We start from the raw sequence: 72,089 nt of genomic DNA on the forward strand, positions 1-72,089 counted from the left end.
CACTTAAGGACAACCTAACTTTGACAAACCAGACTTAATCAATTGACCTCCAAATTTAACGTCATTTTAACCCAAATTTTGCACACAAAAACACCATGCTATGGGCTATGTTTCCAACCCATTATGCACCCTTTTAGCATCCAAAGCACTTGATTATATGCACTTCAGTGTGGTCTATTTTTTGCAATAATTCACTTATAACTTCCACCTGTGAGACCATCGATTAATGAGTCATTTGCCACCATTACATTCTCACTCTCAAATGGGTTAATCCTAGATGCATTGTCTAACATGATGGTCCCAAAATAATAACACATGTCTAACCTCTATAACACTCACAATTCAACTTTCTAACCTAAGGAGGACATGCTCAATCAACCACTCGACAACAATTGTGCATGCAACTACAATCCAATTGACATCCAATTGACATCTATGACAACCCTCACCCCCAAGTCCCCCTCCTATTATATATCCAATTCATCTTACTCCTCTAATATGCAACATGGCAGAGCACCATGACGTAGAAGTGATGGGGATAACTTCTTTAATCACTGTAACTTTAATGAGTGACAGCATAACAATCATGGAAGAAGACCACCCTGGTAAAGTTGGAACTTTCAAAGTACAATGGCTAGGGTGATTCAGAGAGGTTCCTCCATCTCTTTGATACTACATGTAGGGATAGAGGAGATCAATCCAATGAGATCAAATCCACTTAGTTCCTATTAACATTGGTTGATGAAGTCTTTGAATGGTACCTAGAGTTGCTAGTGGAGGAACGAGCCACATGGTCCCTTGTGTCAAACCAATTCAAGAGGTGATTCCAAACTGAACGCCTTCAAGATTATCCAGCTCTTCAATTTGGCAAGATAGAACAAGGATGTAGAGAGAAAGTCCATACATAGCTGGGCCTCATCTAGGCCAAATGAAGAGCCTCATTGCAAAATACAAGCCTCACCCAAATGATAGGTACTTGATAGCTTGGTTCATTGTTGGTATGAAAAAGAAGATTTGCAAAAAGATGAAGAAAATCAGCAGCAGTTATGAGACATTTATGAGACATTCATTGCTACTCATGCAACAACAGTGGACATTGAGGATGGAATGATTGACTCTGGCACTAGCACTAATGACAGTAAAGATGAATGCTTTGGAAAGGAAAAATCTAAGTCAAGGTTGCTTGAGGAAGGTTGCTTCATGGACATGACCATGAAACCAAGGGATGAAATAATTTAAGCAATGGAGTAACAACTTTGTGTGTCACAACTGCAACCTCCAACATATCCAAGGCACAACAATGTATGGTGTTCACATTGCATGGCAAACCATATGGTAAATGAGTGTATCATCTTAAGGTCTAGAATCAATGCATAATCAAATCCACCTCCAAGGCTGTGGTGCCACATTTGTATAGTCGATGGGCATGATGAAAGAAATTGCATATTCAACATGGAAAAGAACCCACCCTGACCCTTGGGGGGTTCACCTAAAAAAATTTAGTGTACCACGTGCATTCTAAAGGAGGGGTATTTTAATCCAACTTTTTGGAAAATTTTAACAGAATTATAATAATAAGAGGGGTTTTTTAATTCAATTTTTGAAAAACATCACTTAGTTCATAAGTAAAGAGGAGTGTTTTTATTGTGGGAGAAATTTTAGTTGAGGGGTTTTTTTAATACCTTTGAATGCAGGTGATACATAGGGTTTCTTAGTAGTGCACCCCTCGAGCCCCGACCTCAACAATATCAACTAGCACCCATTACAACATACAGGCAAGTGACATTTGCTTAAGCACTACCCTCTAAGAATCCCGTTCCAAGACCAATCTAGACCCAAGATCCAAAATTGCTTAGAAATTTAAATCCACAACAATATGAAAGAGAACCAAATCCCGCTTCTCCAAGAGTCCCACTGCAAAAACTTCAAGATGAAGAAATGGATACACAATTTGAATATGGGGTTGAGTACCCTTACTATGTGGAAGGAGAAGAAGGATTGATACCTCTCTATGCAAAATGAGTTTGTCCAAACACATATCGAGAACCAATCAAATGGTAGCCTCACTACTTTCAACCACTCTATAGAGATTGTGGTATTGGCATGCTTGCACTCTGTTTAGTTCTACTTTGGTGTTCTATGCAATTGTCTCCAAATTTTCATGCTCCCTTGCACTCTTTTAGCCAATAGCATGTCCTACCCTTGTCTCCTACTCCCTCCTTCTGCAACCTTGTAGCTCCTTCTCCTCTTCCTCCCCTCCTCCCTTCTCCTCTCTCTCCCCCAACCCCTTTTCTCTTAGACCTTTCTCTCCTACTGCTACACCTTTCCTAAACCCTTACACTCCTAGATTAGTTTCTCAACCCTTGACCTCCAAGATTTATGAGGGAGATGAGTTCTCCACCATGTACTCTATTAGGAACTATGGATCCTCCTTCTAACCTTGAACCTCCTTTTGAACCTTGAACCCTCATTTTGAACCCTAAAGCTCCTTCTAAACCTTAAACACCCAATGAAGCCAAAAGCCTTCATTCCCCCAACCATGTTGTTGAGTGTTCCCTTCATGCAAGCATACGCAATGTCTACTTGACATACTTGACCCTATGTCTCTCACCGGAATATGAACCAACACCCTAAGTTGCACATATACTACAATGACGATGACACTATAGATCTATAGATAACAAAAAGCCTCAAAACATTGCACACTTTACCTATGATGTAGGGAAGTGGCAACAAGGTTACTTTGCCCTCGCACATATACTAGTTGTTCCAACTAGTATCCCTAGATTGCATTTGTAATTCATGCCAAGTAACTTCCACACACACACACACTTTTCCTTTTTGCCTCTTGACCACACTAATTTTTTTTTTGCCCTTTATATTCCTTTGAAATTCCTTTAGAAACTGCCTATCCCCCTTTCTCCCTCTCTAGAATTTTTTCCTCACTCTCTCTTTACCCTTCTCTCCCCTCTCTTTCTCCCAAAATTTTTCCCCTTTTATCTCATTTCTTTTCCTAATTTCTATTTCCCCCTATTTTTTCACTGTTTTTAAATTATGCCTAAATTACTCCCATTTTGCCCTAATTTTATCCTTATTTTTTCTTATTTTTTCCTTAACATTTTCTAAAATTTCCCTCTTTCTCAATCTTGTCTTCTTCTTTAAAATTAGTTATCCCCCCTTGGCTCATTGGACTTTTAAGTTCCCACAGTCTCACGACCCTTCCAATGCCTGACTATTCTCCTTCTCCCTGACTATACACCCTATATAAACACCACTCATCCATGTTCACCTATCCACCTACTCACATGAGTGTACTATCTAATACTAATCCCATGCCCCCTCCAATCACTATCAACCCCCCCGCCCCCCTTTATTGTACCTAACTTCCCTGCCCGTAGCCTCATGCTTTCTCTGCTGACTGTTGATGGCTCCTCATCGTTGTTTGCGCTTGCTACATCTGACAGTCTTTGTAGCAATATGTGTTGCCCCCTCTGCTGTTGTGCCACGCCTGCGGCGTCTGTTGTTGTGCCACACCTCTGGCCAACCTTTGCTCTTTTACTATGATATGTGGACTTCGCCTTTGGCCAATATATCTTGATCCTCGTGCACTTTCCACCACCTTCTCCGAACCATGTATCGCCTCATCTAATTCTCTCATAAAACATGGATCATGGACTCACAGGTTTTCTCTTCAACCTTGCCTCATTACGACGGCCCCCTTTTTTTCACGTGGGATCTCCTCTTACTTTTTACACGTGGGTTCCACCACCCCTCCCCCCCCCTTTTTTTCCCATCCTCTTCCCTTTCATTTCTCTCACATTCATTTATTTAACCCCGTCTCCCACCCCCCTCTTAGCTTTAACCTTTTAATTAAAAAAATATACCCTTGTCCCTTCCTTTTACCCCTTCCCCTTTGTTCTATATAATTTCTTAATGTCTAGTTCTTCACTTAGTTAACTCTAACTTTATTGCTAATCTCTCACCCCCCCCCCCCCCCCCCCCTCTTCTATATATTGTCCCTACTTCCTTTTCCCCTCCCCCTTCTTTTAATTTATTATTCCCCTTATTTTTCCTTTAAAACAACCCCCCTTCTATCTCTTTCCCTTTATATTTTACCTTTATATCCCCCCCCCCCCTTTTTTTAAATTTTCATCTTCCCCGCCACCATTTCTCTCTTTTTACTTCATTATACTTTCCTTCTAAAACTCACCTTGTAAATTTCCCCCTCTTCTCTTTTTATATTTTTCAGCCTCTAAAATTTTTAGAAAATACTCTCCCATTAATTCATCTCGAACCTAATCCCCTAGCCTTACCTTCTTCAACTATTCATTAGATTTAAAACCTTAAAGTCTTCCCCTCCTTGTTCTTATTATTTCTCCCTCCTTATGCTCCAAGTCTTAATGTTACATTTAATGCTATAATCTTTAAAGTTCTCCCCTTTCTCCTTCTATACTCTCATCCCAAAGGCTTTAAGCATTTTTCTTCATTACATAACCATTTATTCACTATCCCTTCAACACACCCCAATTCATTTTACATTTAAAGCATAATGTCTAAATTTAGCTTTATAAGGTTGTACTGTGAGCAACTAGTTTTATTGTGATCCTGATAACAAGGGAGGGGTGTTTATGACACCTGTCTTCCCAAGTGAAGTTTAACTGGTTCTCATCATGTTTTCCTTGTTGGATGGTGGCAGGTAGGCAGATTCCCCTCTTCAATAAAAATGATGTTGCCAATGACTTATCAAAGCCTAACTTCTCACATTTCCTTTTTTCATAAAGAAATGTTCACCCTCTAGTGATGCTACTTCATTCATAGTGAATTTTCTAATTATTTTAAAGTTTGTCATTAAACATTTCTCATCCCTACTTAAAATTTTTCTTCTCTTCACTATGAAAAGGGGTGTTGTAATGTCTTTTACACACACACACGCTTTCCCTTACAACTTTGGACGGTTACATATAGGACTCTTAAGTCATCAAGAACTTTTTTTTGGCTTTTGGACTCCCTGATCTAACTCAGTTCTCCTTTTCTCCCTTTTTCCTTTCAGATACATTCTTGGGATGTCTCGTGCCAATCAAAGACCCTCAACAACTCCGACTCTTGCTCTGAATCAAGGACCCACTCTGACTCTTGCTCCCACCTCCTAAACAATACATTTAAGGCATCATGGCCCTTGGCCTTTTTCATTGCTCTTATGAAAAAACACTATTTTACTCCACTTACCTTTTTTATTTTACCTTTTTAAGGACTCTTCAAACCCAAACAAATGTCAGAATTACCCACTTTCCTCTCTTGCTTGTTATTGCTTTTATTAAGACCTCAACTTAATGTATTTGCTTCCACACTGCCTAATTTTTACATACCTTTCTCAGTACATATTTTCCATTCCTGAAAATGGCACTTCTCAATACTTCTTTACCTTTTTGGATAGACAGTAGGTCATCACACTAGGTGATGACCTACTGTCTCACCTAGTGTGTTGTATCCTATTGGGGCAAATGTGGGTACACACACACACACACACACACACACTTTTCCTATTTTCCTCTTGACCACACTAATTATTTTTTTGGCCCTTTATATTCCTTGAAAGTCCTTTAAAAACTGCCTTTTCCCCTTTCTCTCTCTCTAGATTTTTTTCCTCACTCTCTCTTTACACTTCTCTCCCCTCTCTTTCTCCCAAAATTTTTTCCATAAATTTTCTCCCTACTTTTTCCTAAGCTCCCCCAAAATTTTCCTATTTTTTGCCCAATTTTTATCCTTTATTTTCCTACTTTTTCTAATTTTCTTCCTAAAAATTTCTACCAACTTTTTATAATTTGCCTCCCCCCCCCTTTTTTCATAGTTTTCTTTTCCTTAAATTTTTCTAATTATCCCCTATTTTTCCCTAATTTCTTCTTAAAATTTCCCCCAACTTATCTCATTTCTTTTCCTAATTTCTATTTCCCCCCAACTTATCTCATTTTTTTCACTATTTTTAAATTATTCCTAAATAACTCCAATTTCCCCCTAATTTTATCCTTATTTTTTCTTATTTTTTCCTTAACATTTTCTAAAATTTCCCTTTTTCTCAATCTTGTCTTCTTCTTTAAAATTAGTTATCCCTACCCCCCCCCCCGACTTGTTGGACTTCTAAGTTCCCACACTCTCACGACCCTTCCAATGCCCGACTATTCTCCTTCTCCCTGACTATACACACCATATATAAACACCGATCATCCATGCTCACCTATCCACCTACTCATGTGCCTCTACTATCTACTACTAATCCCATCGCCCCCTGCAATCACTGTCAACCCCCCCGCCCCCCTTCATTGTACCTAACTCCCCTACCCGTAGCCTCGCGCTTTCTTTGCTGACTGCTACTGGCTCCTCATTGTTGTTTGTGCCTGCTGCATCTGACAGTCTTTGTAGCAGTATGTCACTGCCCCCTCTGCTGCTGTGCCACGCCCGCAACCTCTGTTGTTGTGCCACACTTGTGGCCAACCTCTTCTCTTTTACTATGATATGTGGACTTCGCCTCTCGCCAGTACATCTCGGCCCTCATGCACTTTTCGCTACCTTCTCCAAACCATGTATCACCTCATCTAATCCTCTCATAAAACATGGATGATCGACTCAGAGGTCTTCTCTTCAAACTTGCCTCATTACGATGGTCCCCTTTTTTTCACGTGGGTTCCACCCCCTCCCCCTTTTTTTCCCATCCTCTTCCCTTTCATTTCTCTCACATTCACTTCTTTCTTGCATCCCATATGCCTTCAAATAGCTTGAATATGAAGAGGGTCTTACCACTTGTCATTGCAAGGGAAGTGTCTACTCTGGTACAAAGGTAAGGCTCATATGACTCATAAGGCAATACATGAATGTAAGGCAAAATATGACCATCCAAGTGCAAATAGCCTTCAACTATCATGATAGAAACTACATTCATGATTGAGTCACCTTCAAGCATCAAATAGGCCACATCATTGTTGTCCAACGAAGCTCATCATCCAAACATAGACATAGTCAAACATAGTCGAATTGGACAGCAATCCAAAGATCAATATCGAATCGATGCTAGAAGACATTATATGAGCAGATGACCAAAAGCAAAAGTGAAAAATGATGAACAAGGAAACTTTTGACCACCTTCCCCCTTCAAAAATTTGAACTTTGACCATATATTTGACTGTTTTCCCCAAACTGAACAGTTTGAAGTTGGAGGCCTCAATTGAAGACTTCTAGAGCAGCAAACAAAGCGCTTTCTTGTGGAATGGAAGCCCTTACTATGGAGAGTGCCCAGCATGAAGAAGAGGCACAGTTTCATGCAGCATTGTTTGTGGGGGCTGCCAATTTCGACTGGTTTTTTTGCCTTTTCTCCTTCTTGTGTGGACCAAATGCACTCAAAATTTATGAAAAGCTAGCTCATAATCTCCCAACCTCCCCTAAGAGGGTTTTGAAAATGGTTGAGTCTAAAGGTAGAATTTTTTAGAAAGTCGCCAGGTGAAGAAGCTGTCGACACGAGCAGTAGGAGAAAATCTTGCAAAATGCTTTGAGATGGGAGTGCGCCCTAGGAAGGTGGTTCTAAAGCTTAGAGGGTTCGGGGTATAGTCGCATGTAGAGGGAGAACAAGCTCTTGCAATTTTGGATGAGAAGAGGGCAAACTAGTGAATAAGGAGAAAGGAGGTGGTAGGAGTGATGACATGGCAAAAAATGGAGGCTAGGAGCTCAAGGAGGACGTGGCTCTGATACCAAATGAAGGAACTAAAAAGAAGTCATGATGAGATCAACAATGAAGGAGAAAGAGTAGTTTATTCATAAGAGGAAGTTCCAATATATAGGCGAGTGATACATTGTATGTGAGCTCAAGAGAGAGCATCCCAGATCCACAAATCACTCCACTGATCTCTCCATGAATCTCTCAATCATCCACTAGAACCTTCCACACTCACACCTACTGACTGACACATCATCAATCACACCTACTACAGGCACACTCACCACACAGGTGGTCACACACAAGCAGACACACACAAACATAGGTATACATTCATCAATTTGTTCTAACAGGGGGTCTTATTTGTGGACCTTCTTGATTATTCATTTGTCCACTGTGTTCTAAAATTTGAAACCCTTGAGGGATTTTAGGGACAAATTCACCCCTATATGACTGGATTTCATCAAAGGATGGATATGATGGTAGGTAATTACCAGTAGATATGATGGAACTGGGTTCCCTAAATATTTCTTCTAACACCAATGGTTGGGCTGACACCTCAAATTCTATCAACACCCTAGTCTACCTCGTAAACGGGTTTAGCATGTATGTTGGTTTAGTTAGTCCAAGCCTACCCATCATGTTGGAAAAGGTTTTCTTTAATCTAGCTGCTATAGAAGGGGTAGGAGATTGGGAATCATTAAGACTAGAGTTTAGGGCCACTGAGGCTCTAACATTGGAGGGTTCTCCCATGTCTCCATCTAGGCTCATGGACTCTTTTGAGCTGGACAAGTCACCTTGTGGTGGTTTGTGTAAAGTGTAAGAACTAACTTTCAAGCTTAATGATCCCAAGGGTGTAGATCTGGATGTGTAGGTCAACAAGAGGGTATTTGAGACACTCTCCTTAGGCTCAGGATTAGCTCTTAGGACTCTTCTTGATCTCAAGTAAATGTGTTGGTCAGCCCAATTGAGGCCCCAATTCTAACTTGATTCCATTTCGATACGGGGTCAGGGGGTGGCAGCCCTTTGGGGGTCAAGGTGCGGGTGCACTGCCCCATTGATTTTTTTTTTTAAATGGGGTTTATTTCAATGTAATCGCATGCAAATTTCATCATTTTTAGATCTAAATATGTAGCTAGCGAATTGTCAATTTTCGAGGCTATTGCCCCTAATGCAATGGCGTTTCATTATAATAATGCATTGAACACCACATCAGGAATATTACAATGGATATCACGTTAAGATTACTACCCCCAAACATTGTGTTATGCATAATGCACTGAGTGCTGTGTTAAGGTTAATACATTGGTGTTGCGCTACGGATAATGTAACGGACACCACATGAAGATTATCACCCCAAAAATTTGTTATGATTATCGCTATGGACATAGCGTAACATTAATGTTGTGTTAGGAATAATGCTCTGGGTGCCGCTGTTAGCACCTAGTTAGGCTAACTTGTATGTGGCCACCGAGCATCAACCTCGGTTAGGAGCAAGAAGCCCTGGCACCTGTTTTGCATCAAGAGGTGCAGTTGATTCCGACAAATCAACCTATAGGCAAGTAGCGATTGGTGCACCGAGCGCACACTCAAATAGAAGGTGGTTCTTTAGGTATGAATGAAGTCGTAACAAGCGGGGAAGAGAGGGAGAGTAGTGTGTCGAGTTATCTTTCTCTCACCTGAGTTAATAGGTTAGGGAGTGCTCATTGCAAGCCGAGGTGGCTTGGTTGTATCAAGTTGGTTTTGATCCAATGATAATGAACAAGTAATTGATTCCCTATTGTCAAAACTTTATTGTTATACTTTACTATCTAGGTGCAAAGTGCAAGATAAACCTACATGCCATTTATGTGCATGAGTGGATTTGTAAAATAGCAACTTAATGTATTCATAAAATCTTTGATGAAGTTGAACAAAAAATTATATCCATGCAAGAAATGCTTACTTGCTTGTAGTGCGTGGGTAGAACAAATGTGTCATTAAGGTCATCCCATATTTTTGTTGAGTCAACGGGAAAAAATCCACCTGGATGCTTCCTGTAAGCACCTCTTCAAATGACTTGAACCATTGCACATCAAATATAAATACTTGGAATTTCCTAAATTTCACTTTCAAAATATCTTGTATGGTTCCAACATAATGCATTGTGCCTACAATGAGATTTGCATCCCTTGAATTCTATATTGCCCTTGATTGGCAAGAGTGGCTCCTTGAATATCCAATTGTCCATGGTTGGATGGATTAAGTGGTGTGGATGGTGTTAGAGGCACCCCAACACCCCAACCTTAGGACTGCAAGATTGAGCATCTTCATTGTGCCCATCACTGAGCTAGGTAATAAACCGAGCACTTCTAAGATAGCTGGGTGAGAGAAAACCCGTTAACATTTTGGCGATCCTGCTAGGGAGGCTCAAGTGAATTATGAGTTGACAAGCTATTAGGGTAGGAGTTTTAGATAATCGAGTTGTTGTAATAGTAGAGGAGCAACGAAGCAAAATAGCCATTGATCAATCGTGGGCTATTACAAGAAATTATTCAAGTAGCTCCAAACGAGTGGCATCAATTGGTAGTGTGATTGAAGATCGGGGTGTGGAATGCAAAAAGTACTCGAGTTTTCCTTCGATTGCCTTCTGACTTAAGCAATGGTTGACAATCATTTGGAAAGATGAAGAAGATACGTGGCTAGACGTGAAGAGTAGGCAGTGGCTACATCCAACTATGTGAGGTGGAAAAGTCTCGAAACCAAAGATAAATGCCCGAAGGAGACTGGCAGAAGCAAGTATCCAACAAGAGCGATGAGCACAAGAAGAGAGACTCAACTACTCTACCCGAGGGATTGAAGTTGACTATTATGCAGAGCCATAAGGTTAGAACAATGGTGTCAAACCGAGGTAGTCGAGAAGATTGGTGAGTGAAGGCCCATCGTGGTGGCAAATGGAATCCAAGCACTCATCTATGGATCTCCTCAGTGGAACAATAAAATGAATGCGAACACCAACTCAGAGAGCGGACATAATGTCTTTGGTAATACTCGGCTATTATCCTCGAAAGAATATGCCTGGCAAGGTATGATGCAAGAAGACCGGCTATGATAAATGCACAAAGAATCCATCATCATGAACACAGGCATGCTTTTGATGGAGAGAGAGACCACCATAGATCCAAGGTGAATGAAGAACAGCTAAGGCAGTTTGCCTGAGCTCCTCTCACAACACATAGAGACCCTACTTGGCCGATAGGTATACGCCAAGTTGTACCATTGAGGCTTAAAGACAGTCTCAACTAAGTCAGGAGCCTACAGTGACCTCACAACTATGAAGGTGATGAAAGGTAGACCTATCTACTCAGGTTTTGGGACAGAGAAATTCAAGTCCAGCTCCAATATCAAGGTAAAGTTCCAAAAATTTGAAGGCACAGATGATGAAGATCCTTGTAATCACTCGCAAAGTTTCTTGCGTGTTTGCCACATCATTAGTGCAACTATAGATGAAGAGTATATGGATTACTTTCCGTGTACCTTAATTTAAAATTCTCAAAGGGGGTTCAATCAATTTTTGATTGGCAAAAAATGACAAGTGTCAAGGAAGCAAGTGGCAATTGAGAGCCGAGCACCGAGTGATAAACCACTACATCCTGAGAAAAAAGACAAGGATAAGAATATTAAAGAGAAAAATAATTCATCTAAAATCAAGTGTTTTTACTGTGAAGAAAATAATTTGCGTTTTGATTTTCCAATTTGGGTGGAGCACTTGAAATTTCTAGAAAATAACACAGACAAGAAAGAGGTAGATCCAGATTTGCCGGGCAGTTATAGCTGAATTACCAAAGACAGTTGATGCTCAAGTAATTACTCGGTCTAAAGGGACAGTGACAACCACCGATGACATTGACACTTCAGGTAAAGACATCAATTGGAAAGCAGAGGAGGAGTAAACAGCTAAAATTACAAGGGAATTGAAACGCTCGAGCGGAACATTCTATTATCGAGCAAGGAGAATCCTCAAAATCTGGCTCTAAACAGGCAGAATCCATTATGGCACAAGAAACTAGCACAGATCTATCCCGAGCATGGAAAAACTTCAAGAACATGCATGTTAGTCTAACTTTTGCAGAGCTAATGTGAACAACTCCTTATTGCCACCGTGAACTTTTTGCTCAGTAGATCAAGGAGTCTACCAAACAACCAAAATAAGTATAGTCCTTAGCCGCTAATTTGTGTTCTTTCACCAGATCTTCATCCATTTTGGTGACAAATAAAAGCTTGCCATTGCATTCTATACAACAAAAGAGAGAAATAGTTATAGGAAATGAACTAAGTAAAATCATCCTAATCTCATAGCTGCAAATCAAGTGAGTCACGATGAGTTAATTTATGATGTGATCACGTGGCAAGTGATTGGATTTCATGCTGTGATCTAGCTATACCTTGAGCAATGAAAGGCAAAGTTTGTTAACATCAATGACAAACTTGACATCTTGGTGGTTAGGGAGGACCGTCTCAGGTGAAATCCTGTATGGTATGTTAGCCATCCTCTTAAGGGGGCATTGGTGAATCCTCTGAGCCCCTAGAGAACTCCATTTTTCAATGAGCTATCGTCTTCAGGTCCTCGGTGTCACAAAGTGACAAAACCCGTAAAGCCAATTTGTTGTCTTAGGCCTAAGGTATTGCACAAATTTAGATTCAATTTATTCTTTAGCATGTAGATAAAAATAATCAAATGAAGAATAGCCAAAGGTTGCAGTAACTACAAAAAAGCTTTGTTAAGGACAGGACTTGACTATGTGATTCATCAGGAAATAATCAGTAAAAACCTATCCCAATGCATCAGCTACATCCTGCGCTATTTGAAGAACCTGAAACAAACATGCTGAAAGCATCTACAAAGCAAGATCATTTCACTAATATATAGGACAAATTTTACAAGAAACCCCATATAGCTTGCAGGCATACAGAAAACTGAAGAAAAGGTAAAATCATCCAACTTCTGAAACAATGGGACGAGTAGCTTGGAACGCCTGCAGATGGAACGGTCTATCAAATTCCCGTGCCTCCACATACTGAATCATCTCCCAATGACTCCCAAAGGTTTTTTGTGGCGTCTGCCCAAATGACAGCATGATGTAAGTGCACTTAGGAAAGCTAAAATGCACTATTGCAGAAATTCAAACCAAAATGAGCAAGTAGTCATTTTCATTCCAAAAAGTATATACTCAAATGTCTTGCATGTTTAGCTAAAATAGTATTCAAATCTACCCAAAAGGAAAAGCTTACCGTGTTTCATTGTAAGTGAAGGGGTGGGTTCTTCAGAAACACCAACCACCCTTGCTGGGGTCCCCGCAACCATACTGCATAAACCCAGAAACTTAAAGATGTATGTACATTTAAAGGCATACAGTTCACAACATGCACACACAACTACGCATACACCTGCACATGTGTACGTGCACGCACACGCTTTCTTTTTTTTGTGAAGCGCACACACACGCATGCGCAAACAAACAAAAAAAATAGTTGCCACGCTAGGTTTAGGCTGTTAGAAATGAGATCCCTACAGAGGGTATCCCGTATAGTGGAAGACGAATAGAGCGTCCCAAGAATTACATACAGAAGAGTTTCACTATGAAATCAACCTTCTTTACTTCTGTGTACTTTCCAACCATATATGTTTGCAAGTCCAGTAAATAGACTGTACATCCAAGACAAATATAGAATCCACAATTATATATTTCCATCCAAGACCGGAGACAATATAAAAGAGATGCAGAGTCCCACCAAACTGTGGTCCTCCAATCTTACCAAAGAGCTCCTACTATCTGCTTGGCACTCCTAGATCTATGAGCCCGCATGCTCCTCTGAGCTTATGTAGATTCTATCTACAGTGATCCCTCCACCTTGTTGCCCAGGTTTTAACGATCACTATACTTAAACCTGCTTCATATTGCCAATTCAACGATCAATCACAGGGCAGGCACTAAGATTTTCCTCCCAGCCAATCTCGGTGGTAGCAAACTCTCAGAACCACACCCCTACGTGAAGGCTCCAGCTTACATATTCCACGAAGCCCGAATCCCTAGATGGATCTAGTATGCCACATGTCTTCATTCTAGGGTACCTCTTAAATGCATATTTACTACCCCTCTCTTGGGATATTAATTTATTCACTTGTCCCTAGGCACATTTCCCACTTAATGCATTTAAGACCCATAGCCTTAGACCAGTCAGTGCCTTATCACCCTCATCAAGAACCTTGACATTAACCCCTTTGACCATTTACATGAAGCCCAAATAAATATAATACAAACATTGATCCTTACAAAGGAAAATGTCGACTAACCCTTCCGAGGTCATGTTGCCTCAACTTGAGCGTAACATTCCTTCCCTCTTCAGGCGTCAGCGTCCTCGATGATAAAGTCTGGGAACACTCTCCGTAACTGGTATACGGATTCCCAGGTAGCTTCTGATAGAGGTAAACCATGCCATGCAACCAAAACCATGGGTATCTTCCGATTGCATACTTGCATTGTTCCTCGGTCCACGATTCTTGTTGGTTTGTGTCGATGCCATACCAACAAAGGATCTAAGAGCTAAAATACCAAAGGTTGTTGAGATAGAATATATGGACATCAAGAAAAAGGAAACAAAACAACATCCTCGATTAGTGAGTCACCTGTATGCAAAAATTTCTTTAAACGAGAAACATGAAACACTAGGTGCACCTTACAACCCCGTGGTAATTCTAATTTATAGGCCACCTTGCCTATTCTTTTTAGAATTAACCACGGCCCATAATATCGGAGTGATAACTTAGCACACTCTCCTGCAGTCAAAGACTTAGAGTGCAAAGGAACTTTGAGAAAAACTTTTTCTCCTTCCTTAAATTCTCTAACGGATCTGTTTTCATCCGCATACGCCTTAGCTCTATCCATAGCTTGGCGGATGTTAGCTCTCACAAGTGCTAGCATCTCCCGCATCTAAACCACAAAGTTCGCGGCACTAGGTACTTTCTGAGGTACTCCAACTGTAGTTGGATTTGCTGGTCTATAACCATAGTTCAGCTCAAACGGACTGAACCCTGTAGAGGAATGTTTTCTATCATTGTAAGCAAATTCTAACAATGGCAACCATTTGTCCCACGTATGTTGCCTCAATGAAACATATGCTCTAAGCATATCCTCTAAAATTGGTTGATTCATTCTGTCTGACCATCCATTTCTGGATAATCCCCACTACTCATCCCCAACTCAGTCCTTAGTGTCTCAAACACTGCAATCCAAAAATGACAAGTAAATTTGACATCCCTGTCTGACACTATGAATTTGGGTAATCCATGCAAACGAAATATATGTTTAATAAACAAATCTGCCACTTGCGGGTTACTAACAAACTCTCTAGTTGGAATGCAGTGAGCCATCTTGGTAATACGATCAACTACCACAAGGCAGATCTACAATAAAGTCCATGGAAATGCTCTCCCACCTACCTAGTGGCATTTCCAAAGGTTGTAAAAGTCCGCGTGGCTTCACCCGCTCTGCCTTACTTACCTGACACGAAAAACGTGTCACATATTCATGAATATGTTTTTTCATTTTTTGCCAAAAGAAATCTTGCTTCACGAGATCATATGTTTTCTCGACTCCTGGATGTCCCGCACATGGGCTATCATGGCATTGTTGAATGACTCTTTGCGTGAGATCATTCTGATTATGTACTACTACCTTGCCATTTCTTTTTAGCATACCATCTCTTATGGTATATCTTGCATAAGTTTGGCCTTTTCTGAATGCCAGGTCACCCTTTTCCCCGGGTTTGAATACATGAGCCTTAGGCCAAAGGCTCTGAACGAACTCGTTAGACTTTTGAGTTTCTTTGTTTCTCTAATCTCGGTCATTAGAGTACTTTCTAATACCGTGAAACTCATATTATGCATAATGAGTGACAACGCATCAACAACTTTATTATCCTTCCCTCTTCGGTACCGAATCGTCAAGTTAAACTCCTGCATGAGTTCTACCCATCTAGCTTGGCGGCCTCTCAAGTCAGGTTGTTTATAAAAATGTTTCAGAGTATCATGATCAACATCAATATAAAACTCTGATCCATATAAATAATGTCTCCGTGTTTTAAGAGCATGGATAACAACATACAACTCTAATTCATGAGTTAGCCAATTTCGTTGAGAGGGAGAAAGCTTCTTGCTTTCAAAGGCTACTGGCCTTCCCTCTTGGAGGAGAACTGCTCCTACCGAAATGCCACTTGCATTGGTTTCAAGGAAAAACGGTTTCTGGTGATCAACTATTTTTAACACCGGTCCTAAGACCACAGCTTATTTTATGGTGTTAAAATCATCATGTTGATTCTGTCCCCATATAAAAGGTACTTTATCTGAGGTCAGATCAATCAATGGCGATACTATTTCGGAATATCCTTTGATATGCCTTCGATAAAATTAGACAAATCCCAAGAATGATCGCAAAGTGGTCAAACTCTGAGGGATAGGCCAAATCAGTATCGCAGCCACTTTCTTTGGATCCATTTCTACCCCCTCAGGAGTAATAACGAATCCTAAATATTCAAGTCTTACCATACACAGTACAGTTTTCTTTTTATTTACATAAAGAATGGCTTTCCTCAAAGTACTGAACACTATTCTTAAGTGTTCGTGATGCTCAGCAATACTTTTGTTGAACACAAGAATATCGTCAATAAAATGTACTACAAACTTCCCGATATACGGACGTAGTAAATCGTTCATAAGCATGACGAATGTAGCTGGAGCATTGGTAAGTCCAAACGGCATTACCAAAAACTCATAATGTCCAAACCTGCTTCTAAAAGCAATTTTATGCACATCCTCGGCTCTTATACGGATATGATGGTAGCCACATTTAAGATCTATCTTACTAAAAATTACGGTTCCATGTAACGCATCTAGCAAATCATTGATCCGAGCCATCGGATACCTCTGCTTAATAGTGATATTATTCAATGCTCTGTAATCTATACAGAGGCAAAAAGTATCATCTTTCTTTCTTTTTAATATCATTGGCGAAGCAAAAGGTGAGAAACTGGGTTGAATCTGCCCTAGCTTGAGGTATTCTTCCAGTTGTCTTCGTACCTCCGCTTCTTCAATAAAACTTAATCTATAGGGAGGTCTATTTACAGGTTCTGCCCCCAGGGTTAGTTCAATCTTATGCTGAACATTCTGCTCTAGAGGTAATCCTTAAGGTAACTCATCCCTAAAACAATCAGAGAACTCCTTTACTATTTGATCAGCCAGCTTGGCCATCTCTCCATTTTGGGTAACATAATGCTAGCCGAAGAACCATCAATCAGCTCTACCGATGCTGTACAAAGAAACAAAAACTCTTCTTGAGCTTTTCGAACTTCCATTACGGAAACCAACGGTCCTTGAGGTATTCTTCCAGTTGTCTTCGTACCTCCGCTTCTTCAGTAAAACTTAATCTATAGGGAGGTCTATTTACAGGTTTTGCCCCTAGGATTAGTTCAATCTTATGCTGAACATTCCGCTCTGGAGATAACCCATAAGATAACTCATCCCTAAAACAATCAGAGAACTCCTTTACTATTTGATCAGCCAACTTGGCCATCTCTCCATTTTAGGTAACATCAGTGCTAGCCGAAGAACCATCAATCGGCTCTACCGATGCTGTACAAAGAAACAAAAACTCTTCTTGAGCTTTTTGAACTTCCATTACGGAAACCAACGGTTCTTGAGGTATATCTTTTTCACCTCGCAAGACATACAGCACATCATTTATCTTGAATTGATAAATGTGCTTTTTCCAATCTATGGCTGGATTCTTCCTAGAATGCCAAGCCTTACCTAGGGCTATATCTGCGTGAGCAAGCTTTGTCATTTCAAAATCAAGCTTCTCTGTATAGTCCTAAATTCGAAGTTCCAACTGGGTAACCCTTTGGTCCCATACTTCAGTTGAACTTCCGTCCGCCATTCTGACTGTATATGCATAGTCAAATGGACTAGTCTTTAATTTCAGCCTCTTTACAAGCTTGGAGTTAATTACATTGTGCGTTGACGCTGAGTCAAACAACACAATGACATCATGATTGGCTACTTGCCCTTTCATCTTAATTAACTCCGTATCGTTAAAGGCTGTATACCCCGTTGTTGCGGGCTTTGATAGGACATTATCAGGTGCACTGGTTACTAGCTTAGCAACAAACACACATAACAAAACAGGTACTAACCTTTGAGAAGATCCCGCTAGCTGAATCTACATCTGTTCTGCTCTGGGACTTTCCTCCATTTCCACGTCGCATTCTGAGATCAACATCTCAGCCATTCGATGATCTTTGTTTCGTGGACAATCTTTCCACTAATGAGGCTGAAGGCATCTAAAACACAATTCTTCTCTCCTCACTTTTTCTCTTTGCTTTGGGTTCAAAGAAGACTTTGACCAAGCCCGGGCTACCATTGGTGTTACTTTTCTTTTCACTCCAATGGTGGTACTTGGTTTAGGAGTCTCAACTGGCTTCGCCTGCTTGGCTTGACCACTAGGCTGTGAGGCACTCCCTTTACTAATCCACTTCTTCTTAAACCCAATTTTCTTCAGGTACTCATACCGAGTCCCAACCTGCACAAACCCACTTGGTCTGTTCCCTTTGGCATCCTCATAGTTCAAGGCTATGGCAATTGCTTCATCTAGCGTGTTCGCATACTTAGCCCAAACTTCCATCTTGATCCAATCATTCAGTCCAACGATGAAATCTTTTACTTGGATTGACTGAGGTAGAGGTTCATAAACTTTCATTACACTTCCTCTGAACTTATCAGTGTATTCCGCCACTGATAAATTTCTCTGACGAAGGTTTCGATATTGATCCCAAGCTCGGGATGCTTCGTCAGGAGGTAAGAAGTGTTTTCTAAATTCTTTTTTAAACCCCTCCCAAGTAGTGGATGCCACTCCATCTTTCTGCTGTCTTATCCACCACCTATCCACTGCCTCATTAAACATATGGGTGGCCTCGCGGATTTTCTTCATATCATTCCTGGTTTCAAATCCTCGTCCCATTTTGTGTAACCAGGTCTCTATGATATCGGAACTACAATCAGACATCCGACTAGAATACTTTTCTGGCCTATAATTGACAATATTAGGCACCTTAGCTCTCCTAGGCTCAATCGTATGAACACTGGATTCAGGCTCCATTGAAGCTTTACCCTTCTTTTCACAAGATGGTCTAGCAAACATACTATGAACCATTTTTCTGAGCTCGGATTGCCCTACATTTGCTTGTAATTGTTGTGCTAAAATCTGTTGCAAGGCATCCTCCAATAATGCAATTCTACCAGGCAGTGTATGGCTTGCTGGACACGACACCTGCGGGGTCGGCCAGACTCCCGACTCTATCTTAAATGCATATTTACTACCCCTCTCTTGGGATATCAATTTATTCACTTGCCCCTAGGCACATTTCCCACTTAATGCATTTAAGGCCCATAGCCTTAGAGCCATCTAGTTAGTGCCTTGTCACCCTCATCAAGGACCTTGACATTAACCCCTGACCATTTACATGAAGCCCAAATAAATATAATACAAACATTGATCCTTACAAAGGAAAATGTCGACTGACCCTTCCGAGGTCATGTTGCCTCAACTTGAGCGTAATACGGATAGTCAGCCTACCTAGTCTGCAGCCTTGTATGCCCTCTTCACCTCCTGGATGTAGGCCCCAAGGCAGCCTTCCTGCTGCTCCTTTCTGCTTTGGATCTGCTGCTCCAAGTGATACCAAATGGAGGCCCCAAGGGCCCCCTGATATAGGGCTAAAAGCCCCTCCTTGTAGCTGATGTGGTAGGTGAAATGGGCCGACCTAGTGGGCCCCTATTGGCCGGCCCAGGGGTCTTCCCCAACCGACCTGTAGGGTCCTCTTTGCGAGGCCCTTACTGGCCTGCCTGTCCACATGGCAACCAGCCAGTGGCCCAGGCTGATCCAGCCCATAGTAGGGGGTGTTCTCTGCCCCAAATCCTGCCCAAACCTGCCACGAACAGTGCGCCAGCCCTCTTGTATCAGTCTGTCTCCTGTCAGGTCCCTTCAAGACCCTAGAGATGCTCCAAGACAGCCTGTACGGGCTGCTGTACCTGCCCGGATCCTTGCTGACATCAGCACCCTACCCACGCAAGCCTTGCTTGCTGGAAACCCTGCACAAACTGGCCTTCTCCAAGCATGGACAGCCTCTGGACACGTCTGCCTCAGATCTTCCCTCCATGCTGGCTTCCCTCTGCCAGGTACTTCCTCTCTTTGTGTCTTTGTCAGATTGCTGCCCACAATGCTGCCCATGTGGCATTCTCTCAAACCCTAGTTCCCCCCCCTGCCCCCCCCGCCCATGCTTTCCTCATTTGGGGGCTCATAAATGGGGAGGTGACCTCTAATATTCCAACGCCCCTCTTACCGACACATCTTGGCCTGAACCCAATCCGTAGATGTAGATGCTCCAATAGCTCTCGTGTCGTAGCCCTTTGGAACACTTTCATGTCATCGTAGCTTCTTGGCTTTTCATCCAATGGCTCCCGCTTCGTCAGGTCCGGTTCCGCATAAGCACACCAATCAGTTTCACAGGTCCATCAAAGGTAGCACTTCATGGCACCCATGTACCCACCTTCGAATTCGAACACTCTAGGTACCGGTATCCTGCAACTGTCCCCCTCATGATGGGTGAATAGCCTAAAGTCCTCCGGGCACCATGCTCTCAAGATCTGCTTCAACCCATCCTCTGTCTTGCTATGTCTTCAACCAAATAATATACCCGAGACATTATATCCAAAGCATGAATCCAGATTACCTAACCCGTAAGGGTCCACGTGTGGTTCTGTGTCGTCCCCTTCCAAGTCACAGCCTCCATTGACCCTGAGTCCTTAGGTCCTGTCGAAGAATCCCCCTCTGTGTCAGCAACATCAGCCAGGCACCTAGATGGCTCCAGGCACCCCTCATTATCCATCACCTTCACAAAGGTCTCTGACTCCTTTCCTAATCATTCCTTAATATCATACATCCTAACAGTAACACCGGGGTCCATATACCTAGTCTCAGCAGCAATGGGAGATGCCACCAAGAAAAGTTCCTCTTTGATCACCGATTGAGCTGAGTTTGACTCCTCTGACTCTGAGCTAGCCCCCTTGTTCTTCTAATCAGCCTTTTTCTTTCTACAGTCCTTCACAAAAAATGCCCTGGCTCATCACAATAGAAGCATTTATTTCATTTTTTCTATTCTTCTTGTTCTCTTCATCTGAAGCGTCTCCTCCACTGTCAGATTTGTCCTTGGGCTTGCTTTTGCCAGGCTTACCTCTTCCCTTGCCTTTGCTCCTATCTAGAACTACTAGGGATTTATCATCTATCCATCATACTTCTTTTTCCAAGCTTCTTGTTGCAGCAACGATGAAACCAGCTCCTCAAAAGTCACTGATGCTGCCATCTGCACTACAATCATCATAGTAACAAACTACTATAGCTCCAGGGGAGCATTCCCAACAATAGCCTTGCCATCCTAGTCGAGCTCGTCCTTTTGACCAACTACCGCCAACTCATCCCTCACCCCACCTTCATCTTGGTGATGTGGTCTTGAACCGATTCCCCGTCATCCATGATCATGCCATACAGCTCTGTCTCGAGGTCCAAAATCCTCGCTTCGTTGTTGAGCTCATACATGTCCCTCAACGTGGTCCACACCTCCAAGGAAGTGTGTCGTTCGTATGTGAGGAAGCACCACATATGCCGTGGTACCCACAATGATAGCCAAGGCCACCGCATCATGGATTTGCCATGCTCTCACTAAGATAGGGTTAGCATTGATGTTGCCGTAAATGTGGCTAGAGTAGTCACAGTGGCTTGAGGTATTAAATCCGATCTTGCAGTCTCCCACGACTCCCTCACCACTAATTGGCTCCAAACTTCATCTTCCACAATGGGTAATTTGTCCCTTCAAGATTTTGCCCGTGTTCCCAAAGTTAGGGATCGTGACAATGAACTAGAAAGGGTAAAGTTAAAGTGTCGTACACCTGCCTAAACCTGAGCCTCTTGCCTGGGTACAATCCTTCAAACGTCAAAGTCGATTCCCCCGAGCAATGAATCAAGGTCGTCCTTGAGCAAGGCCCTTGCCTTCAAGCTCCACTTCCTGCGAACTTCCATCAGGGCTCTAATATCATGTTAGAAATGAGATCCCTACAGAGCGTATCCTACAGGCGGAAGACTAATAGAGCATCACAGGAATTACACACAGAAGTGTTTCACTACGGAATCAAACTTCTTTACTTGTGTGTACTTCACAACCATATATGTGTGTGCAAGCCAGTAAATAGACAGTGCATCCAAGACAAATATTTCCATCCAAAACCGGACACAATACCGAAGAGATGCCTAGTCCCACCAAACTGTGGTCCTCTGATCTTACCAAAGCTCTCCTACTTTTTGCTTGGCACTCTGCGCCCACGTGCTTCTCTGAGCTTATGTAGACTCTCTGTCCGGGTAGCCAGCCTAGGTGAGCAGCTTCTCTTGAGCTAAGTCTGCAGCCCTGTATGCCTCCTTCACCTCTTGGATGTAGGCCCAAGGGAAGCCTTCCTGCTGCTCCTTTCTGCTCTGGATCTGCTGCTCCAAGTGATGCCCAATGGAGGCCCCAAGGAAACCCTTACATAGGGCTAAAAGCTCCTCCTTGTAGCTGACCTGGAGGGTGAAATGGGCCAACCTAGTGACCCACTCCTGGCCGACCCAAGGGTCTTCCCTAACCGGCATGTAGGGCCCTCTTCTGGTCCTCTTTGCCAGGCCCATTGCTGGTCGACCTGGCCACATGGCAACCAGCCAGTGGCCCAGGCTGATCGAGCCCGTACTCTGCCCTTGTTAAATTACACTGTTAAATTACACGGCGCAGCGGAATAGAAACTGAACAAAGAATAGAGAGTACACAGCAAACTGGAGATTAACAAAATTTTCCTTCAATACTGATGTAGTACAGATGATGGTTCCATCCACCCGTGCGCTCCCACAGTGGAGCTTAGATGGCGATCTAGACAGATACTAGGTGAAGAGCTACTAGCTTGAAGATCTCTGCTGGAAGATCTGATCTAATTTGAACTGATCTAATACAATGGACTTGGGAGATTGCCTCTTTATAGCTATGAGGACGGTAATCGGATCAACGTAGTCGGTGGGGTCGACCAGTCGACCTAGTCGGTGGAACCGACTAGTCGTCCATGGAATATTCCCTATACCATTGCCTCGAGGGCTCTCGTCCCCGAACCCCCACTAGAGGGACAACTGGCCCCCCTAGGACCCCCCAACTGGAGGCCAGCTACCCCCCAAGCCCCAGCAAGAATAAGGGGCTCCCACATAATCACCTTTCTACCATCAACGGTCTCATTGATAGACCTCATCTGACATGCAAGTCACGATCCATCTAGTGTCTCGAGCTCACACATGGCTTCTCCTCATATGCGAGCCTCACAACTTGAGCACCTTGGATCACTGGTGGTTACCAGAAGGGTGGGGCATTGAGCATATCTAACACCCCCCCTCAATGTCTACCCGTAGGTGAACTACCTTCTCGGCCCAATGCGGAGTCTCTGAAGATGACCTTGAAGCTGATCCTTCCCAAGTGCCTTGGTGAAGATATCTACTCCATTTTGCTCTGTTGGACAGTAGACCAATTCCACTATCCCGTCCTCGATCAAATCACACACATAGTGATACTGAATCTCTATATGTTTTATGCGTGCATGAAACACTGGATTTTTAGCAATGGCCATGCAACTTTGATTGTCGCATCTCAACACAGTTACCTCATCCTCTTGCACTCCCATGTGCCATAAGATCCTCCTCAGCCACACTGCTTCACATGCAGCAAAATATGCTGCCTTGTACTCAGTCTCGGGAGAAGACAATGCCGCTGTTGGTTGCTTCTTACTGATCCAAGAGAAGATACATGAACCTAAAGAGAAACAATATCCAGAAACTAATTTCTTGGAATCAACATCTCCAACCCAATCTGAGTCACAATGACCAGCCAAGGAAGTGCCCGTACCATAGGTGATGCCATAATCAAGAGTGCCCTTCACATACTTGAGCATCCGCATCCTTGCATTCCAATGATTCTATAGAGAAGGGGGGAGGGGCAGATTTGGAGATGGGGAGAGAATAGCAAAAGGAAGGGAGGAGAAGAGAGGAGAAGGGGAAGGAGAAAGGAAGAGAGAGAAGGCTGAGGGAATAGAGAGAGGGAGAGAGAGAGAGTGTGAGCGTAGGCAACAAGTAGCAGGAGGGAGAGTAGATAGGATTAGATGTCACATCAAAAAGTCCCTTACAATCCTTTTGGGTTGACTTATATAGTCCCCCACAGTTCCCACATTTCCCCAACTATTCTCCCATCTATTTCCCCCTTAAAATCCTTCTTTTTCCCACCTTCATTACAGCCATCCCTTCCCAAAGAATTTTGCTCTCAAAATTTCCAAGAGGTTGCCCTGGATGAGAAGGATACAACAGAAACTGATCAGCTCTGTAGGAGATAAGGGTAGTCCTGCACAATGCTCTCAGGTTGCCAAGAATTCTCATCTTCCGTTAAACCTTTCCATTTGATGAGGTATTCTGTGTAGGCTTTGTTCCTGAGTACATGATCTCTGAAGCCCTTGATTTGCTCCGGCACATAGATTATGTGGCCCTCTTCATCCATAGGAGGCAGCTCAGGAAGAACCTGGACATGCTGTCCGACATGTGGTTTCAGCAAGGATACATGGAAAACATTATGGATCTTGGAGGTACTGGGTAGTTCCAACTGATATGCTACCTGCCCAACTTTGCGGATGATTTTGTAGGGGCCATAATACCTATGGGCAAGCTTTGTGTTGGTATTACCTTTCAACGAGGAATATCGATTCTTATGGAGACGTAAATGCACATAATCCCCTTCTTCAAAAGATAAGTACCTCCTTTGTTCATCCGCATACTTCTTCTGCTTGGCTTGGGCATCCTGCATATTCCTCTTAGCCAACTGCAGAAGGGCATTCATACTCTCCAAATCATTCCTTGCTTGCTGATTTTTCACAGCCAAGTATGCAACCCTGGAAGGCATTCCCACTTTGCATCCATACATAGCCTCGAATGGACTCATGCCAATAGAGAGGTGTTTGGTGCTGTTGTAGCAAAATTCAGCCAATGTTAACCATTTGTCCCAAGACTTCTGCGTGTCATGACAGTAATGCCTTAGATACTCCTCCAACCACTTGTTCACCCTCTCTGATTGTCCATCCGTCTGTGGATGATAAGCAGTACTAGGCGCAAGGGAAGTACCAACTGCAGTGAATAACTCCTGCCAAAAGTGACCCATAAATTTAGCATCCCTGTCACTAACAATCTCCTGAGGAAAACCATGGTGCTTGAACACATACTCAATGAATTGCCACGCAACCTATGAAGCGGAGTACCGAGTCTTAGTCGGTATGAAATGGGCCTGCTTAGTCATCCTGTCAACCACCACAAATATGCTATCCCAACCCTTATTTGTAGAAGGCAAGCCTGTAATGAAGTCCATGGCAATGTGAGTCCATTTGCCTTCAGGAATGGGTAGCGGTTGCAGAAGGCCTGCGGGTAACCGGCTGTCCACTTTATTTTGTTGGCAGGGCAAACATTCACTGACAAACTTAACCACATCTCGCCACAAACCATCCCAAATAAAGCTCTCCTTGACTTTTTCATATGTTTTTGTGATACCCGTATGCCCTGACATAGGGGATGAGTGCATTTCCTGTAATACCATCAACCTGTACTTGGAGTCTGGCACAAGATAAATTCTGTCCCTGCACCATAACAGTCCGTTGCGGAGCTGAAATCGAACATGTCCTTGGCTGGACGGACTCTGTAACTCCACAAAAATAGGAGCTGCATCAGAATTTTGCATGTATTTCTCCTGAATCCCAAGTATCCACTCCTGATGAAGCGTGGAAATGGCAGACAGTTTGCATGACCACATCCTGGACAAGGCATCAGCAACCACATTCTCTTTCCCCTTTCTATATTCAATGTCAAAATCATAGGACTGAACTGCAGCCAGCCATCTCTTCTGCTTCATGGATAAATTAGGCTGCGTTAAGAAGTACTTGAGTGTCCTGTGATCCGTTTTGACCTTAATCTTGCTACCGTACAGGTAGTGGTGCCATTTTGCAAAAGCATGCAAGATTGCCAGCATCTCTTGATCATAAACATGATAATTCATTTCTCTGGCATTAAACTTCCTGCTCTCAAAAGCAATCACACCATGCTCTTGTTTTAGGACAGCCCCTAAACCTTTGCCATTGGCATCCGTCTCAATAATGAAAGACCGTGAGAAATCAGGGCACACCAATACAGGTGCATTGCTAAGGGCATCCTTGAGGTTATCAAAGCTGAGTTGTGCTGCTTCTGACCTCCAAACCTTTTTACTCCAAGGTGCATATATACTAAGATTTCAGTTACAACTACTTCACTGAAGATTTCCAGATCTAGCAAAACTTGATTATCCTCCAAATATGCTCATGCAATAATGTACCTTCCCCGTCTACAAAACCTTACTCTGCACTCATTGACAAATGGAAGGCATCCTTTTTCAGCAAATCAGTGAGAGGGGCAGCCCTTTTGGCGAAGTGCCTAATGAATCTCCTGTAAAAAGAAGCAAGACCCAAGAAACCTCTGAGCTGCATGGTATTTTGTGGCTGCGGCCACTCCTTAATGCATTTCACCTTAGCTGGGTCTACCCTGATTCCGTGCCTGCTTACAACATGACCAAGATATTCAACCTCCTCTACCATAAATGTGCACTTGCTGGCCTTGGCATAAAGCTGATGCATTCTCAAGATTTCTAGCACTTGTCGGACATGGTCAATGTGTTCCTGTGCATCCTTACTATAAATGAGAATGTCATCGAAAAATACCAGCACACATTTGAAAAGAAGGTGGTGTAAGATCTTGTTCATGAGTGCCTGGAAGGTGGCTGGTGCATTAGTCAAACCAAAAGGCATCACCTTGAACTCATATAATCCTCTTTCTGTACGAAAGGCAGTCTTATGCTCATCACCCTCTTTCATCCTGATCTGATGGTAACCTGACCTCAAATCAATCTTCGTGAAATACTGAGCACCCTTGAGTTCATCCAGCAGGTCATCAATCCTGGGAATAGGAAACCTATTCTTAATGGTGGTCTTATTCAATTCTCTGTAATCAATGCACATACGAAAAGAGCCATCCTTCTTTTTCACCAGGAGTACTGGAGATGCAAATGGCGAGGTGCTATGAGCAATGAAGTTTTTCTCAAGCAAATCTCGCACCTGTGTTGCCACTTCTTCCCGTTCAACCTTAGAGAGTCGGTACAGGGCCTTGTTTATTGGTTTACTACCATGTTCCAGGACTATGGCATGATCAACATCTCTTTTTGGGGGCAACTGAGATGGCATATCAGCAAACACATCCCCAAATTCTAAGAGCAATTTCTGCATTTCACAATTATCCACATGGGCAATACCACCCTCCTGAGGTACAGAGACATTCAATGCATAAATGGCACTTTTGTTCTTGAGCTCCCTAGCTAGCTGCCTTGCTGAAATGACCTGCAATTTCTGATTCACAATGCCCTGCAATGTAACAGTTCTACCTTTGTGGCAAAACTCAATAGATAAAGCATTCAAATCTATACTGATTTTCCCCAGGGATTTCAGCCAATCACAACCCAGGACAGCATCTATGGGTCCCATATCCAATGCCAAAAGATCACCTGCAAACTCATAATGATCAGAAAACTTGATCTTGGCATCCTGGCAACAATGTCTGCTGATCATGTGCTGTCCATTCGCGATCTCCACTTTCAGACCATGGTCTATCTCTGTAGCAACTAATCCCAATCTTTGCAATGTTCTACACTTAATGAAACTGTGAGTGCTACCACTGTCTACCAATACATGGACAGATCTGCCATTAATCATTCCCTTCAACCTGATTGTGTCAGCACTTTTGGCACCCATCAAGGCATGTAGTGAGATGGTATACAGTGTAGACTGGGCATCCCAATAAATCTGTTCATCATCCACAGGAACATTACCATTAGCATCACCTCTGACAGAAAAAGGCATTGTAGGTTGATGCTCCAACACAGAGAGTGTTGGCTTACGGCCTTTCCTGCTACATGTAGGTTGAATATCAATCTCATGCATCACATGAGTGGTTTGCTCAATAGCCCCACCCGGATCAAAGGGAAAAACAGTCCCCTTTGTGGCCTCTGTGTCAGGAGACTCATCTACATCATGAACTCCTGTCAATTCCTCATGAGAGACATCATGGGGGTCTGCTACATCAGCCACTTCATCATCATCAGATAATTCAATTATCATGCTGAGTTTGGCTGAGCTGACATTCTTCATTTTGCACACATCTCGGTGCTCAGGTGTCCATTTCTCTCCACACCTAAAGCATAAATTTGCCTTCTTCCTACTGTCCATTATGGCTCTGGAATGTTGTTTAACTTTTGATTTGCCAAAACCAGCGCTGGGTTTGACACCTGTCTTTGCATCCATGGGCCTGTATGGCTTTGCATATGGCATCTTACTTCCAGAAACCGTTGGATATCGTGGGAAGGAAGCAGCTGCTGGTTTCTTATCAATCCAATCAGCAGAATTTGTCTTCCTGTCAGCATCATAAGCAGTACCATAGAAGCTATGTGACACATGCTTGTACTTGCCAGCATATTTTGGCTCAAACACCTCAGCAAGCTGGGCTGCTCGCTCAATGGTTAGAGGATTGTGAGCTCTCACATCAGCAGCTAGAGAGGGATCTAAGCCTTGTATAAAACGCAGCAACTTCCCTTTCTCAGAAATATCCTGTACAAACAAAAAAAGTCTCCAAAAATGCTGCAAGTACTCCTGGACCGTACCTGTTTGTGACAGTGCATAGAATTCAGCAAGGTACTGTTCAAGGATCAAGGCCGAGACGAAGGTCGTGACCATAAGCTCCTTGAACTGTTTCCAGGTGGTAGGCTTATGAGGTGACTCTCGCATGTAACGCCACCATGTATGTGCATAATCCTGTAAATGCATGCCAGCAAAAATGATCCTCTCCTCATCATTCTTAGGGTAGAAGCAGAAATAATCTTCAAGCTTCGTGAGCCACTCCTCCAACTCATTGGGAGTGCGAGTGTCACCCTTAAACTTATGCACATAGATTTTATCTTTCACATCTTTGGCTGCATTATTCCTATAGTGACTACCAGCATACTCACGCTTGAAGCTCACATACTGTGAAAAGGGCATCTCATTACGAACATCCTCAGGCAAAGCCCTATATGAACGTAAGGCATCTGAAAGCATATCATCCATGTTTGCATGCTGCCCACTTCCAGCATCATGCTGGTTAGGAGAACCACTCCCTTGATGCATAAAGTGTGTCTGACTGAAAGCATTACCTCCCTGATACGCAGGCTGAGTCTGACTAAATGTATTAACAGGAGGTGTCATCGAAGCATGCAATCCCTACTGAGTCTGCCTGCCATAAACATCTCGGTGGGTGGGTGGCATAGAAAAAGGTTGAGAAGAGGACTGGCCCCTCTCCCAACAGCCCTGAAACCCAACACCCAATCCAGGCATGCTCGCCGTTGGCAAAAATGTGCCAATGGGCCGGCCCAAAATGGACGGCTCAGCCAATGAAATATGTGAGCCAAATGGAGGCCTGGAATCAATAAGAGAAGTGCTCGGCGGCACGGGCAAGGCATCACCAAAATCAACATAATCCCCATGCTGGGGTGCATGCATAGAACCAACATCATAAGTGCGACGGCCATCAGCCATAAATCCCCTGTGTGGGTCAGGAAAATCACCCTGGCTATCCGACTAATCCCCGTGCTGGGGTGCGGGCTGCTTACCCTTATCGTGCATACTGATGGCGGTAGTGATCTGTTGCCCAAGGTTCTTACCCATCTGGGTGATAGCTGTATCGTGCATAGCCATAGCAGTGGTGAGCTGCTGCCCCAACTGCTGACCCATCTGCTGAAAAGCCCCCTGAAGCATCGAGGCCAATGCATCTAGAAACTGTGTGTCGGTAGGCATAGCAGAAACTGGCTGTGAAGGAGATGCACCCTCTGGGACCGGCATCTGCTCCTGCTGAGCAACATCGTTACCGTGCTGAGATGACTCATCCGACCGGGGTGCACGTTTGGGTGCCATGAGTGACACGAGGAAAATGTGCCAAGTGTCGAAGGCCCGATGTAGAGGCTCGAGAGGTGTTAGTAAAGAGGCTCAAATGCAGTCGTTGAAGAGGTTCGAAGAAAGCTCGGTGAAGAGGCTGGAAACGGGGCTCAAAATGAGCCACGAAGGTGGCTTAGAAAGGCCTAGAATAGGGCTGTAGGAGTACCCTAAAAGAGCGCCTTTTTTTTTTTTTTTTTTTGGGAGCTTAGGACAACTAAGACACCTAGGGTAGTCTCAACTAAACCAAACTGACTAAACCCAACCTTATCCAATCACTAACCTAACTAGACCTAACCAGACCTAAACTAACCTAACCAACCAACCCCCCCTAAACCCTAGCTAACGGACGGCGATGCCACGAGTGACGATGCCACAGACGGTGTGGAGAGAAAGGGCGACGCTCACGGACGGCGATGCCACGAGCAAGATGCCACGGACGGTGTCGCTGCAACGGTGGCATGGTGTGGGCGGGGTCGCACAAGCGACTAACGGCATAGCTCAGCAAATGGTGACGGGTAAGGTCTCGCGGTGATCACGCAACAAGAGCAGCTGCGCACAGCGCGGTGATTGCCCTCCATCACCCGGGCTTTTTCTGCCCCGTCCAAGGTCGTTCCGTTCAAGCTCAGTGCAGGAAGCCAGCCACCTACATGCCTGAGCATGGTTCTGATGCTTTGAACTGGATGGAGAGGCAGTTAACGATGGAAAGGGGCAACAGGATTCAAGATGCTGATTCGCTAACGTTTTGTTTTGGCAAAGGACTCGTGTGTTGCTCACAGCTGATTCTAGATCACCACTCAAGCTCGTACGGTGGTCGATTCTCCAACAACTTCGTCTGTTGCCAGGGTGAACGCAGAACAAGGTAGCACTGAAAATGCTTTCCCTCGCTACTTGGGAGCAAAGAGAGGCATATTTGTCAAGTCGGGTTCACCAGCAGATTGGTGTACTGAGTGAAAGGAAAAGCAAGGGTGCCAGAGTCGGAGGCTCTGATACCAATGTAGAGAAGGGGGGAGGGGCAGATTTGGAGATGGGGAGAGAATAGCAAAAGGAAGGGAGGAGAAGAGAGAAGGGGAAGGAGAAAGGAAGAGAGAGAAGGCTGAGGGAATAGAGAGAGGGAGAGAGAGAGAGTGTGAGCGTAGGCAGCAAGTAGCAGGAGGGAGAGTAGATAGGATTAGATGTCACATCAAAAAGTCCCTTACAATCCTTTTGGGTTGACTTATATAGTTCCCATCCACCTTTGATGTCCTGATTATGTTGTACTTAGTACTCAAAACTATCATTCTGCATTATTTTTACATTATGCATTGGTGTGGATGCTCGTTTAGTAGCTGCACGCTCACAGCTTGATTGTACCAAGGTTTCACAGTCTCATAGACCCATCGGTCTTCCGAAGACTTTAATAAACTTTCTTTCTTTCTTTCTTTATCTGTCTTTGTCTGATTGCTGCCCACATGGCAGCCACAATGCTGCCCATGGGGCATTCTCTCAAACCCTAGGTTCACCCCCCCCATGCTCTCCTCATTTGGGGTCTCACATATGGGGAGGTGAACTCTAATATTCCAACATAGACAATGACAAAACTATGTTGTGGAGAGAGCATACAGGGAAAGATGGCATTAAAAGTTTGAAATTCTGGTTCATGGAACATCAAGAGGATGACATGGAATGAAGTCAGGACAAGAAAATATATCAGTCCTAAGCTGGGGATAGAATGCATCTCCTATGCTAGGAAAAACATAGGATTTCTCTAATTTTTCATTAGAATAATTGGTTTCTTTAGAAAGTTCATCGGGCACTGACAAGATCAGAACATTTTGAGTCAAGCAGATTTTCTGTGCGAAAACTGTCCAACCATTCCCTCGAGCCCCTTGCTTCAAAGTTTCCCTTCTTCCTCTCCAAGTACAGCCATTGGTCATAGTCTTGGATTATTCTTGAAATGCCTATACCTAGATGAGTCCAGGAACATGCCCAAACTCATCCTCTAAAAACACAACATAGTGCAGTATCAATCTCATGATAGTCACTCATAAGGTTGAAAACCATAAACTCCATCACGCATAGCAGGAACTAGCTACTATGACATCCCCACTGACGTCATCAGCGCCCAACCGTGGGTGTATACCATAGTATAAACATATGCTCTCACACATACAAATCCACACACCCACACATACTTGAGCATCCATTTATACAAAGTCTTCGTACTGAGTTTCTGTCGGCACTCCGGAGGTGAAGGGCAGACTCAGCCATGACAAAGGCTAGCACTAGAGGAAAGGCTAATCAAAAGATCTCTTCATTCAAGCTACAACTGATTGTGAAGAATGAACGATTTCATTTTAGTCTCTCCCCAACAAGCATCTAAATCTAGCTGATAGGGCAATGCAGGGATGTATCTGTGAGAACAGACAAGCAATTACCCCTCACCCCCAAAACCAAAACCAAAAATAGGAAAGGTAAAAATATATGTTTTCCCAAGTTTCTCTTCGCTTAGGGTGAGTGCTATCCATGCTTGTGCTATGAATCTTCCCTTCCATCTTGCTCCCAAGGTACAACCCTAGCACTTCACTAAGCATTGTGCACAGGCTGCTGTCCACTTGCCATTTCGTAAATACCCCTCATTTCCAGCTTTGCTAAAGCATTTTCACAGCCGTGGCACCAAGAGGAGGCAGCAGCTGTGATAGTGATGCCTTAAAGTGGAAAAACAAAGTGGATGCTGTGAGTACTTCAGAAAAAAAGCAGCTATGAAGTTTATATAAGTATACTGGATTCTGCAACTTGGTGGGCTTGGGTTCCCATTAAAGAAGTAGACAAGTACAACATATATCTCATTGGTGATAGATAGAGTGAACACAACTATCACGACCTATGACGTATTACTTTCGTAAAACCTTATATTTATTGAATGAATGGATATTTGTAGAGGGGTATGCCCTTCGACAGGTCACTTCCCATGAGGCCAACCCTTCACAAGAGCTACAAAGAGCTACCACTCTTGCGAAGGGTGCAACCCTTGATAGTGCTCGGGACCATCAACAACAAGAGACACAACATCAATTTGATCTTGATGATTCTGATGCTACTTGGCAGACCATGAACAGATGCAACAGTACCCTGACACCTTACAGCAGTATTTTCAGCATCAGACATGATTCATTCTACACCAATTCATCTTTTCCACCAGGGTCTTTTTTTGAGTGGGAGGGGATGTCACAATCTGTGATGTATAACTTTCCTGAAACCTTATACTCATGGATGGTTGGATGAATGGACACTTTTGGAAAAGCCCTTTTGATGGGTCAATTCCATGAGGCAAACCCTTGACAAGAGCTACAACTCTTCCAAAGAGGCATACACTGATGAAGAGGACACTTCTATTTGTAACGTTGTAATGTGAAGTGGTTGTAACATTGTAATGTATCCTCTTATCAAGGGTTGAACGCTTCACAAGAGCTACACACCTCTTCATGATTATTCAATACTATCATCTTGAATAATAATGGAAAATCCTTCCTTGACAAATCCTATTACAAGGGAAAGCCCTTGTAAAGGGAGGTCATCCCTTATGCCACACAACATAAATGCCATTTCACTATACACGTGGGTTCACAATCTCGTGAGCTCTTGAAACCCTTCTACACACTTTTCTTACAACATTATTTCAAAGTGCCATCAACAAGAGAAAAATGGTCCAAGGTAGATTGTAGTCAATAATTGAGTAGAGCATCCACTTAGTGTTCCTACTTCATTATCTGAAGGTCGCATCTCATGAATGCATAGGCATTTAGCCTCCTTTTTAATATGATTCTAATCTCATTATGAATCGTGGGTCAATGTTCTGATACTTCATAGAAATCATAGGAATGACTCAAGATTTGAGTGTGGCGTAGCTCAACTATTATAATACAGCTCCACAAGATGAAAGGCAAACCCATCTTGATGAAGATTACCTCTAAAGAGCAAAATAGTTCACCTGTGGGGAGGGACGTCCTTCAAAACAAGAGACCCTGCTGCGATCATTGCACCACGACCTACAGTTATGTTTCCAAGGATAGTAGCACCAGCTCCAATCAGCACACCTTCCCCAATTTTGGGATGCCTATCACCTGCGACTTTTCCAGTTCCTCCAAGAGTGACACCCTGCAAAGCCAACACAGGATAGTTGAAAGTATCATACACTCTTCTCACAAGAGCTGAGCTGATAAGAGAGATAAGGCATACGAAATACAAACGGGTTGAGTCTATATATTTCAGCACAACTACACAAAGCTTCCACTACTTATGTGGAAACTTTTTTCTCATTGCCAATTACACTCTTTGCTTCAATGTAGCAACCGTAAGTAAACAGAAGTTTGGTGCCCCATGGATAGATGTTTAATAACCATAAAACTCAAAATTAGCATCACAACCTTAGAGCAAACTACATGCCATTCACAAAGGCTGTAATGTATATCGGACACACTTACCATGTTCTACATTCTGTCACCTCCAAACTTAGCACCACAAAGTTAAAACAAACTACATGCCATCTTGAGCTCATAAGAATGCACTTACAATCTGCAACACACACTCTACCATGCACACCACCATATGTATGATCTCCACATGCCTATCATTAGGGTCCGTAACTAAATCTGTGTTAGGATAATGCCCTTCTCGGTCATAATCTTTTTATTATAATTGTACACCACACACCCCCCATACCAGGCTACATTAGACATATTGAGGATAGGGTCATATGGCGATCATGGCCTTGTATGAGAGGGTCACAAGCATAGTCACAAGAAATGTTTTGTCTATTTCGTCGTTTCACTGTTTCGACACGTTTCGTTTCATGTTTTGGGACAAAATTCGAATTGATAATTAATATATACAAGGATAAGGGCAAATAAGATACGTTATATTCAAGTTAAGAGTGAACAAAGAGAAATACAAGTTAGGGCACCTAAAAAAAGGAAATTCAAAACACAAACACATTCTTCAAATTTATTCAAATTCAACCTTTCAATATCCTTTCTCAAGTTCAGATGGGGTTCGAAATAATATTCAATATATATGAGGATAGGGGCAAATAAGCTATGTTATATTCAAGTTTAGAGTGAACAAAGACAAATAGAAGTCAAGACACCTAAAAAGGAAATTCAAAACACGAACCCATTTTTCAAATTTATTCAAATTCAATCTCCTTTCTCAAGTTTCACTTCAAACCATTTAATATTTATGGACTCGAAACTTTAAAGCATATCTATTCTAGGAAAAACGTGCAAAAATGTGTATCCTTTATTTGAACAAAACAAAAATTTCATTGGGAGCATTTAGTCATGTTTCGAAATGTTTCGTCTGTTTAGTCGTTTCGAGGTTTCGACAGGACGAAACGAGTTTTCATGTGACTATGGTCACAATCAACATCTTTGTGTTGAGGAGTTAGCATCCTTCTTCAGGAAGGTGGTGTATCCAAAACCACAAGCGGTTCTCCCTATCTTGCGATAGGCAAATGATGTAGTAATTGTGTGAGCAGTAGCAAAGTCTTACACAAGCATTTGGAGCCACTCAGTTCATTCTATGACAATCAAGACATGAAGATAAACCTTATATATACCTCAATAATGTGTCGAAACATATCTTCACTTTAGGGAGATCATGGAGGGGGGAAGATCACAACAGGAGTAAACGTTACCATAAGGAACCATTTGGCTAGCAGTGGCAAGCCCGTATAGGAAGACCATACAGAGAGAGTTTCAAGGCAAGTCCGTATAAGCAGAAGGCTATAACATAACATATAGTCAACACCATAGGGGTAAAATAAGGTTGCAAGGTCAAATAGGGGGCAAACAACATATAGTCAAACTGAGAGAGTTTGAAGTCAAGTATGTATTTGCAAAAGGTTATATAGAGAAAATAGTCAACAGCATAGGGCTCAAATGAGGTCGCATGTTCTCTCTTGCCTTGTTGATGAGCTGTCGAGTTTTGTTGATGCTCTTGGGAAATAGGATCACTCTTTGAACCCAATCTGTGATGTCGTTCGTACTACATGTTGATAACGTATTTCTACTTAGGCACACAATCCACACCTCCTAGAGGACTTTTTGTGAATAGGAGCAAAGTGTTCAAAGCATCAAATACACCATGCATTGCATGAGAATTGTTGTCTACTCCCTAGAGTCTTCACAGATATTAAATGGTTTGGAAAGCTGCAACTACTGCAAGAGTGATCCCCCAACCTCCTGAAAGTATCACAACATGCAAATTGAGGGTTTATCACAAATGAGGCAAGAACACAAAATAACGCCCAAGAGGATGGTAGGAAGACATAGTGCCCAAGAAACATCACCATGTTTCTCCAACTTCGGGTTGAATAGTTAAGCAGTAGATACAACTATGGAGCTTGGAAAGGCCTGGGGAAGTAGTGTTACTTGAGACAAGGAAGGTGTATCCCTCGCTAAGCCTACTTTAGCTAGGGCTGTTGAAACCATTGTAAAATTGGTTCTAAGAAAGCAACCACCAAGTGCACAATTATCTTTAATGGATCTCCTTGCTAAGTGTTTTGTTTTTTTTGCACGTGCAGCCTTGACATATTGAAGACCCATGACCTTGGTATTGTCAACGTTCACCTTCATATTGCCACGTACAATGTTAGCAATGCCAAGAGGTTCCAGCTCTCTATCAGGGGCTGGAAGCCTTTCCAAATCTTTCCTCGGAAGGTATGGCAAATTTCAGCAAATTTGCATACTTCCTTTTGGAGAAGGCTTTGTAGGTCTCTCAGGAATAGAATAACACTCTTTTGTTTTGGCTTTCTATTCATGGAGGGATTCCAATAAACCATTGGGTGGAATTTAGTCAAAGTTGCCTTTGGGATTGCAAACATGACAGGGTTGCTTGGAAGGAAATCGTGGGAATAGCTGTTGCTTTGTGGGAAGCACACCAAGTTGAATCCAAAATACACAGCTGCAATGGATCTAATCCAATTATAAGGTTTGTCTACTGCCTAGATGGGCGCATGGTAGGGGCATCCCGTTCCCCCTTTTACACTACAACCTCCTTGCTACTTTAACACAAGGGAACAAATACCCTTTAAATTTGTAGCCTGATCCTGTTTGTACAGGACAGCATATATTTGGCTGTGTGCGTCCTTCAAGGTTTCTGTCCAAAATGCAGGCAAATGGAAAAAGGAAAAGGAGGTTTGGGCGAGAAGGGGGGGGGGGGGGGTAGGTTGTTTTAAAAGCTTCTTGGAAAAGCATATCATTACTGGAATAAACCCTCATTTGCAAAGTAAATACTTACCCTCAAGTAAGAAGCCGTGCAATTCAAACCTGTCAAGCGTTTTATACATATCCTTTAATAAGCTACTGGCCACACTTAAGCACTCAGTATGATACTGTGTCTATCTGATCAGAAAATGCATATGAAACTAGTATTGGCTTAGTGGTTCGCACAAACAACCAACTTACTTGGAGCATAGATACTCGATCACCAACAACGGCAGTCTCTCCTATAACAACTCCTGTACCATGATCAAGCAGGATTGCCTTTCCAATTCGAGCAGCTGGCATAGACTACTATGGCAACCATCAGTCAGATGGCCAACAGACCAGACAATGCTATCACTACATCAGGAGCCAACCATAACTCCTTCACTAATGCATAAGAGATACCACATACAACATTTGGATGGGTTTTGATAAAGCCAAAAGATGACAGAAATCCCAAATTTGGCTATATTACAAATGAAGTAAAAGAAAAAGTGAAAAGATCTCTGTTACCTGGATGGATGTCCACAGCAAAAACCTGTACAGCATTAGAAAGGGGGAGATTACAGATCCTAAAAGATTTAACTGAAGATTTATCCTTGTCTAAAGACAAACTAACCCAGATAGGTTTATATGAATTGCATCCTCAGATTTCCAAATCACGTTATTCAGTGAGTGACAACCAAAAGTGCCAGACCTTTAGCCCTTTCCAACACAATCCAGATAGGGCCAGCGATATATTGACCACCCAGCAAGCATTCATTGTACAATGAATGCAAACATACCTCACTGATACGACTTTGTAAGGCCAATGCTAGGACCATCTGCCCACGGTTCCAAAGGAAGTGTGCTACACGGTATGATTGCAGAGCATGATAGCCCTAGTTAAAATAAGAACAACACAACAAAAGATTGAGTTTAGGACATGACTATATTCTGTATGTGCCTTTTTGAATTACCAGACAATTACAAAACATCTAAAAATACTCTCCCTTATTTGCATATCCTAAAGGCTAGAGATTACAGCATGAGTTACTGAAAAAGGAAGGTAAGAAAGATTAAAAAGAGATAGAGGTTGGACAAGGGAAAGAAGGAAGGAAGAGAAGTGGTTTTGTTTTGGGGGTGTGTATGTGGAAGGGGGGGAGAGAGAAATAGTCACAACAAAACGTGTTTCTTTGGAAAGAAACGTTTCTATCCCAAAGAAACATGGCCAAGGGTAGTATTTCTAGAAATTCTGCATGTTTAGCATCATTTGAACATGCCATATATATGTGGGACATATTTTAGACATTTTTGAAACCAGAGACTACAACCAGGCATTTCAAAACTTTTCCATTTTTTTGAAACGTTTCACGTTTCGACGTTTCGAAACATTTCTGGTGTGTATGAGAGAGAGATGTAATGCCTCTATTAATCTCCACTGGAGACCCAACAGGATCTATCAGACAGAAAATATGTCAAATCTGAGTTACAACTATAGCTCTGTGATAGCTGCTCAAAATCGCATAAGAATAGAACCAAGATCCAGACATAAGATAGGTATGTCTGTGAGGTTGGTGCTCAGTCGACTTGGTTGTATGCCATTTTGCAAGACCTTTCGATACTTTAGTACTTCGTCTAGGTACAACCCAAGTCTTTTAGTGGTTGCTTGCAGAGGTCAGGTTGTCCCTAAGTGTTAAGTGTGTATAGGTTGTGTCCTCTGATGGTGAATATATGAGCTTTATCCTCTTTCTGCTTGTTGGATATCGTTTACAAGTCCATTCTTCTCTTGGGCGCTTCTGACTTCTTCTTGCTTCTACTTCAATGTCATGTGAGCTGATCCTCATCCTACACATGAGGTGTTGCTTGAATCCTGACATTTTCTCTTTGAGATAGTCTTGAAGCCCTTATACCTACAAAAGGTTTGATGTGCTGTATAGAATTGCATCTTCTATCTCAGCTCATGCCCGAACTTACCCAATATTTTCCAAATCATAGGCATTCTAATGGCTTCATCACTACTGGGAAGATCCAGCGCATCCATATACCAAGCAAGTCTTGGGTTCTATTGCTTTATGTGCAGATCTACTTGGGTTCATTTCCCAAGCAAGTCTACTTGAGCTCATTTCAGGGAACTTGTAAAGATATTTGATGTGTTGGCACCATACCTGCCTAAGCCAATAACAGGGCATATGGGAGTTCCCAATCTAACCTGAGTTAGCGTGTACGAGCTTGTACCTAACTTAAGTTACATATTTTTTTTTCTGAAAAAACAGTGCTGATTATATTACTTCGAAAACAAGATACAAGAGGTCAGTTTTGCAATTGACGGGGCTGCGTTCACAAATCGGACGCAGCCCAAAAAGGAAACAGAAAGCTCTCTCTCACGGAGGGATCAGGCGAGTGTGAATGAATAGCCAGAGAGGTGGTGAATAGCGCCACTGAAGGTCATGAGAGGTATGCGCGAAGAAGAGGCCTTGCGTATCCCAATCACGGAGGAATCGTCTCCGCTTCTCCCGGCCAGCCCGGGAATCTCCCTGTATCTGGTCCCACTAGCCTCTGAGTGTGTGTATAATCTCACTCCAGATGTCGGTCATGACCTGGGCAGTCGAAAGAGAGGTGCCACCGAGTATCTGCGCCCAGCGCGAGGTCCAAATGTGCCATCCAGCGATGCTGCTAATGATCTCCCAGACTGGCTGCCTCTCTTGAGAACCTGTGTCAGCCTCTGCCAGGTGCGGTGGAATGCCCTCTAGCCGCCCCCAAGTCCCCTGTGTGATAAGGAACATGGGGTCCTGCGGGCCTTCCTCGAACAACTGATGAAAGCCAGGTGTGGTGCTGCTCCAGCAAAACGCGCCCCAACTTAGGTTACATATTAACCTAGGCATAATAGGCAATAGCTAGGGTAGTTAACCCTCGAAGAGTAAGGACCATTGGTTAACTCATTCAAGCAAGGCTCAGAATTGAGGCTGAGGTATCCATGATCTGTATTGATCGAAAGATACAGACAGTCTAATTCGATCTTGGACTACAACTAGCGTTGAATGTATAATGTATTATAGTTTACCTGACTTACTTTAGAAAAAGTATGGCTATTGTGAGACTAGCGGACTGGCTTATAAATATAGGCAGAGGCTTATTGTTCAAGGAAAACCAGGTCGTCACCAAGCAACAGCAGACCAGAAAAGGGGAAAACCAGGTCACACCGCCAGCAACCTTAATCGTCGCCAGCAGGAGATCGTTTCCAGTTCGAAGTAGTTGCAGCCAGTTCCAATACCAGTTCGGGTTCGAGTTTACTTCGAGGTATCAGCAGCAGACTTTCTCTCCTTTCCCTAGCCCCGAGCTGGGCTGAAACCCCTCAGCCCAGGGGTTAGTCTCAGCCTGGGGTACCTTAGATATGGCGAGCATAGAGTGGCCTAGCCTCTCCTCGAAATGCCCCTCTACTTCAACGACTCCAACCAGCAGACTTCGATACTCTACATTTGCAGCAGTGAGGACCCCCTCCATATGCACAAACATTCTACTGAGGAGGTTTGAATCGACCCATCCTTGGTACACATGAACAAGTCTTTCAACCTACAGCAAGAGGTGAGAGAGTTAAAGATGCAATTGACAGCTGTGACAGCTTAACTTCAGGCTCTTGAAGGACCAGGCAGGCAGTAACAGATGAGGTAGTGAAAGCTTGCGAAGCTTCTCCCCCTACCCCTCAGCTAGTCTCTACAGTTAAAGAGCTCACTTAACTGAAGTGCAAACAATTAAGAAAGAAGTTACAATGGAGGTTGAAATAAAACTCATATCCAAGAAGATATCAAGGAGCACAAAGCCAGACGTGACAATGTACTGAAGATCAGAGTAGGAAGATATCAAGGAACACGAAGCCAGACGTGACAATGCACTGAAGATTAGAGTACGAAGACTCCTTGAAGGCTGGTACAAAGAAGAGGACTCTTTCAATGAAACTTTAGCACATGTCAAAGCAGCCATGCCGAGCATGAAACGGTTGATGATGATGGGGATGGAGCAACTAATATTTGACACTCCAAAGGACATGCTATCATTAAACTCAAATCATGAGATTTTCACATCAAGGTTCAATCCTACAAGTTGAAAGGAACTCACACGAGCTCAATTGAAGAATAAGGGAACGGAATTAGCCAAGTTCAAGGCTGCTAGAAAGGATGGAAAATGGGCAGTATACTGTGAAGGCATAGCAATCATCAAAGAGTTTAAATCCAAACTCGGTCTTAAACTAATGTATGGCTGATTATGTTTTTCTAGGCTATTACATAGGAACTCTAACTAACAGGAGTTGTGAAAGCCAAAAGAACTCTAGTACAAAGAAATAGAAGAACCCTATATGTGGGTCTCAAACCAAACTCAACTAACTAAGGTGACATACTAACTGAGCCACGAACTAGTGTAGATAAGGATAGCTGTCATCCAGCTATTATTCGTGGGCGGTGTACCAACCGCATCTGTAGCTAACAAGTCGGTGACATAAATGCTAAATAGCGGGTGTTGCTTTTTGGGACTCCTTGGGAGCTGCCATGTGCCGTTCGTAAGCAGATGCACTAGATGTTTTTTTGCTGTCCCATAGACCTTTTGGTCTCTCGTGGAATTAATAGACTCGCTTCCTTTCTTTCTTTCTCTCTCTCCCATGCATAAACTTGATGGCCTTGGAATAAATGAGCTTCTGGTTGTAACTCCTGTGGTGTGGGATGCACATAGCTCATGGCTAGACTTCCTCTTTGAGGGTGGACTAGAGTTGAAATGATTGTAAGTCCTGTGGTATGGGATGCACGTAGCTCACGGCTAGAATTCCTCTTTGAGGGTGGACTAGACCTTCAGCTCACGGGTGGTTCTTGTATCTAGAACTTATGGCTGGATCTGAGCCACTAGGTTTCCTCCATATAAATTCTTCATGGCAAAGCATATCTGTCGCTGAAGTCCTCATTTAAATTCCGTGTGCGCTTTCTTGTCCTGAGTTGGCCATAGGTAGCGTGGTTAGATTCCTACTATCCCATGTTTGGGGATTTGAAAAGGTTTGCACCTTGTCCCCTAGCTCTTTTATGAAAAATCATTCGTAGACCCTCTCTACAGTCTTCCAGTATTCTCCAGCTAGTCCAGATCCCATGCTTCACATCCATAGACAATCACTATTTGCACTAATGTAATGTACAGCTCCTTTCTCATCATCCAATCCCACGCTTCAAATTCAAAGACAATCCATGTTTGCACTAGTGCGGTGTATAGCTCCTTGCTGATTTCCAATTCCATAAATGTGACTTTCTGCATTGTTTTGGAAGCTATACAGAGCATCCCTCCTATGACTCTTTGAGATTGATAAAATATACTTAGGCCGTGGTTGTCCTTTGCAAAGAAGACCACATCGTCTACATAACAAACTGAACCCCTGCTTTGCCGTGTTGCTCATCCACTCCTCTAGCTCATCTATGTAAATACTAGAGAGAGTTGGGCAACCTCATATCATTGCTGATAACCATTTTGTTGCCGATCCATCTACCAAATTCTGCAAAGACTTTGTCATATATTTGGAGACCTCCCTCTCTTAGTGATTGCTTTGTCATCCTTTCCCAAAGCTTCTCCGTGGTACAGTGTCAAAGGCTTTCATAAGATCCATGAGGCAGTAGTATAAAGGATTGTTCTTGTCCTTAGTCCCTCTCTGTTGCAGCCCTAACTGTGACTAGGAGATCTACTGTTAAGCATTTTGGTCTAAACCCTGCTTGTGATGGGAGCCCATCCAATCGCATCTTTTTTTCATCTGTTTTGAAATGGGTACAATCCTCAAACTTATAGCAGACCATCCTCTTTTTCTTTGTTCACACTGATTATGAACTTCTTTCATGCTATTTCTCCTCCTCATTTCAACATCTTGGCTCTGAGACCTTGTATGTCTGATTTTGCTAGCATCTTCAGCCTCTCTCAAGATCTTCTACGATTATGACTGTCATCGGCTCTGGTGAAGACCATTGTTCATTCTTTCCTTTCTACTCCTTCATCATACAATCCTTTAGTAGAGGCAACGATATCCCCCCATTTTAATTCTCCTCTTTGAAAAATCATTTGCATGGAGTTCATCTAGAACTTCTTCATCCACTATTCAACTTGCTTTCTTTTTATGAATCCCCTTTTCTTTGTCCTTTCGATGGCTGTGTACGTCATTTCTCTTGCCTTTTTCCCCCTTGGCTTTCTGTCAGTTTTATATCCCCGACATTACTTTTTAATTGATCTATAGAAACCAAAATATGCTCTGTGAAACCAATGCAACATACACAGTTCTGGAAATAGAAATGCATGCATGTGGTCAATGTCACACAATGTGCATGCGTGTATGCTACCTCGAGGATGCCTCATGCCTTGTTACAATGCTTGTAATGCAAAGTAAGACAAAGACTAGAAACAAATGGGACAGAATAAGAACCTTCAAGTACAGCAGAGCACTACTGTAGGATCTACAAGATGGGTCTCGATCCTTCACTGCCTGAAATGTCATGCCACAAGATAAACGCTAGCATTTTCAGTTTGTTTCCCATGTGAAAAAGTTTTTGCTGATAGCTGCACATGAATACTCAAAATATGCAAGAGGGAAATTACCTGAACATCCAAGCGGATTGCTTGTCTAATGTCGCAATCATTCATAAAGACGTCATCAAAAACATCCATTAGCTGTGTTGCCAGTAATGTTGGATTTTTCAATCGATTTGCAAGAACAAACCCCAACGAGCGCTCAAAGCAAGGATGTGCCAAGATACTAGCGTACAGGAAACTACTGAGCAGAGGCTCACGTTCAGCCTGCTAAAACGTGGACCACTGTTAGGGACTGCGGATCAGACTTACAGTTAGAGAATCGAGACACAGCATTCACACACCTCAACCCCAACACAAAAAAACGTTCTCAAGTATTGGGATTACCCATCAACTCGAGTTCTAAATTCAAATGCTAGCTTTTGAATTGCCAAAATATAGCTACCACATAAGAGATACATAAAAGAACCCAACGTTTCCAGCGTTAGAGGATGTGAAACTAAAATGTAAGAGCAGGAAATTTAAACCGTGCAGACACCCAGCTGCTTTCTTTACCGCAATCACGCTCGTAATTTCAATGACTTACACCCAGTAAAAATAATCAAAATGATTCAACAAGCTTGCTCCCGTGATTCAGATATTGAGATTATACGTGATAGATTACTCTTGAAAGCATCAAAGATTTAAGCAGCGACATATCAGGGTAAAAAAAGGACCTCTAATCTAGCTTCGGCTCGGATAGCGGCCCATATTGGATCGTCAGATATAAGATCCCTCAGTTTCTTTCCTCCTTCAATGGGATTCTGGGCACTGGAGTCCGGTGGACCAGACACGGAGGGCGAAAGCGACGGAAGTGTGAAAGAATTAACGTGGGACTCCAGCTCTTTAGCCGATGCAGCTGCTGCTGCCGCTGCCCTTGCAGCAGCAGCCCCATGCACCCCGTGGCCTTGTGCGCTGCCATTCAGGCAATTGTCTCCCACGCCAGTAGGATCCTCGTCTTTGCTTCGCATATAAGAGGGAAAAACACTCCTCCACAGGCTGTCTGTGTCACTTGTGGAGGCTGCGTCGATGTCGTTTGGCCTTGCAGACTTTGTACTCGCATCATCTTCTAGGTGCCCCTCGTAGCTGATCAGACTTTTGTCCTTGTCATGCTCAGTGGGTTGTTGTAAGCCCTCCAGACTTCCGTGACTTTTGTCCACAAAATTCTCAGTTATTTGCTTCGCCACGGACCCGGATCCCGGAACTGGTTCATTCAATCTATCTCGACCTCGCGGCCTATTATGATCGTCACGCCGAGGCGCTGCGTCGGTATTTCCCCGCTCTTGAGGGCCTCCAAGATCCAAAATTTGCCTATCCTCATTGCCTCTTGACTCTGAGATTCCCGAGTCGGGTCTAAACGAGAAAGCAGAACCGTTGCCGCTGTTGAGATTCTGAGCGAGGGCACTGGGAACATTTCTTTTAGTACGCACGCCCAATCGCCCTGCCAAATAAGAGCCCGAAGTCCGCAGGGGAGAGGATGCGGAACCGAAATCCCCCATGTCGTGAACGGGAGCAGCCCAAGACAGGGAATGGTAAGCGAGATGAGCCATGTTACGGCGAGTAGCTGACGAAACACGAAGGCAGTGTCGAATTTACGAGAGGAAAGCGTGAAATGATCGCTGCATTTCTCGCGAATTCGCGAAGCAATGCAGCTAATCCGAGGGCGGAAATTCTGTTGGTGCTGCACAAACGTGTCGACGGACGACTTCGTCATAGTGTGTCCTTTCATCACCCGCCTCCACACGTTTGAACCTCCCTTTTCCCACGTGCGCCAAGATTCCCTTGCAAAAACACAAGCTAATCAATCCCCAGTTCACTGGCACCCGCCCTGATGAGAAAAAGAGGCAATGGCTTGCATGGCAGTCGTGTGGCTCAAAAGGATTGGTCGCGCTTATTATGAGGCGCCCATGATCATGGCCAATGACTTTGGAGTTCCTTTTCCTTATATTGTCCATCGACTCTGTCATACATTTTCTAGCTTGGGCAAGCGCAAGGCAGTGTGTAACCGTCCTCAGCCCTAGTAGCAGTAGCAGCTGTCGATGTCCCATGCTTGACTAAGGCTTCGTGGAGCATTCTCAAGCCAGCATCAACATTCTAGGAGCTTGATTGGTCCTCACTGTGAGGCTCTCCATTCTCCCACCTTGGCAAGAGCACCATGGCAGAAGCTCTGTAGCTGAATCATCCACTCAAAGATGGATCTCAAGACATGTAAGGACCACAAACCATTGCTACCCAATCACCAGACAACTACTGAGTCCCCACCGCAACACAAGGAGCTGCTCTAGGTACTTTCCAAAGATTCTTTTGAGGTATACTTTGTGGTAAGAAGTCCAACAAGCTCAAACCTAAGTAGGTCCATGGCCCACACACACAACGACAAGAGATAGACCCTTTGCGAGTGTTTTAGGTAATGCATATTGTCTTTGGGTTTTACTAAGAACTAGCAGGCTCTCAAGAGGGCGGCGAGGAGAGAGAGAGAAAGAGAGAGAGGACTAGGTCCAAAGACAATAATGTTGATGGCTAATAGAAGGACAATGATATTGATGTTTTTGATACCATATGCAAACATGTAGTAGCCAAATGGCAAAAGAAGGATTGAATGGAAGACTCTACATCATTTTCAAGTGAGGACAAGGGGACATAGTTTCAATAGCTTCAACTACAAGGATGTAACACGTGCTTTAACTCTTTAATTAGGGCCTTTCCACCTTGATAAACTACCTTTAAGCTAACATGGTTTCTTGACATCACTGATGACCTCTTAGCTCCACAATCATCTCCTCAATCTACTTCTAGATTCTCTCAATCATCCTATGTGGCTTCTACCACCACCTAACAGTGCTTATGGGCACCTAACTGTGCCTCTAGCACACATACATAGAAACCAAGGTGTGCCTGGGGCATACACCTTGAGATATCCCATCATACCCCCCCTCAAGGGAATGCCTCAGACTATGTCAAGGATACATCTAGTCTCATAGTTTCTCATGCCATCTCATGGTGGTCAAGGATAAATCTATGGCTAGGTTCTCATGCTAGCAAGGGGTTCCCAAGGGTGTGAAGTAAACAAAAAGGATACAAAAGACCTTCCAATGGTTATCTCCCCTGCATGTACATGCGCACAATGTCTGCAGGAGGTACCATGGAGCAAAAACACATACACATGGCCTACATCATATGGTGACCACAGGTGTTTACAAAACACACAATAGTTTATTTCATTCATTTTGGAGGACTATCCAGGCTGAGTACCTTGACTCAACCAAAAAAAAAGAGAGATCTCGAGCATACATGGAGATGATTCAAAAAGCATAATCTTCATAGGATGCCTCATCTTGTGGAGGCACATCAACTGAAAGTAGATTGGTAGTTTCTGACTGTGAAGTTGCTTCCTTTTGGCTCTACAAAACTTTTCATGATGATTGTTTTTGCCACAGTGTTTGCATGGATTGATCTTGTAGCAGTCTCTTGAGAGGTGATTAGTCTTCCCACAATGATTGCAAGGTGAAAACTTGCCCTTCTGGATTTTTATGGCATAGGCTGTGTCACTCTTGCCGAGCGTGTCGGAGCTGAGGATTCTCCAGCATTGGAGGCTGTTGAAGAAGAAGTTGAAGCTGGTTTGACAAGCCCCCAGAGGTTTTCCCTCATCAATGCAAACTTAACCTTCATCTGCCATGTGTGAAAGCCCTTACCATTGAACTTATCCATATTCAAGATGGTAGCCATGAGAGGGTCTAACCCAGAATGGGCAGTGTCTACTCTCTTACAAGGCTAGAAAGAGTCGAATAGCTTCAAAATACAAGCATTTAGAGTAGCAAAGGCTTGCAACCAAAATCCATACTACAAATCAATGATGTTTTCACCTGCATGCTTCATAGAAGTGACTAAATGAAAGTATTCCAAGCAAATCCAGGTATAGCAACTTAAAAGAAAGTTGTAGCCACAATTGTACTGATGCTTTTCAAAACTTTAAAAACTCAGAAATGCTAAAGTAGCATCTAATGTAGCATCACACTCACAACCTTGTCAAAATTATCCAAAACAGAGGCCTGAACTTGGAGGGCTTGTATCTCACTCTTCAAAGCAAAGAAAAGAGGGCTTTCTGAAGCAAAGAAAGCTCATATACCAGAGAAGATCCAGCACAGAGGTTGGTCAAAATGGCGCGCGATATTGCTCGGGGGAGTTACTATAGGCTGAACCTGTGTTTTGACATTTTCTCCATCGTTACTTAACCAAATGGGCTGCAAAGTGACTCAAAATGTTCGTCTTGAGGTCGCCCATCTACTCCTAAGAGGGCTCGAGCAATGGTGTAGCAAGCAGGGAGTATTTTGCAACAGAATAATGATGAAAAAATGCGCTATTTGGAGAGAATGGCAGCCAGTAGAGACGTTTTTTTTTAATTGCTTGCAGGTGGAAGTTCGCCCAAATGAGGGGTATCTCCAGCAAGAAGGGCTTAGAGAATGGCAGAGAACTGAGGGAGAACAAGCTTTAAAAAGATTTGGGGAGAAAGGGAAGAAATGGTGAAGATGAAGAAGAAGAAGATGGAGAAGAAGAAGATGATGTGGCACAAGTGGGCTCAAGGAGGATCAAAGTGCTCTGATACCATGTTGATAAACTGAAAGGAAAGCATGGAGTGAACACAAACTAAGAATTCTTGCTTATAGAATGAAGAAAGGTGAGGTCCTTAAGTAGGCACCTCTTACATGATCATTGACATCACTGATGACCTCTGAGCTCCACAATCATCTCCTCAATCTGCTCCTAGATTCTCTCAATCATCCTATGTGGCTTCTACCACTACCTAATAGTGCTTATGGGCACCTAATTGTGCCTCTAGCACACACACATGGAAACCAAGGTGTGCCTGGGGCATACACCTTGAGATATCCCATCATAAACAACATTAAACTTACTTCAAAAGCATATATATGTGGTAGAGTGGGGACTACAAAGAGTAGGACATACATGTCAAGGATGGTGTAAATTACACCATAGACATAGGACCTAGGATCAAACCCTAACACTAAGGGGTTCGTGTGTATAGGTATTCATCATCATGTCAATACAACTTCATGTAGGGAGTGACTACTATTGATCTGAGATCTTTTCCGCTGGCCGACCTCAGTTCATTTCCGGCCTCCTCAAGTTGCTTTTTCAGATTCCAAATGATCTCTTGCTACTGATCCACCTTTTCAGCCAACATTTTTCTTGTGTTGTCTTCGGAAGCAAACGCTTCATATGGTCTTTGTGCAATAATCAACAATATTTCTTTAAGATTATCCCTGGCATTCTGGATAATTGCAACCAAATAATTCTTCAAATTTGTCACAACATCCAGACCCATAAAGATACCATCAATCTTTGCATTTTCTGCCATCTTTTTTACCTGCTCTTTGAAATTCCTGAGTGCTTTGAGCCTCTTTTGTAAAAATAAATTATGAGTCTGTAATTCTGTGTTCCTTTGGGATACTTGCTATAGCAAATCAAAAAACTATCCTTTCATCTCTTCCAGCCAACTTGCTCATAGTATACCCAATGCCTCCCTTTTAGTGACACTATAATTTTTTTCTGCTCTAGCTAATCTTCTACTTGCAAAATAGATTGGATGAAACCAACCTTTAACAAATTGTTGCATTAAAAAAACACCAATTGCTACATCTAAAGCATCAACAAAAATATGGAAAGGCAAATCCCAACTAGGTGGTTTAAGTATTGGTGCTACAACTAGCATTTTCTTAAGTATATCAAATGATTTATGCTCCTGCTCTTGCTGCCAATAAGCTTTACTTTTTATGGTTAGCTTGGTCAATGGTGCACAAACATGATATCTATACCACTTAATCTGCCCAACAAGTCGTGATAACTTCTTTAAAGTCATTGGTGCAGCAGCCATCTGAATTACTTGAACTTTCTGAGGGTCTACAATCATGCCTTCCTCAAAAGTGATGTGTCCCAATAGTACACCATGCTTCACATCAAAAGCACATTTTTTCGAATTTAGGCTTAACCTTGCAATCCGACATCTTTCCAAACATTACCTAAGATATTGCAAATGATCATCCTTCCTTCCAATTAATCATCAAGGAAAAATCTCATGAATGTAGTCAAATAAGGAGCAAAAACTTCATGGATCCATTTTTGGAATGTGGAAGGAGCATTCTTCAAACCAAAGGTCTTCACATTACTGGCAAACACTCCCAATGAATACAGTTTTATTCCTATCTTCAGGAGCCATCCTGATTTGGTTATAGCCACTGAAACCATCAAGAAAACTATACATTTCATGACCAACCACATCATCAAGCATCGTGTCACAAAATGGTAATGGAAATGGATTTGTAATTGTGGCTGCATTTAGCTTTCTATATCAATATATACCGAACCATTCTTCTTTGGCACTATGACTATTGGATCATCGAGACAGGCTCTTTCTTCAAATTGATCTAGTGTTGACAAAATGATGGATCCACTCCTCTCATATGTGTGTACTTCCATGCAAAAACATCTTTGAATTCCAAAAGGAACTTCCTGAAGGCGTCCTTAAAATCCTCATCTAGTAGAGCACTCACTCAAACCATCTTTGGATCATGTTCTGCCCCAAGATTTATATCTTGGAGTTCATCGTCCTGAACCCTAGCACATCTTCTCAAATGATCTTCAAATGATGTTTCCACTTGAACAAGATTTTGAATCTCTAGTTTCACATAAAAACAATTTTCTCATATTTAACATCCCACTGATCCTGATTCTCTTCACCTAACTTCTGACTTTGCACATCCTTTTGCTCCTCATTTGGATTGACTGTTTCCAATTCTAGAACTGGGTCCACTTGCATCAAGGATCAAGGATGGACTGCTTGTCTCCTTTCTCTTATATTGACTAAAAATACCTTGTAAATCAATCTCAAAGATTGGGATCAATGTAGGATTTCTTTGGAGAAAATAATCCTCTTCATCATCATCAACTTCAACCACCATCATATTAATTCCTTCAGCCACCAAAGGTTGAACACTATTAGGCACACTTTTCTTTGGCACCATAGAAATCTTGAGCTTATTTTTTTCCTTCCTTATTGTGACCCTATTTGCTCCCCAATATTGCTTAATCTTGGATGCTCTAAACCACGTCCTTCCTAGAAACATGGAGTAAGAGTTGTCTTGTTCTTCCAAACGAAGCACCACAAAGCTTACCATGAAGGTCAGCCCACAAACGCCAATCTGTTGGTTTCTTATTATTCTAAGTGATCGAATCCTCCTTTGATCAGCCATCTTAATATGAAATGGAGCTGGTTCCAATTTATTCATAACACTTCCTGTACAATTCTTTGAACAAAATGTTCACTTCGAACACCCCATCTAGTAAAACGTCAGGGAGCATTTGGGATTTATATTCAACCTCTATGAGGGGAACAATATAATCCACATCCTCAATTTGTGCTGCATGCACCTCTGGTACTTCTTCTTAATCTTGAGGATCCTCCTCTTTTGCCTTATCTATTAGGCACTTCTCACCAACTGCCAAAGTAGACATCAACTGAGTTTTGAAAGCCAGTACCAAATTCAAAATTTGATCTAATGTAATCTAAATTTTAGCCTTGAACAAGCCTTGAAATATCTCCTCCTATTGAGCTGCCTTATCCTTTTTCAATTTGCTAGATTATTTTGGCTCCAATTGTTGCTTTACAAATTGAGCCTTTTGATTTGGATTGAAGGTCTAGACAACCTTTTGTTCCTCTCAACCGCCACTTTTTTGGTAAGTTTTTCATCACTCTTTTGGTTAACACCACTTGGTTCCTCCTCCATTGATTCTAGCTTTGCCACTTTAGTTTGCTTTTCCTCTTTCACTCTACGAGCCCCTGCAAATATATGCCAAGGACTTTTGGGAATAGCTTTTGCTTCCCATTTAGCATGTTTAATAGAATTTACTTTTTGAATAACTTTCAAAGCATTTTGCTTGACTTTATCTTGTTCTTGGTTGCCAGTTAAGCAGATGTTTAGTTTTTTATGCCCTGTGTACCTTTTCTTCAACAAGGATTGGCCCCTTGGATCTTGTGATTGCAAGTGCTTCGGGACAATTTTGCTTCCTTTGCACATTTGCATTCTCCTCATAGTTTGAACAATCACAAGTAACTTCAAAGATAGTGGTCAATGTACTCCGGCCTTGTATGACACCTCCATCATCTTTCCAAGGTTCTCTTGCAAACAGTCTTGCTCCAACTGCACCAGCATGGCATTGGTTTGAGCCGGGGGTTGTGGGGACTGATTCTATTGTTGAGGTCTATTCTAATAGTCTACAATTATAATCCCTCACTCATTGTGATGCTTACGCCATAGCTCACACCTTGGACCTTGTCGGTGGTGGCTGGCCTCTCCACAATAGGCATAGTTCTGAGGAGCATTATTTTGATTGAATTGGCGAGGCTGATAGCCCCAACTCGGATTGCATGGTCTTCTTCCCTAGTTTACAAGAACATTTGCCACTACTTGGTTAACTATAGGTGGTTGTGTTGCTACTCTAGTGAGCTACAAATGGGGATGCAATCTCCTAAGAAATTTTGATTATACCAACAATGAGCATGATCATGGTTCTTTTTGGAGCAAAACTCACACTTGGGTTTCTTTGCTATTATAGGTTCAACACGTCCCATGTTCCTTAGATGTCCTTTGGTTTTCTTTTCCAACTTGTCCTCTCCCGAGGAAGACTTCTCCTTCTTGTTCTTTGACTTTCTCTTCTTGTCTTTCTTCTTTCTCTTCTTGCTTTTCTTGCTGTCTTCATCATCGGACTAGTCTGAAGCAAAATATTTTGATTCTGAGTCTGTCTCCCTCACACTATGGGAATCCGATTCACTATCCAAATCTAAGTCAAAATCAAAATCTTTTGATTATTTCTTTTTTATTCTCTTAGATATCCTTTTAGTCATGCCAAATCTTCGTTTAGCACATTGTGCAGCTGCTACTACCATATTGTCAAAGTCATCTGCACCTGCTAGAGTATCTCTTCCAAAAACCACATTTCTCAATGTCTTGTTCATCCCTTTACAAAAATAATCTCCAAGTTGCTCCTCTTCGAAGGTCTCTGAGTGGTGGCCAACCTCTGGTTCAAATTGCAGAACTTCTGGGCATAGTTTTCTACCAACAACAGATCCTTCTGTTTGAGCTCTCGAAATTTCTTTAAAATTACGTCCAGTGTTTTTTCCTTTTGAAACCTTGACAAACATGCTTGCTTCAATGGCATAATCTTGAAAATGAATCATGCCATATTGTATGAGCCAGCTCATTGCTTTCCCAACTCTTGAAAATTATTCATGCCATATTGTATGAGCCAGCTCATTGCTTTCCCAACCAACGTGGCTACCAATTGCTCCTTCGCTTCGTCATCAAGCTATCCCTAGAAACCATTGGCTACCCATCGGGTCTCAAATTTCCCAATGTGTCTATCAGGGTCTTGTTTTTCTTTGGGAAGGTAATAGGTATCCAAAAAAATAATAGGTATGCACAGGGAAGGTAACAGGTATCCAACAAAATAATTATACCTTTTTTGCTACATTAAAAAAGGTAAAGCCATCGAATCCCAAGTATTGAAGAGTTGTTTGGAGTTAGATGCACCTTGGTGACCATATATATGAAATGTGGGAAACACCTTTGTGACTAGGTATGTGAAATGTGGGAGCATTTAGGATGCATGACATGCCTTTTATGAGCTACCTCATGATAATGTGGCTACTTTAAATACCATAATCTTGAGGAATTCTAAGCAAGAAAAAAGTGGGAAAGTGTTTAGACTTTATGCACGAATGCATGAGCAAGTCTATCACTAAGTAACATTACCGTCTGCACTTGCTGTGAAAGCATGTGGTAACATAGCTACTCTAAAAACTAGAAAGGAGTTTCACCTCAAATTACCAAGATTGGTTTTGATACTATTCCAATTTTAATTTATTGCAATGTATGCTAGATGTGGGAGCATGGTTGATTAGCTATCCTATAGTTTAGGGAAGAGGGATGTAACAAAGGCTAAATTCTATGTATTTGTGGCTTTTTCCCACTGAAAAATATCGCATTTTAAAATGAGATTATGAGAGGCTCTCTTTTCCCTATCTAGTACCTCTCTTATTTTTATAAGACAACAACCACATACAATCCTCTAGATCCCTCTAGAGCAATGGCTTGGGACACTTTGTCATATAAAAGTAACATTTTAAAATGTGCATGTTCGATAATAAAAATGTGCCTTATTGAATCAATTTCAAGGATTGGTTTAGTGCATAAGTAATTTATCATTTTCAGTTGTGTTATTTATTCTTTGATATTGTGTTGTTCACTTTCACTATTTGTCTTATATTGTTGACATAGAAATGACAAGAGGAGGTAGAAAGTGATCCCTCAAACTCGGGCCCTAGTCCAAACCTTCATTGGTTTCTCGTCCTATAGTGTCCTCCAAGTGAAGGCTTTATAGATCAACTTGCCGATAAGCACAAAAATGTGGATAAGGACCTCAAACTTAAAGAGAGTTTGGCTATTAGTAATGTGGGGCAATCAGGTGATCATAAAGAGGACGAAGATGTTGCCAATAATCAGGTCTTGTGTTGATGCTAAAAGAAATCTTTGCAAGCTCACAAGTGGCTTGCCCCCGAGATTTTGGACCCATCAATATGTTGTCCATACTCTCGTGCCTCAGACGTTTATGGTCTTGGGTGGGTTTTCAAACAACTTGCTTGTTTTGCGGAGGATGCATTGAGAGTTTCAGGAGTTGCACCTATCATCCCAAATTGCAAAAGGGCATTGACAGCACATTTGAAGACCATGAGTAATTCCATGATGACACCAAATCCTATTGATCAAAAAACAGCTTCTAACATAGTCGAACGCTTAAGTCGACTTGGTTGTAATGGAGAGCTTGCCATGAGACCCATGGCAGAGGTGGAGTTGAATATGTTTTGCTAAGAATTTATTTATGATATAATTGATACACTTACTTGAAGATCATGACTTCATGATGGATAATTAGAGAGATGTAGTGACAAAACATGTGTGCCTCAGGATCTATGGAGCACTCTAAGGTGGATGGAACCTATGTGGAGACATGATGAAGAGAGTGCTCATGACATGTATCTCAAGTCAATTAGGTTCCAAGATAGATTAGCTTGGACTCATAAAGAGAATCTTGAGATAGTGCAGAGATCTTGAGACACTCATCCGATCCAAGGATTCTACAACTACTAATCTCGGGACATGAAATACATCAGACACGTATTTCTTTTTTCCATCCTACATAAATAAAGGAATTTTACCAATCTGCACAATAGGATGTGTAGTAGCATCACCAGTCTCCACAAATCCTAGTCTTTCCATTTTCCTTGCATCTTGCATCCATTCTGCATGACCTATCATGTGGTTTGACGCACCTGAGTCAACATACCACACATCATTGCTTTCTTCTACACTTGTTATAGAATTGGTCATGTGCTGCACCATAAGTAGATGCTCATTTCTGTCATCACCTTGTCTACTAGAGGATGCATAATTGCCTTGCTGCAATTGTTTAGTCATGATGTCATTCTGCTTTTTATAGCAGTCTTTAACCATATGACCCATTTTACCACAGTAGTTGCGTTCAACATTGTTGTTTGCATTTTGGCCTCTCTGCCATCCACCACGACCTCTTTGGCTTCCCCTGCTCTAAAGTTACCATGTCCTCCTCCATAAGACTAGTTTTCTTGAATTTGCTGCATATTCTGATTTCTCCCATGGCCTCTAGATCGGCCTGGCTCTACCTCTGCCTCTACCTCTCTCAGCATTTGAGTAGAAGACAGTTTCTTTTGAAGTTCCTCCTGAAGAAGATGCACCACCATTTCTCTACTCTTCAAAAATTAGAAGAGCAATCAACTCTCCAAAATCAGGAAAATTCTCACGGACAGCAATGGATGTCCGAAATTGTGCATAATCCTTTCCTAGACCATTCAAGGTCATAGAAACTAAATCATCATCTTCCACTAGCGATCCAATGGAAGCAAGTGCATCTGCAATCTTCTTCACCTTCGTGTGGTAGTCATTGATGCTCATATTTTCTCTCTGCACATTATGCAACTCCTGCTTGAGCTACATTTTCTTGGCTTGCGTATTTGTGCTATACATTTTTGTGGAAGTATCCCATGCCTCCTTCGGCGTGCTTGCATCCTGAATATGCACAATCATAGAATCTGAAATACTGATAGACAGCATGTACATAACTTTTCTGGCTCTCTCATGCCAGCCTTTAAATGCTTGCAACTCCTATTGATTGGGAACATTAGGAATAATTGGTTCTTGTTTAGCTCCAGCAATGAACTCCCAATAGCCTTTTCCCTTAAGGAAATTCGTCATTCTAAACTTCCATGCTTGGAAGTTGTTCTTGTCAAGCTTTTCAGTGACAATCTGTGAAAGAGCATCAGACGCCATTACAAAACACTGCAAAAATATTCTGTCACTGCAAAAAACACAACTTCTACCTCACAAGGGCAAATCTGCAAAATTGACAAAAGTGGTATTTGACCACACAGTCACTTCCTAGTGACGATTTTGCATCAACAGGCAATAAGAATGATTCTATCACTCCCAATATCTCTACGCACAGGCATACGATGCAATTTTTGCGGCAACAATTCACCGACCTGCATAACGGATGTGCACAGTTTTCGAGCAAAAACCTACGAGCAAAAAAGTTCGAGCAATAATTTTTGACACCAACCATGCTTGTATATTTCTCAAAGGAATATACAATTCTTTCTTAATTTCTCATTTATGGAACCATATACTTACTTAGTTTTCATTATAACCCTCATTTTAGAGAACATCATCTATATATGAACAAACAGTGAACACTTTAGAAACTCCTATAAATACCTCCCTACCATACACTCTTTTGAGGATTATGGTAATTCAATCAATTTAAAAGAGTTTCCCTAATCTTTAGCAATCCCATATTTGAAGCTCTCATATAACAATGTATACCATATTCCTTGGATGAGTAGGAAAAAGATATTGGAAACCTCATACATGAAGCCATTATAATTGATCATAAATTAATCTCTAATACATTATCAAATATGGGAAGGCAAGGGAGGGATTTTCAAAATATTCCCAATTCTCCAAACCTAAGTAATTTTAAGGAAATGTGGTCTCTATTGAACTCCTTCTTACCATAATATGAATTAGGGAGAAGTTGTAACTCTCATATACATCTTGAAATTTTTAGTTTTTCTCTTTTATAACTATAAAAAGTGTAATTTTAAGCCTACCATTGCATAGATCATGAGATTGTGAACATTTTTCCCTTTTACAGCTCCTCAATCTGAGCTAAGGAGCAAAAGTTATGACCCCTTCTGCATAGGCTCTCCAAGGGTATTCCACCGGCGGAATAGGGTTGGGGCAAGCTCTTCAAACCATATTCCTCTGGCAAAATACGCTTAGAGGGTTTATTAAAAAGGTATTATATATTTTTCTTAGGTCATCCTGAGGAACTGTAAAGAGGATATTTGCTCAAAATTTCATGATCCAACCAATGGTGAAAGGAAAAGAAAGGATTTTTAAAAGTTGTAAATAAGTCACCACTTAGACATTATATATGTATATTATATAAAGGTATATTTATATCTATATCTATTTATCAATATTTCATATTTACTTACATATTCCTTGAAATAATTTGGATTTTTTTGCTCCCCAAAAAAGACTTGAGCCTATATATTTAGACCCTCCCACCTTTTGTCTGCTCGTCACTCAGGGGTTTTTGCTCGGAAAATGGAAACCCCCCTACATAATAGTGGTTGCACAGCAAAAACAAGCTGCTTTTCTGAGTGCCTGCAAAAAACTTCTGCCACCAAAATGGGCCCCGAAATGGCCTCTAATAAAAAAAATAATGTCACTAACTAGAGCTCCACTCGTGATATGCAAGGGTGACCATTGTGCATTGATGTCACCGACTTGTTAGCTACAGATGCAGTTGGTACACCGCCCATGAATAATAGCTAGATGACAGCTATGTTTATGTACTCTAGTTAGTGGCTCAATTAGTATGCCACCTTGGTTAGCTGAGTTTGGTTTCAAACCCACATATAGGGCTCACCTATTCTTTTGTACTTAGAGTTCTTTTGGCTTTCACAACTAAGGAGAGGAAAACTATATTCAGCATCCACCTTTGTGTATATTCCCCCATTGTGTATGTGAGAAAGCTGCAAGTGAGACTCCTTCCTTCTCTCCCATTCTCTTCATAGGGTGGTGGTATGAAAGAGGATGATTGCATTTTGTTCTTTGTCCTCGGTTATTTCCTAAGGCTATGCTATGTGAATTGTCTCAAAATTGTTCACCAAGGACTCAAGTGAGTCTTCGAGAGCTTGTAGCACCCGATTAAAGAGTATTATTATTCTGAGGGGATGGTAGGTGGTGGTTGTAAGAAAATAATACGTCTATGCTCAACACATAACAGGATCTTGTACGCAAGAGAGAAAACAAGATAGTATGGAGAATACAAATTTTGATTACTGTAGAACTGATACAATAGATGGCGCTGCCTCCCAACCGTGCGCTCCTATGAAAGAAGCTTCGATGGTGTGTTGGAAACAGTAGAAGACGGAGGCTAGATGCTAAGGAATCAGGGTTGCTATGGCCAGTGATGAAATGGGCTTCACGGGCTTGCTCTTATATAGCCACCATTCATAGTCGGTTAGGCTCAATTGGGTGACCGACCCAGTCCACCCAAAACGGTCGACTATGGGTCGAAATAGGCCACCGACAATACGATAGAACCGGTGTGCAAAACAGAGCAACTGACCTACGGTTTCTGTTCGGCCCAGAGCCATCTGGGATCCTGAGGCTCCAAACAAGCCCCACAACCCGAGAGTGGGCTGCCTCAGGAAATGCTCCGTCTAGCCTTAGTGCGTTTAGTCAAGGGATGCCTTCCCACACTTGCATGTAGCCTAGTTGGTGGTGTGCCAATTCTATCTGAAGCCGTCTAGCCATCAGGCCACACATGGCTCCCATCTGGTGTCCAAACCAGGACCTACCAGATAACCGAGCTATTCAAATGCCTTCTCCTCATATGGGGGGCTTACAAGTAGAGTTAGCTGGTTCCCACGTAGTTACATGAGAGTGGAGCATTGATATCTAACACCCCCCCTCAATGTCCACCCGCAAGTGAACTTACTTTTTCAGCCCAATGCCAAGTCGATGAAGATGCCTCTCCAATAAGTCTCTTCCAAGAGCCTTCGTGAAGATGTCCGCAGCATTCTCTTAACAAAATATGAAGAGGGGAGAGGAGAAGAGTGGAGATGAGGAGAGAGGGCACAGCTAGAGAGCACACCACAAATGACTAACTGTACACTAGATTTAGTTGAAAAAATAGAATATATACAAACCCTTTTAGGGTTAGGGTTAGGGGATCTAACCCTTTCCTTTATAGCACTCTATAAGGTTAGTGCTATGCACATATGACCACGTGATGGTGCTATGAACACATGATCACATGATGTTGAGCATGAACTCTCAACACCTTCCCTCAAGATCAACATCATGAAGTAGGCCTTCCCTCAAGATGATGACTCTGGGGAATGGAAGAAGGACTGAGCATTACATTTCATCACACCCCTTTAATGGGAATGTTCTTCCTCTGCATCAAACCAAGAGCTAATCGGTGTTTCTTGAATAGCTCTTTACCGAGTGGTTTGGTAAAGATGTCTGCAACATTTTCTTTGCTATCACAATGCTGCAGTGTGATATCACCAAGTAACACTCTTTCTCTGATGAAGTGCTCTCTGACATCAATGTGCTTTGTCCTAGAGTGATATACTTGATTTTTGGCCAATGCTTGAGCCGATTGATTATCACAGTATATTGTTGTTGGCTTTGACTCATCAAAGCAATCTGTTTCTGACAATAGTCTTTTGAGCCATATAGCCTCACATGCACCTGTAGTGAGTGCTTTATATTCTGCTTCATCAGTCGAAGACAAAGAAACAGTTGGTTGTTTGTTTGACAACCATGATATAGCACCTTGACTAAGGAAAAATGCATATCCCTGTGTCGATCTCCTGGTCTCATGATCTCTGGCATAGTCACTGTCACAGTATCCATGCAACCGTGGACTCACCGTGGATGACTTCCTCTGTATTCTATCCCAAACTGTCTTGTACCTCTGATGTATCTCAAGACACTTTTGGCTGCATTCCAATGAGACTGTTTTGGATTTGCCATAAACTATGCTAGTGAGCTTACTGCATAACAAATATCTGGCCGTGTGATTGTCAGATATATAAGAGATCCGATGAGTTGCCTGTAGTATCTGTCATTGAGTGTAGGCTTTTCTGAATCTTTAGCAAGTTTCAAACTCTGTTCCATGGGAGTGGCTGCAATCTTGCAATCTGCCATATGAAACTTCTTCAGGAGACTGTCAACATACTTGAGTTGACTCATGAATGTGCTATCTGAATCTCTCCAGAACTCAATTCCAAGACAATAGTGCATAAGTCCAAGATCTTTCATGTCGAACTCTACAGATAAGTCTTGTTTCAATTTTCTGATGAAGCTATCCTTGCTTCCTATCACAATCAAATCATCTACATACAAAAGTGCAATAGTAATGTCTTCCCCTTGAACTTTGTAGTAGAGAGTATGATCTGCATTGGATTTCATGTATCCCAGATCAGCAAAATACTTGTCAATTCTACTGTACCAACTTCTAGGGGCTTGCTTTAAGCCATAGAGACTTTTCTTTAGATGGCAATGTTGAGAGTTCACGCTCAACATCATGTGATCATATGTGCATAGCACTAACCTTATAGAGTGCTATAAAGGAAAGGGTTAGATCCCCTAACCCTAACCCTAAAAGGGTTTGTATATATTCCATTTTTTCAACTAATTCTAGTGTACAGTTAGTCATTTGTGGTGTGCTCTCTAGCTGTGCCCTCTCTCCTCATCTCCACTCTTCTCCTCTCCCCTCTTCATATTATGTCATGGTATCAGAGCTCCCTTGTCTTCCACTGAGACATTGAGATTCTTAAGAGTGTGAGATTGAGAGATTGAGAGATTGAGAGGTAGTCTTTCATTCCGTTCACTTCCGTTGAGTGAAGGATTTCCGTTCATTGAAAGAGAGAAATTTCCTTCTCATTGAGAAGAATTTCCGTCTATGGAGAGAGAGATTCTTGAATTCCTTGAGAGATTTCCGTTGAGAATGAAAGTGAGAGCTTAGTGAACACTGAGTTTTTTGAAGCATTCCAAAGGTTTCATTGTTCTTCACTTTGTGAACGAGAGCTTTGCTTCCCTGCAATACGGGCTACTCTAGACAAAGAAAGCCTTTTCTACTTCAACGACGACTAAGAAAGACTGCAAGTTCCTACAAGCATCAACTAAGAGAGCGACTTCTAGGAGAGACAGCAGCAAACGACTGCAACTTCCTCTCCAACGCATACAAGCTTTCGAAGCCTTGCTCGCCATCAACAGCCTAGCTCTTGCTTCGATCGACTACTCCAACTAGTACTTCTAAGGCTCTAAGCCTACGGCTTCCAACACTCGACAATGGCGCAACAATAACGTCTTGCAAGGCTCCTTCAACGGTCGCATGCCGCCTTCATTGCAACTCTCACTAAGGCCTCAAAGCCTTCGCGGACTGCGGCAGCCCAGCCTTCATTGCATGCTCCAACGAACTGCATCAGAGAAAGAGTTGCAGGCCTCGATTGCCATCTACGATCTCCAAACGCAACGACTGCCACTGGCTCCAGCCTTCCACAGCAGCTACGGCATCCAGAGCTCAAGGCTCTAGTCGCCATCGCCAAGCGAAAGCCCTTCTTCCCAGCGAGACTCCAGCAGCAGCAGCCCAGCTGCCACCACGAATGTGAAAGCCAAGCTTCTAGCAAGCTCGCAGCGCCAACGAGCCGGCCACTTCAAGCGACCTCGCCGATAGCAGCAGCACCTTCAAGCAAAGCACGGGGGCTTTGCTTGGGCTCCAGCCTTCCGGGTTGTGCCTCGCCCGCCTAGCTTCAGCTCCAAAGCGCTCCATCTCCATCGACTTCAAGACGCCACCTCCAAACGACATCGACGGAAATCCGCAGGGAGATGGAATCTCGAAGATTCCGTCAGAATCTTTCAAAGATTCCGGTGCCCAACAGTTAGACACGTGGCAGATAGAATAGAACTAGGGTCTGGTTGCGATGACCTTGGGTTAACTGGCTGACCCACAGTTGGACACGTGGCAACCTTATCCTACCCACGTGCCACGTCACCACATTATCTTGACACGTGGTAATCCTTATCTGTCACATCATCAGCCTATCCACACTGCCACGTCATCATTGCCACGTCATCACTACCACATCATCAGTGACACATCATCAGCCATGTCACCTGCCACGTCATCAGTGACACGTCATCAGCCACGTCACTTGCCACGTCATCAATGCCACGTCACCTGTGCACACACTGCATGTGCACACTCCTGCCACCTCAGCACAGAGCTTCACTGGCACACCTCTTGCTAAGCACAGTGCCACATCATCACTGCATGTGACTCACAGTGACACATCATCATTGAGCACCATTTGCACTCCTTTTGCCCCTCCACCTAGATCAAGTCGTATCTCTTGATCCAGGAAGAATTTGAGGGTGCTCCAAAAAGGAAAGTCGCTCAATTTTTTGTGCTCTACGCGCTCGTTACATCATGCGCACATTTCGGTGCAAGTTACACTCACATTTGAGCCTCGCCGACAAAACCACTTCCTTCACGCACATTTGCCTCTACATCGACGCATTTGACCCAGCACTTAAAAAGAACAAAGGAAAAGGAATTATTTGCTGCTCTTTCATCGATCGACGGTTGGCTTAGATCTAGATCAGAGTAGACTAGATCGCCATAGAGGGGACGCTTTGAATTCCCCAAGTTGCCAATCTAAGCCATGCCCGAAATTCCCGACTAGTACCTACTCGGAGTCAGTCCATACGCTCACATCCGATTTCACATCATTACATTACCTGAAACCTTATGTTCATCAGTTCAGTGAGCAGACTTCAGAGTTCAGAGGCATTGCAGATTGGTTCAGTGGGCAGATAGCACTTGATTTCACACACACATGCCACCATTGTAAAGCCTATTTGGCTATCTCACGGCATCGTGAACATCATTTTTCAGCCTTGTAAAGCCTCTTGGCTATTCCCGGCATCATTGCCACAAGCCTTGTAACACAGGTCAGATCTTATTTACTGCAGTTCTATCTTCACCGACGGTACAGAGATTTCACTTGGCATCTTCAGTGTATTTGCAGTTGATTCATACAGAGTTTTCCAGGACACTTTTTGAGTACATTGTTTGCACCATGTCGACTAGCAACCTCAATCTGGAGGCATCTGCTAAGTTAGACAACTCCAATTACAGTACATGGAAATACCGAATGGAGACCATTCTTGTGCTTCAGGACAAATGGGAGTATGTCGATGGATCCATACCTAGACCATTGGCCGATCCAGCCACCAGTAGCTCTACTCCATCTGTTGTCACAGCACCAGCAACGGGATCTACATCGGGATCTACATCTACACAAACAGTTTTCGCACCAGTAGCAGATCCTGCCATTGCCCGAGCTCAAGCAGAATGGGATAAGAAAGACAAGTATGCCTATCACCTGATCAAGCAGAATGTGCAAGATGTCATGCTAGGACAGCTCAACACAGTCAAGACATCAAAAGAAGCATGGGATATGTTCGCAGCTCTCTATGAGTCCAAGAACACATCCAGGATTCTCACCCTGAGAAACCAGATCAACCAGAGTTTCCGCAACAGCAGTGAAACCGGTCATGCTTATGTACTCCGCATCAAAGACTACAACAATCAACTTGCAGCAGCAGGAGAGACTATGAATCCCGCAGAAATGGTTCAAGTAATCCTGAATGGACTAGGAGAAGGATATGAGAATCTAGTCCAGAGTATTGCCATCCAACGGCAAATTCCAACACTGGAAGAACTTCAGTCAGTTCTACTTGGTGAAGAACTCAGGACTCAGGCCATTCAAGCACGTAAAGGTCATTCTAATGATCAGGCATTCACAGCTTCAGACAGAAGCAGAGGCAAAGGTAGAAACAGAGGTAGATCATATCAGAAAAGTGGTCATCATCAACAAAATCAAAGTCAGAATCAGCATCAGCATCAGCATCATCCTCAGCAACATCAGAATCAGCAAAGAGGAAATCATTCCAACCGAGGAAGATTTCAAGGACGAGGGAATGCATCCACCAATGTGTCAAACATTCAATGCAACTACTGTCACAAGTTTGGACACTATGAAAGAGATTGCCGCAAGAAGCAGTATGACCAAGGCGGTCAATCCAGCAATAATCGAGGGAATTCCCGAGGAAGAGGAAATCATCGTGGTGGACATTCTAGTCACAGTCATTTTGCAAATGAACATGGAAATATGTTTCTTGCAAGTGAGGAATTGCATCAGACTGATACAATGCACCTAGACACTGATTTAAATCCCAAAGAGGATTTCAGTTATCAAGTCGACCAAGTGGAACACGATCCTTGGTACATCGACAGCGGTGCATCATCTCATATGACAAATCATCAGGAATGGTTCACAGAAATGAAGCCATTAGAAGGTCAAAAGAATGTCATCTACACAGTAGACAATACACCGAATCCGGTTCAAGGGACAGGTGTTATCCCTATGAACAATTTCACTGGTACAAAAGGATTAGTCAAAGATGTGCTCTATGTTCCGAAGCTCAGCAAGAACCTTTTGTCAGTAGGTCAAATGACGGAACACAACTACAAAGTCATCTTCGACGGTGATGAATGCACTATCAGAGACAAATCCAAAAGAGGTCAGCTAGTAGCAAAAGGTGTCAAGGAAGGACGCTTGTACAGGATGCTAGCTACAGTACCAGAAAAGCATGCCATGTCAGCTCAAATGCAACAAATGCCACTATCCGCAAAATGGCACAAGAGATATGGTCATGTCAACTTCAAGTACTTGTTAGATCTTAGGAATCAGAATATGGCAATTGGGATTCCGAAGCTACAGTTTCTTGGAAAGGTTTGTGAAGCATGCTGCTTCGGCAAACAAAAGCGAACCAACTTTGTCAGAAGTACCTCTCGTGCACGAGGTATTCTTGATTTGATTCATACAGATGTATTGGGTTATGCCCAGACCCGCAACATCAATGGTTCACTTTATTACTTGACCTTCATCGACGACTACAGCAGATATTGTTGGGTCTACTTTCTAAAAGAGAAATCTGAAGTGTTTGCCAGATTTCAAGAATTCAAAGCCATGGTAGAAAACCAGACAGGCAGAAAGATCAAGGTCATGAGATCAGACAGAGGAGGTGAATACATGTCTTCAGCCTTCATGAACTTTTGCAAAAATCACGGCATTCGAAGACAATTCACATGTGCAGGTACTCCTCAACAAAATGCAATAGCTGAAAGGAAGAATGGGACTTTAGCAGACAGTGCTAGAGCAATGCTTAGTGAAAAGCATCTTCCGAATCAGTATTGGGCAGAAGCAATAGCTACAGCTAACTACTTGCTTAATCGGCTTCCTACCGAACCAATACAAGGTATGACTCCTTATGAAGCATTCACTGGACACAAGCCACGCATTGGGCATCTCCGCATATTTGGTTGCATAGCATATGCCCACATCCATGATGATCATCGCAGGAAATTGGATGCGAAGTCACGCAAATGCATCATGGTTGGCTACAGTGAAGAAAGCAAAGCATACAAATTGTATGATCCCATCAACCGCAAAGTCATTATCTCCAGAGATGTAATCTTCGATGAGGATTCAGAATGGAAAACCTCACCTACACCGGAGATAGAAGCATCGACTTCACAGTCACCTACAGAACAGGTTGATGAAGAAGAGCAAGAATTGCCAGCAACACCCCAATCAGTGCCACAGCAGCTCAGACGGTCTACTAGGGAAAGCAGACCACCAGCCAGATTGACATATGCTTAGAAAGGCAAAGCAATTCAGGTGGAAACCACCAACTATGCTCTTATGACTACCATCATGGCTACAGAAGAGCCAGTGTACTTCGAAGACGCAGTCGACAAGCCAGAATGGCAAACTGCTATGAATGAAGAAATGGATGCTTTGTATAAAAATAACACTTGGGAATTATGCGACCTTCCACTAGGAAAGAAGGCCATAGCCAACAAATGGGTATACAAAGTGAAGTACAATCCAGATGGCAGTATTCAGAGATACAAAGCCAGATTAGTTGCAAAAGGATTTGCACAACAATATGGCCAAGATTATGATGAGACTTATGCTCCAGTAGCAAAGATGGATTCCATACGGTTCTTGATATCACTAGCGACACTCAGTAAATGGAATGTGTATCAGCTCGATGTCAAGAATGCATTTCTTAATGGTTATCTAGACGAGGAAGTCTACATGCAACAACCAGCCGGTTATGTTGAACCAGGAAAGGAGAACAAGGTTTGCCATCTCAAGAAAAGTCTCTATGGCTTAAAGCAAGCACCCAGAAGTTGGTACAGCCGAATTGACAAGTATTTTGCTGATCTGGGATACATGAAGTCCAATGCAGATCATACTCTCTACTACAAAGTTCAAGGGGAAGATATTACTATTGCACTTTTGTACGTAGATGATCTCATTGTGACAGGAAGCAAGGATAGCTTCATCAGAAAGCTAAAACAAGACTTATCTACAGAGTTCGACATGAAAGATCTTGGACTTATGCACTATTGTCTTGGAATTGAGTTCTGGAGAGATTCAGATAGCACATTCATGAGTCAGCTCAAGTATGTTGACAGTCTCCTGAAGAAGTTTCATATGGCAGATTGCAAGATTGCAGCCACTCCCATGGAACAGAGTTTGAAACTTACTAAAGATTCAGAAAAGCCTACAGTCAATGACAGAGTTTGAAACTTACTAAAGATTCAGAAAAGCCTACAGTCAATGATAGATACTACAGGCAACTCATTGGATCTCTTATATATCACTCCCATGGAACAGAGTTTGAAACTTACTAAAGATTCAGAAAAGCCTACAGTCAATGACAGATACTACAGGCAACTCATTGGATCTCTTATATATCTGACAATCACACGGCCAGATATTTGTTATGCAGTAAGCTCACTAGCACAGTTTATGGCAAATCCAAAACAGTCTCACTGGAATGCAGCCAAAAGAGTCTTGAGATACATCAGAGGTACAAGACAATTTGGGATAGAATACAGAGGAAGTCATCCACGGTTGCATGGATACTGTGACAGTGACTATGCTGGAGATCATGAGACCAGGAGATCGACACAGGGATATGAATTTTTCCTTGGTCAAGGTGCTATATCATGGTTGTCAAACAAACAGCCAACTGTTTCTTTGTCTTCGACTGAAGCAGAATATAGGGCACTCACTACAGGTGCATGTGAAGATATATGGCTCAGAAGACTATTGTCAGAAACAGATTACTTTGATGAGTCAAAGCCAACAACAATATACTGTGATAATCAATCGGCTCAAGCATTGGCCAAAAATCCAGTATATCACTCCAGAACAAAGCACATTGATGTCAGAGAGCACTTCATCAGAGAAAGAGTGTTACTTGGTGACATCACACTGCAGCATTATGATAGCAAAGAAAATGTTGCAGATATCTTTACCAAACCACTCGATAAAGAGCTATTCGAGAAACACTGACTAGCTCTTGGTTTGATGCAGAGGAAGGACATTCCCATTACAGGGGTGTGATGGAATGTAATGCTCAGTCCTTCTTCTATTCCCCAGAATCATCATCTTGAGGGAAGGCCTACTTCATGATGTTGATCTTGAGGGAAGGTGTTGAGAGTTCACGCTCAACATCATGTGATCATATGTGCATAGCACTAACCTTATAGAGTGCTATAAAGGAAAGGGTTAGATCCCCTAACCCTAACCCTAAAAGGGTTTGTATATATTCCATTTTTTCAACTAATTCTAGTGTACAGTTAGTCATTTGTGGTGTGCTCTCTAGCTGTGCCCTCTCTCCTCATCTCCACTCTTCTCCTCTCCCCTCTTCATATTACGTCAGGCAAAACTTATTCTCCTTTCCTGGTTCAACATAACCTGCTGGTTGTTGCATGTAGACTTCCTCGTCTAGATAACCATTGAGAAATGCATTCTCGACATCAAGCTAATACACATTCCATTTGCTGAGTGTCACTAGTGATATCAAGAACTGTATGGAATCCATCTTTGCTACTGGAGCATAAGTCTCATCATAGTCTTGACCATATTGTTGTGCAAATCCTTTTGCAACTAATCTAGCTTTGTATCTCTGAATACTTCCATCTAGATTGTACTTCACTTTGTATACCCATTTGTTGGCTATGGCTTTCTTTCCTGGTGGAATGTCGCATAATTCCCAAGTGTTATTTTTATACAAAGCATCCATTTCTTCATTCATAGCAGTTTGCCATTCTGGCTTGTCTAGCGTCTTCGAAGTACACTGGCTCTTCTGTAGCCATGATGGTAGTCATAAGAGCATAGTTGGTGGTTTCCACCTCAATTCTTTGCCTTTTTGAGCATATGTCAATCTGGCTGGTGGTCTTCTTTCCCTAGTAGACCGTCTGAGCTGCTGTGGCTCTGCTTGGGGTGTTGCTGACAATTCTTGCTCTTCTTCATCAACATGTTCTGTAGATGACTGTGAAATTGATGCTTCTATCTCTTGTGTAGGTGAGGTTTTCCATTCTGATTCCTCATCAAAGATTACATCTCTAGAGATAATGACTTTGCAGTTGATGGGATCATACAATTTGTATGCTTTGCTTTCTTCACTGTAGCCAACCATGATGCATTTGTGTGACTTCGCATCCAATTTCCTACGATGATCATCATGTATGTGGGCATATGCTATGCAACCAAATATGCGGAGATGCCCAAAGCGTGGCTTGTGTCTAGTGAATGCTTCATAAGGAGTCATACCTTGTATCGGTTCGGTAGGAAGTCGATTAAGCAAATAGTTTCTAGTGGCTATTGCTTCTGCCCAATACTGATTTGGAAGATGCTTTTCACTAAGCATTGCTCTAGCACTGACTGCTAAAGTCCCATTCTTCCTTTCAGCTCTTGCATTCTGCTGAGGAGTATCTGCAATTGTGAATTGTCTTCGAATGCCGTGATTTTTGCAAAAGTTCATGAATGCTAAAGACATGTATTCACCTCCTCTGTCTGATCTCATGACCTTGATCTTTCTGCCTGTTTGGTTTTCTACCATGGCTTTAAATTCTTGAAATCTGGAAAACACTTCAGATTTCTCTTTCAAAAAATAGACCCAACAATATCTACTGTAGTCGTCGATGAAGGTCAAGTAGTAAAGTGAACCATTGATGCTACGGGTCTGGGCATAACCCCATACATCTGTATGTATCAATTCAAGAATACCTCATGCACGAGAGGTACTTCTGACAAAGTTGGTTCGCTTTTGTTTGCCAAAGCAGCATGCTTCACAAACTTTTCCAAGAAACTGTAGCTTCGGAATCCCAATTGCCATATTCTGATTCCTGAGATCTAACAAGTACTTGAAGTTGACATGACCATATCTCTTGTGCCATTTTGCAGATAGTGGCATCTGTTGTGGTTGAGCTGACATGGCATGCTTATCTGGTACTGTAGCTAGCATTCTGTATAAGCGTCCTTCCTTGACACCTTTTGCTATGAGCTGACATCTTTTGGATTTATCTCTGATAATGTATTCATCACCGTCGAAGATGATTTTGTAGTTGTGTTCCGTCATTTGACCTACTGACAAAAGGTTCTTGCTGAGCTTCGGAACATAGAGCACATCTTTGACTAATCCTTTTGTACCAGTGAAATTGTTCATAGGGATAGCACCTATCCCTTGAACTAGATTCGGTGTATTGTCTGCTGTGTAGATGACATTTTTCTGTCCTTCTAATGGCTTCATTTTTGTGAACCATTCCTGATGATTTGTCATATGAGATGATGCACCACTGTCTATGTACCAATGATCCTATTCCACTTGGCGACTTGATAACTGAAATCCTCTTTGGGATTGAAATCAGTGTCTAGGTACACTGTATTAGTCTGATGCAATTCCTCGCTTGCAAGAAACATATTTCCATGTTCATTTGCAAAATGACTGTGACTAGAATGTCCACCACGATGATTTCCTCTTCCTCAGGAATTCCCTCAATTACTGCTGGATTGACTGCCTTGGTCGTACTGCTTCGTGGCAATCTCTTTCATAGTGTCCAAACTTGTGACAGTAGTTGCACTGAATGTTTGACACATTGGTGGATGCATTCCCTCATCCTTGAAATCTTCCTCGGTTGGAATGATTTCCTCTTTGCTAATTCTGATGTTGCTGAGAATGATGCTGATGCTGATGCTGATTCTGACTTTGATTTTGTTGATGATGACCACTTTTCTGGTATGATTTACCTCTGCTTCTACCTTTGCCTCTACTTCTATCTGAAGCTGTGAATGCCTGATCATTAGAATGACCTTTACGTGCTTGAATGGCCTGAGTCCTGAGTTCTTCACCAAGTAGAACTGACTGAAGTTCTTCTAGTGTCGGAATTCACCGTTGGATGGCAATACTCTGGACTAGATTCTCATATCCCTCTCCTAGTCCATTCAGGACTACTTGAACCATTTCTATGGGGTTCATAGTCTCTCCTACTGCTACAAGTTGATTGTTGTGGTCTTTGATGTGGAGTACATAAGCATGACCGGTTTCACTGCTGTTGCGAAAACTCTAGTTGATTTGGTTTCTTAGGGTGAGAATCCTGGATGCGTTCTTGGACTCGTAGAGAACTGCGAACATATCCCATGCTTCTTTTGATGTCTTGACTGTGTTGAGTTGTCCTAGCATGACATCTTGCACATTCTACTTGATCAAGTGATAGGCATACTTGCCTTTCTTATCCCATTTTGCTTGAGCTCAGGCAATGGCAGGATCTGCTACTGGTGCGGAAACTGTTTGTGTAGATGTAGATCTTGATGTAGATTCTATTGCTGGTGTTATGACAACAGATGGAGTAGAGCTACTGGTGGCTAGATTGTCCAATGGTCTAGGTGTAGATCCATCGACATACTCCCATTTGTCCTGAAGCACAAGAATGGTCTCCATTCGGTATTTCCATGTACTGTAATTGAAGTTGTCTAACTTAGCAAATTCCTCCAGATTGAGGTTGCTAGTCAACATGGTGCAAGAAATGTACTCAAAAGTGTCATGAAGATCTCTGTATGAATCAACTGCAAATACACTGAATATGCCAAGTGAAATCTCTGAATCGTCAGTGAAGATAGAACTACAATATATAAGATCTGATCTATATTACAAGGCTTGTGGCAATGATGCCGGGAATAGCCAAGAGGCTTTACAAGGCTGAAATGATGTGCACGATGCCATGAGATAGCTGAATAGGCTTTACAATGGTGGCATGTGTGTGAAATCAATGCTATCTGCCCACTGAATCAATCTGCAATGCCTTTGAACTCTGAAGTTTGCTCACTGAACTGATGAACGTAAGGTTTCAGGTAATGTAATGATGTGAAACCATATGTGAGCATATGGACTGACTCCGAGTAGGTACTAGTCGGGAATTTCGGGCATGGCTTAGATTGGCAACTTCGGGAAATTCAAGGCGTCCCCTCTATGGCGATCTAGTCTACTCTGATCTAGATCTAAACCAACCATCGATCGATGAAAGAACAGCAAATAATTCCTTTTCTTTTGTTCTTTTTAAGTGCTAGGTCAGATGCATCGATGTAGAGGCAAATGTACATGAAGGAAGTGGTTTTGTCGACGAGGCTCAAATGTGAGTGTAACTTGTGCTGAAATGTGCACGTGATGTGATGAGTGCGTAGAGCCCAAAAAAACGAGCGACTTTCCTTTTTGGAGCACCCTCAAATTCTTTCTGGATCAAGAGATACGACTTGATCTAGGTGGAGGGGCAAAAGGAGTACAAATGTGCACAATGATGATGTGTCACTGTGAGTCACATGTAGTGATGATGTGGCACTGTGCTTAGCAAGAGGTGTGCCAGTGGAGCCTGTGCTGAGCTGGCAGGATTGGTCACATGAAGTGACTGTGAAGCACTGTGTGTGTCTGCAGTGCTAATTGGACTGCTAAGGTGGCACTGATGATGATGTCAGTAGGGTGACATGGCAATGCTGATGTGGCACTGATGATGTGGCAATGGTGATGTGGCAAATGATGTGGCAATCGTGATGACATGCCAGTCAATGATGATGTGTCAATCTGTAATGACGTGTTTGTGCTGATGTGGCTGATGATGTGGCCATAATGACATGTCAGCTGACATGGCACGTTGAGCGAGGGCGATGACATGGTAGATAAGGTCTACCACG

The 72,089-nt window shown here is 42.6% G+C and overlaps 1 protein-coding gene across 1 annotated transcript; it reads right to left on the reverse strand.

The window, feature by feature from the left end:
• Nucleotides 1-12,143: 12,143 nt before the first annotated feature.
• LOC147889823 (uncharacterized) lies at nucleotides 12,144-45,468 on the reverse strand. The gene is made up of 9 exons (XM_087391432.1): nucleotides 44,398-45,468; nucleotides 43,751-43,948; nucleotides 43,578-43,637; nucleotides 37,945-38,040; nucleotides 37,673-37,697; nucleotides 37,361-37,455; nucleotides 33,886-34,052; nucleotides 12,974-13,047; nucleotides 12,144-12,801 (listed from the first exon to the last, which is right to left on the reverse strand). The coding sequence occupies exons 1-9, from the start codon at nucleotides 45,268-45,270 to the stop codon at nucleotides 12,737-12,739; spliced, it is 1,653 nt and encodes a 550-aa protein (XP_087247558.1). The 5' UTR covers nucleotides 45,271-45,468; the 3' UTR covers nucleotides 12,144-12,736.
• Nucleotides 45,469-72,089: the final 26,621 nt, after the last annotated feature.

Source organism: Dipteris shenzhenensis, chromosome 20 (assembly GCF_047967505.1).
Source record: "Dipteris shenzhenensis isolate YYH24624 ecotype China chromosome 20, Dip_SZ_1.0, whole genome shotgun sequence".
NCBI lineage: Eukaryota > Viridiplantae > Streptophyta > Polypodiopsida > Gleicheniales > Dipteridaceae > Dipteris > Dipteris shenzhenensis.

Excerpts from the sequence above, each read along its gene's own strand:
- LOC147889823 (XM_087391432.1), bottom strand. The coding sequence starts at position 45,270 with ATGGCTCATCTCGCTTACCATTCCCTGTCTTGGGCTGCTCCCGTTCAC. Across the intron at positions 34,053-37,360 it reads ATCGAGTATCTATGCTCCAA|GGTGTCACTCTTGGAGGAAC; the intron begins GTAAGTTGGTTG and ends TTGGCTTTGCAG. Across the intron at positions 12,802-12,973 it reads TTCACTTACAATGAAACACG|ACGCCACAAAAAACCTTTGG; the intron begins GTAAGCTTTTCC and ends TCATTTGGGCAG.